The sequence below is a fragment of the Erpetoichthys calabaricus genome, chromosome 18 (genome assembly GCF_900747795.2).
Source record: "Erpetoichthys calabaricus chromosome 18, fErpCal1.3, whole genome shotgun sequence".
NCBI lineage: Eukaryota > Metazoa > Chordata > Cladistia > Polypteriformes > Polypteridae > Erpetoichthys > Erpetoichthys calabaricus.
The window spans coordinates 50,617,866-50,689,954 of NC_041411.2; the positions used below are offsets into that span (position 1 = coordinate 50,617,866).

General features: G+C 38.9%; 1 protein-coding gene across 1 annotated transcript; it reads left to right on the top strand.

Moving 5' to 3' along the window:
* Positions 1-1,021: 1,021 nt before the first annotated feature.
* Positions 1,022-27,499, top strand: LOC114669231 (calpain small subunit 1-like). Its single transcript, XM_028825428.2, has 11 exons — positions 1,022-1,188; positions 6,148-6,226; positions 8,106-8,142; positions 14,043-14,135; positions 14,696-14,753; positions 14,853-14,917; positions 17,574-17,642; positions 17,836-17,914; positions 20,389-20,505; positions 21,933-21,991; positions 27,140-27,499. Exons 2-11 carry the CDS (start codon positions 6,183-6,185, stop codon positions 27,164-27,166), a joined length of 648 nt encoding a protein of 215 aa, XP_028681261.1. The 5' UTR covers positions 1,022-1,188; positions 6,148-6,182; the 3' UTR covers positions 27,167-27,499.
* Positions 27,500-72,089: the final 44,590 nt, after the last annotated feature.

The following is a 72,089-nucleotide window of genomic DNA, read 5'->3' on the forward strand; positions in this document are numbered from 1 at the left end:
ATTAATATAATGAACTTCTTTAAAATCTATACCAATAGATTCTCTCTAAAAATAATTTAAATAATGCACAAATCATTAGCTACCAAGAGAAAACACAATTCACAAATAACTCAAAAATAAAAATTAGACTGACAATGAAATAATCACATCCATAATAGTGATTAAAAAAATATAATATCAACCACAAATTTAACATGCAGAGAACACTCGTCCCGCTAGACACCCCAAACTTACTTAAAGGCACCCCAACTTTTAGTTAACCCCTCCCAAAAATGAAACACAGTTCACTGTCTTACACAACTGTCTCTGACATAGTATGCAAAATTAAAAACAAACGTCCTTTCTGCAGTTAAATCTTTCTGTCCATCCTTAAATGTTCAGTTTTGAGCCCATCGATGAAAGTAAATTAAGGATATCAGTCCCACAGACACAGTTTTAAAAAATCCCTCTGTCTCCAAATCTATAACCGTTTGGATGACTCAAGACAACTCGATCCGATCCCTTTTTCAAACATCTCTTTCAGCTTCAGATTCAAATAACGAGTACAGTGTACCCAGCCCTTGCAGTCCCCAAATTAAATATTCTTCTTTTTCAAGTAGCATCATCTACAGTGTAATTACGTCGTCTTTCTATCAGCCATATTAATTAGGTAATACCTTTGCATGGCGTTTGCATGTTCTCCTTGTGTCTGCATGGTTTTCCTCCGGGTGCTCCGGTTTACTCCCACAGTCCAAAGACATGCATGTTAAGTGAATTGGCGATCCTAAACCAGTCCTAGGCTGTGCTTGGTTACGTGTGTGTGTGGGTATGTGTGTGTGTCCTGCGATGGACTGGTACCCTGTCCTGGGTTTGTTCCCTGCCTTGTGTCCTATGCTGGCTGACATAGGCTCCAGCAGATTGGCCCTGTTCAGGACAAAGCGGGTTAGAAAATGATTGACTGACGTTACTTTAAAGTCGTCTCTATTAATATATTGAGGGAGAAAAATATTAAAAAATATTTTAGAAGAATTGTCGACGGGCGCTTGGACCCGGGGAGGAAAAAGCGTTGGAGGCGGCGCGGCCACCGCAGGGCAGGGTGTGGACGAGCTTGTAGTGCCAGTCGAGTGAGTAAGAGCTGTGCCAGTAGTTCTAGGGTCTCGAAAGCTGTGTTGAGCTTTAAGCCGTGCCAAAAGAACGCAACTTTTGCAGGTACGTGGATAGAAATATTGTTACATGTCAAGGCCGTTTGGGTCCATGTCATTCATGTAATGTAAATATTTGTAATTGTTCGGCGAGGCAAAGTGCTGCGCAGAGAGTGCTGAAGACGAGGTGGGAGGGATGCGGGCCCAGGCCCTTCACTCTGGGTGCGCCTCAATGTTTTATGCATCTTGGTGCCGAGGAAATAGAACAGTCATGGGCCTGCGAAAAATACACTTCATAATGGATGAAAACTAATTAAATGTTTTATATGGCTGTCGGTGTATTTTTAGTTCGTCTCAACTCGTAGTTTGTTGACATAGTTATAGTGGTCAGTTAAGTTCTTGAAATGTGCAAACCCATCTGAGTCTTTTAGGATTATAGTAGTCCGCTTCATTATTTTCGTGTAGATGCATTTGACAGTTTTTGATTTCATGGCCCAGTCCACTGCTGTGTTGCGCACTTTTCGCCATCGTTTCGTCAAATATGTTCATGCACTAAGTGGTCCTGAACTATTCACTCACTGCCTGTGTGCAGACGTCTGCTTGCGGTTCGAATTCCGATCCGATCAGTGTGTGTTTGCGGGTTTAATATACAAAATCTAGTTTTACTAACACGTAATAAAGGTGTCGGGCGAGTGGGAAAAAATAGCTCAGCATAAGTTGAGTTAGGGTTTGCGTCTTGATAGACTGGCATCCCGTCCAGGTTTGGTGCTTGTCGTGTAAAAGCTGTTCCCCGCGACCCTAAAATGAGATTAAAAACTGTTTAGATTATGGAGGCATGACAAGAGCGGGGTCTCTGGGCGGGATTACCGACTCCAAGATTTATTTCCGGATGTGCAGTATAATGCTGGTATTCTTTCTTCCTGTGTAATTTTTTTTTTGTTATTTAACAATTCCTATCATATGTTAGCTTTACAAATATATATATTTTTTAAATTATTCGACATTGGTATGGTTAGTATTAGTCAGCCTTGTGCTGTCAGAAGTTTTACTGGTTGGTCTTTCATTCCATCTTTACTCTTGGGTGTTGGCGTAAACCCTTCATTTTTTGTCTCATGCCTGTGTTGCTCAGCCTGTTTGCTTTGGTTAGTGCACCACACCCGCGGTATCAACAAGTTAAACCTTGCCCCCACAATTTTTTAGACACACCCTTTTGTCATGGTGACAAAAATACAGTATCTACAGTAGGAGTGGAGTAACCTTCACAGTGTTGCCCTTAAAATAGTTTTGGACAGCTGAAATTTATGGCCAGCTGCTGTTCTTGTGTATTTGTATTGTATCCCATGTCAGTTGAAATGCCATTAGCTAATATACTGGTATATTTGACTTTCATATCGGGTCCATTTGGTAATTGTGTCAAGTTTGCACATTTTCTTCATGTCTCTTAGGGACCTGAAAGTTTCCTGTCACATTTCCATGCCTTACTTCTGAAGGTGTCTGTCAACTATAAATTGGTTCTTTATGAGTGTGTTTGTGTGGTCTGGCTGTTCTGCAGAGTTATTTCTCATCTGGCACCCAGTCCTGCCAAAACTGTGGCAGGCTTTCTACAACCGTGTTACTGGATTAAGTCTACACAGAAAATCAGTGGATGAATGTTTGAAATGAGCAATTGAAATGAGCATGGTACAGTTGATCATTGTAGGCGGTTGAACAGCACTACAGAGTATGATTCTAATAGAGCTGGAACTATTTCAAGGATAAGTTCAGTATTTTTTAAGTCAAAGTTATTGCTTAACAAACATGTATATATGCATCTGCCATGTGAAATTGTGTTTTTAAAGTTATTTGCTTTCAAAAATGGAAAAAAAAAAAAATGTGTGTCCTCACTGGTGCTTTGCAGTCTATGAGGCACAGAGGAGAAGCTTAAACACCAAATCCTTCTATTATAAAATATTGATCCTTGTCTTGCAGTTATACACACATTGTAAAATAGTTTTGAACAGAAAAACACCAATATTATAAGATTCAGCCATTTAAAAAAAAGACCAGCTGTGTACGATAGCTTAGCACTTAGTCTTCTCATGTAACAAACTTTTAACCCACCTGGGGGATCGTTTCCTCCCAACAGACCAAATCACAGAAAAGTTTTGATTCTCCATGGTTAGTTTTATTTTTATTTTCTTCTGTATTTATGTGAGAATTCGTACATACAAATAGAAAATATTTTATCACGAGAAAAATAGAATCAGGAATAGGCAATAAAATTAGTTTTTCCAGATCCCTTTTTTCTTGCCAAGGTTATGTCAGAAATACACAGCAGTTGTCTTGTCTTTTAAGCTATTCCTCCGCATCCCATACCCTCCACTGTAAAGTTCCAGAGTGGGTTAGATGTTTGTTTTAAATTTATAGAAAGCACTTAACTTTAGAACAAAATTCCATGCGGCAACTGCATGTGCTGTATGTTAGTGAAGACAGTTGCTGCAAGCAGATGAAAGCTCTGCACTTTATCTATAGACAGATGTGGCACAGTATGTGTTTATCCATCCATCATCCAACCCGCTATATCCAATCCCAGCCAACATAGGGCACAAGGCAGGAATCAAATCCCAGGCAGGGCACCAGCCCGCCGCAGGGCACTCACACCCACACACCAAGTACACACTAGGGACAATTTAGGATTGCCAATGCACCTAACCTGCATGTCTTTGGACTATCAGAGGAAACCCACGCAGACACGGGGAGAACATGCAAACTCCACGCAAGGAGGACCCGGGAATCGAACCCGGGTTTCCTAACTGCAAGGCAGCAGCGCTACTCACTGCGCCACCGTGCCCCCCGTATGTGTTTATTGCAAGGCTTAATACAGCCAAGCTGTCATCAACTAAATCTTTCTCCTCATTCATTCAGTACTTATGTTTTTAACTTTTTGAATTCATCTTGGGTCTCTGATTATTATAAAACAGAAATCTGCATTAAGGCTTTACTCCAATATAATATTAATTAGGGTTTACTTATGAGGCAGCAGTAATACAAATGGCTCCTACTAGATGAAGATGTGCAGTGTAATCATGTCATTAGGAGAAGGAAGAGATTCAGGTTGTGTAAGCTAAATGGCAAAGTACCTCTGACTTACTGTGTGTCACTGAGTAAGCTACTTAAGCTGCCTGTACAAATATGCATTAACAATGGTATCTTTATCTCATAATTTGCCTTGAGTGATTGTACTTGGTACATATGCAATAATAATAAAGAATTCGCCAGGTGGCAAGGATATTCTTAAACTTTGGTGAAAGAATGTAGTTAATAAAGTTTAAATCATATACAGTAATCCCTCCTCCATCGCGGGGGTTGCGTTCCAGAGCCACCCGCGAAATAAGAAAATCCGCGAAGTAGAAACCATATGTTTATATGGTTATTTTTATATTGTCATGCTTGGGTCACAGATTTGCGCAGAAACACAGGAGGTTGTAGAGAGACAGGAACGTTATTCAAACACTGCAAACAAACATTTGTCTCTTTTTCAAAAGTTTAAACTGTGCTCCATGACAAGACAGAGATGACAGTTCAGTCTCACAATTAAAAGAATGCAAACATATTTTCCTCTTCAAAGGAAACAGAGAGTAAAGCAAACAAATCAATAGGGCTGTTTGCTTTTAAGTATGTGAAGCACCGCGGCACAAAGCTGTTGAAGGCGGCAGCTCACACCCCCTCCGTCAGGAGCAGGGAGAGAGAGAGAGAGTTTGTTTTTCAAACAAAAATCAATACGTGCCCTTTGAGCTTTTAAGTATGCAAAGCGCCGTGCAGCATGTCCTTCAGGAAGCAGCTGCACACGTCCCTATCGTCTAGGTGTGCGAACAGCTCCCCTGCTCACACACCCCTACATCAGCGCAAGATAGAGAGAGAGAGAAAGTAAGTTGGGTAGCTTCTCAGCCTATCTGCCAATAGCGTCCCTTGTATGAAATCAACTGGGCAAACCAACTGAGGAAGCATGTACCAGAAATTAAAAGACCCATTGTCCGCAGAAACCCGCGAAGCAGCGAAAAATCCGCGATATATATTTAAATATGCTTACATATAAAATCCGCGATGGAGTGAAGCCGCGAAAGGCGAAGCGCGATATAGCGAGGGATCACTGTATACCCGTATTTATTTTCTGTAGCCCCTTTCTGTCTTCAAAACCATCTGAAGGCATTCTAGGGCATATTTACAAGCTCTTTGATTTTATTTCATGTAGGAAACAAGCAGGATAAGTGACTTCCTCAGAGACAGGTAGTGGTGAATCATACAGTTGGTGAGGATTGTAATCCGGCTTTGGAGTTTGAAGTCCCCATTTTTTAGCCACTAACCTACACTACTTTAAAATTAATGTGTTTATCCAGAAGATGTTTTGGTTAACGTGAGAAAGAATGAGAATTTTGCTTCCATGCTATTTTTCCCAAATATCTAGTGGCTTGAGTAAACTATGTGCTCTTGAAAACTTGGTGTAGTCTAATGAAAAGTCTATGTGTTTGTTGTTTGACACCAGGCCAAGCCTCCTGCTCTATGATCATTTCAAGCCTCAGGATGTAGACTTTGAGTCATAAATGTTTTTAAGCAAATACATTTATTATTATCAGCTGTCATTTTGCTGCCACTTGTATTTCTCTGTTTTAATGTTAGTCAATATTGGATCATTGAGGCTTTTTGAAGTACAACTGTTTAAACTTTGTTTTCAGTTCATGAAACATTTTGTTCAAATTATCACTATGATAGGTATGATTTGAAAAAGACATTTGTGACTTTCATGAACCATTGGTGGAATAGGGAAATTTTAAAGTAATCTGCTCTTGCCTTTATCGGGTTGATTGAACCTTTAAAGGTTCATAGGTTCAGGAGTTGAATGTGTATTGGCATATCAGGCCAATGGAAAAACTGTTTATGGGTTCTCCAGAGAAACTTAGGCTTTAAGTCTTAGGCTTGCAGTCTCTTGTGTTTTCTACTATGACAGCAGTGCTGTTTTTTTTAACCTAATTTATGTTCTTTTTCTCAGCTCTCTGCCCATTCTGGAATTGCATTTATCCGAAAATGAATGCTATGGGATTGCTGGGTGGCCTGCTCAAGGCTGTTGGGTAAGCGATACTAAGTGCCTTTTCTTAATCATGTATAGCAAAATGCTCACAGCACAACAAGTGTTTATAGAGCATTCACCAGCCACTTCATTAGTTACACCATGATGTTAGTACTGGGTTTGACCCCCTTTTGCCTTCAAAACTGCCATAATTCTTCATGGCATAGATTCAACAAAGTGCTGGAAACATTCCTCAAGTATTTTGGTCCATACTGACATGATAGCATCACACAGTTGCTGCAGATTTGTCGATTGCACATCCATGATATGAGTCTCCCATTCCATGACATCCCAAAAGTACACTATTGGATTGATTTCTGGTGACTGTGGAGGCCATCAGGGTACAGTGGACTCATCATCATAATCAAGAAACCAAAGTGCCAAAGTGTGGCAAGAAAATATCGTCCACACTGTTACACCAGCCTGAACCGTTGATACGAGGCAGAATGGATTGATACTTTCATGTTGCTGACACCAAATTCTGACCCTATAATCTGAATGTCGGAGCAGAAATCGAGACTCATCAGACCAGGCAATGTTTTACCAATCTTCTGTTGTCCAATTTTGGTGAGCCTGTGAGAATTATAACCTCAGTTGCGTGTTCTTAGCTGACAGGAATGGTGCCCGGTGTGGTTTCTTGCTGCTGTAGCCCATCTGCTTCAAGGTTTGATTTGTTGTGGGTTCAGAGATGCTGTTCTGCATACATTAGTTGTAACAAGTGGTTATTTGAGTTAGTGTTGCCTTTCTGTCAGCTCAAACCAGTCTAGCCATTCTCCTCTGCCGCTTAATGAATATTTTCCCCTTTTCACACCATTCTCTATAAACTCTAGAGATGGTTGTGTGTGAAATTCCCAGTAGATCAGTAGTTTAAGAAATACTCTGACCAATCCATCTGGTATCAACAACCATGCCATGCTCAAAGTCAATTAAATCACTTTTCTTCCCCATTCTGATGCTCGGTTTTCTTGACAATGTCTACATGCCTATATACATGGAGTTGCTGCCATTTGATTGGCAGATTAGATATTTGCGTTAGCAAGCAGTTGAACAGGTGTATCTAATAAAGTGGCTGGTGAATGTATGTTTACTATGTAGACCACAAACTACAATTTGCTACTGCATGGGCCGCACTCTTGTGTTCTACTAAATAAGGCAAGATGTAGAGCATCATATTAATTTGTTAATTTCTGTAGTTTCTTTAGAGGATAGCCTGTAGTAAATGATCCTTTTTGTACAAGCCCATGTATCCTTCAGGTGTGTTTTAACCAAATAAGACATTACCTACTGCATGAGCTAGCACTGGGGCAAACAGAGAAAAAGAATAATGCTATTAATCTGTAGCGGTAGTTCTCAGATTATGCTCTGGATCCTGTTAAATATAGAGGGTTTAGTCATGTGCTATGTTTAACTGTATGTTTATTGGGTTGGTTTTGCTGTAGAATTGCCCAGTGGTGTGTGTGGGATGCATTGTATCCTAAACATTCTTGTTAATTTCTTATTTCATTTATTTTTTTTTTAAATAAAACATTTTTGTTATTACATACACGATTCCAGCGGACTCTTGAGGATCATGTATTCTTTAACAATATTTGTATGCACCTCTGTATGTTCATTATCAATTAGAGCATTTAAGACAGATTGCATACAAGAATCCTACAATGAGTAAGACATGAGAATTAAGTTAGTTTTTAGTAACCTGCCTTCCATGGTAAATATATAATACTGTAGTGTCATTAAATCTGTTAGTTTTGTTCTACATTTCGTTTCCTATTATGCAGTTTGTAAACTAGCTCTGGATTGATTATTTCATTATTTAACTTCTGGCTCTTTAAAACTCTGCAAATGTAAAAATGACTACTGAATTTTTTTTTGTTTTTCAGAGGTGTAGACATTAACCAGTTCATTCCATCTCAGCCGGTAAGTTTTGTACTGGGGTCCAATCCTAGTAGTCTTCACACAGAGTTAAGTATGTAGTTTGTAACCTGAGTTATCCACTGGAAAATAAATGGTGAATGAAGCTGCTCATCAGTCACCACCCCCAAGGTTGCATACCGCCAAGCTGTACAGAGATGGGGTATTGAACAGACTGGCTGGCCAGGATCACAAGAAGCTCTGTTTTTGCCAGGTTGAGCTGTAGATGGTTGTCCTTCATCTAGGTTGAGATATCAGTAAGATACTCTAGTTCAGGGGTGTCGAACTCCGGGCCTGGAGGGCCGCAGTGGCTACAGGTTTTAATTCTAGCCCTTTTAGTAATCAGTGACCAGTTTTCACTGCTAATTAACTCCTTTTCCCTTCATTTCAATAGCCCTGTTTTTAAGGATTCAGTCCTCTGAATTGATTTGTTTCTTCATTAAATGGCAGCCAAACAGAAATGAGACATGAAACGAGCCAACAGATGACCAGCTAAACTGGGATTTCAAACCAATTTCACTCCAAACACTGTCTTACCGAGAAGCTGATTCTTGCTGTTTATTAAGCCCATTATTTAATTCAATGGCTTGTTGCTGCTCTCATTCTGCCACAGCAGATATTTCCAAATTTGTTGATTTTTCTGTTTTTTCAAAGAACATTGCCAAAATGTTTTGGTGACCTGAGAGATCAACCTTCGTGAGACCTTCGCCTTTCTTTATTTTCAGATATTGTGTGATGGGCACAGGTGAGCTGGTCATGTGGTGGCTTGTTTGATGTCTCATTATTGTTTGGCTACTAATTAAGGAAAAGGAGACAATTAAGGGGCCTGAGTCAAGTTAATAAAAACTAAAGCAAAAGAAATTAATTAGCAGTAAAAACGGCTCACTAATGAAGAAGATGGTTAGAATGAAAACCTGCAGCCACTGCGGCCCTCGAGGACCGGAGTCCGACACCTGTGCGTCTAGTTGATACTGTATTGTCCTCCAGAGGGAACGACAAGTACAGCTGTGTATAATCCACATAGCCCTGATAAGAGAAAACATAGTATTGGATGATGGAGCCCAGCGAAGTGGTATATAGAGAGAAAAGTAGAGGACCCAGCACTGATCCTTGGGGTACACCTGTGAATGTCTGGTGAGCCTTTGACAACTCTCCTTGTCAGGACATGCTGTAGGATCTGCCCTAGATGAAGGACTCAAACCATCTGAGAGCAGATGTCAAAGAGGGTTACAAGAATCATGGTTGACCATGTCAAAGGTGGAAGAGAGATTTAGGAGGACCAGGACCGATGACATCTTAGTGGCTGTAGCAAGTTGTAGCTGGTCAACCACCATTAGTAGAGTTGTCTCAGATGAGTGGTTCCTCTTCAAGCCGGGCTGGTTGGTATCAAGCAATCCATTCTGTACGAGGAAGGAAGAGACCTGGTTAGAAGCAGCACATTCAGTTGTTTTGAAAAGAAAGGAAAGGAGAGAGCGAGGCCTGTAATTGTTAACTTGATATGGATCGAGTGTTGGTTTTTTGAGAACTGGGGTTATCATATCAGTTTGAAGATGGTAGGAAATATGTCTGAGCTGAGTGAGGTGTTAATGATGTGTGTGTAATTTCAGGAATGAGTTAAGGAGAAATGGCCTTAAAGTGATGTGAGGGGATAGGGTCATGTGGACAGGTAGGGATTGGAGAGGAGGTTGGAAACATCAGTGTCGGAGAATGGCAAACTGACCACTTATAGCTGCCACCCTATCCTGAGAAAAGGTGGCAAAGTCATCAGTAGACGAGGAGGTTGGGGAGGAGGGTTAAGGAGGGAAGTGAAAGCAGAGACCAGTGTGTGTTGGTGGTGCTGTTATTTCTAGTCTGATAAAGCTTTACCTTAGCATTGATGGTGGCAGAAGAATAGGATGTAAGCAGGGACTGATACTTACTCAGGTCAGTCTGAGCCTTTGACTTTCTGATTTTTTTTTTGGCTGCCCTGGATTATGGAGTTTTTCAGAAAGCCTTTGGGTGGTGGGTCTTTTGTGTGCAGGCCTGGAAAAGAAAGGATAAACACTGTCAAGACAGGAGGATAAAGTCGAGTATAGTGTGTCTATGGCAGTGTTGGTGTCGAGAGAGAAGTGGTCAGGAGGAGGGAGAGCAGAGGAGACAAGGAGAGTGAGAGCCAATTAGAGGGGGCCAGAATGACTAAGCCATGGAGAGCATTTTCGCCTGTACATTGGGATACACAATGCTCTTTATGAAGGATGCCCAAGGATCTTTTATGATCACACGGAGTCATGACCTCAGTTTTACATCTCATGCAAAGAATGGTGCCATGTTTACAGCACAGTGTCCCCATCACTGCATTGGGATCCACATTCAGATGTGTTATGGTAAGCACAACCTGCTGGTCTCAACAACACCTCGTCCAGCAGCAACCCAAGGTTTTCCTAGATGGTCTCCCACCCAAGTACTGGCCAGGCCTGAACATGCTTAGTTTCAGGTGGATGACCTCTTCTGAAATGCATGTGGTATGGCTGTTAATTACCTCTTGCACCTTACTTTGCAGTCCATCAATGAATATATTAACAAAGGCATATTATTTGTCCCCACAACCTTTTTAGCATATTTCTCAATAACCTTTCCCAGTAATCATCAGGTTGTTCTTCAGACTTTTGCATGCAACTTTTTGTTTTTCTCTAGTCAATTTTAATAGGATACATTTTCCTTCAACTTGTCTGACAATTCAGTGAACCCAATTATTTGAAAACAAATCCCTTATCTCTGTATTATCATCTAGCCATTCATTTAATTTACCTTTTAATTGATTTCACAGACCACATTTTAGAATTGCCATCATTAATTCTGTCGTATCTCCACATGTTGGCCCATGTGACCATGTAACAATTTCCAAACCATCTAAAAATATACTTACATTGTTTTCTTGATTTCCCAGTTCCTTTATTATCTCCTGAAGGTCTGAAGAACTTTAGGGCCTGTGTACTTCAACCACTATATCCCTTCTGGCAATATCAGTACTCCTAGCAGGAAATCACCTCAGTGGAAAATTCCTAGCCTCCCTTGACACAAAGATAATATTTAAAGATGAAGAAGAGAAAAGTAATGTAGGATATTGTGCTTATCTGCACGTAATTGTTGCCATTTTGCAACAAAGTCAAAATTAATACTGTAACAAGAACCAGGATAGAAAGACCAAGACACACACACAGAATGAGAGTTTAACAATGAATGATTCTAACATTTGATTTACTTCCTAGTTTAAGATATTGTATTTCTGCACAAATGCACTGTTGCACGTCTTCATATCAAAAAAGGGTAAGCTAAAGGGTATATGTTATTATCATTCAGTTACTTGCATTAACTCAAAAATCTGTACTCTGGAAAGATTTAAATGTCCTGATAATGTTATTTTAAACTAGTGAATAGCCCTTTAAATTAAAATGCATCATCCTCCTTTGTGAAATTATTTATATGATTAGATATGTGATGCAGATTTCCTGTAGTTGGATGTCCAGTGCTGAAACTAATACTTGTTAACTAGCTGATGCCCGCTGTAGCATATGGCGGTGTAAGAATAGGAATGGAAAACGGCGAGAAAGGAATTCAGAAATAAAGAAGAAATAAATACTTCTTGAAAGACGCAGTGTGCATATAGAATTTCCGGCCAAGCAGGATTACATGTGAAAGTGGTAAATAAATCAGGCTTTCCAGATTTACATACTATGGCCATGGCATCCTGGTAGTTTTGTTGCATGTATCTTGGACTTCCTGGAAATGTGGACGGTAATATGATCATTTTGCCTACACGAACGTTGTTATTTTCAGCGTTTGCTTGCAGTGCGTCTGATAGTTCGACGTGCAGATCTTGTTGATGTAATCTGAGATAGTTGAGACACGCGCCCTCTGTTTTAACATACGCATCTACGACGTACTGTTGGAATAGTTTGCCACTGGAGTGCAAAATACTAAATGTATTCCTCACTGCTAATCTGTACGCGTAAAATTGGCATTGAGTAAGCCTTATTCGCTTGGCGGTTCTTTTATCGGGAACATGTTGTAAATCTTTGTGCCAGCCAATGTCTCCATAAGGGAATAAAAGTGGGTAAACCATAGGATTGCAATTCATATTGAGCATGAAAATCTGTTTACAGGAGTTGCCAATGGCATAGATGCAAATGTCCCTTTCGGCAGGCGTTTCGCCATCTTCTCCGACGAAAATCGCTGCAACATCGGTGTGACATGTCGTGGCATTGTATCGTCATAAATCCTGCCTAGGGGTTTCCTTGAAAACCATTCATACAGATGCTGTTGGATTGGACTGAGCGATTTCATGCATGTGTTTGTATGATTTAGTGAAGGGGTTGATGGTTCTGAACATAGAATCTAGCTGGAGAAGTACATTTTCGCTGCATGCAGAATTTGCTTTATTTTGTAAGCGTACTTTAGTAGCTTGCGCTGTGTCACAAACATACAACTGTCCATATCCTGGAGAGGTAGAAGTGTTAGCGTATAGTGGAGAGATTTGGTGATAAATTTGCCCGTGTATTTTAAAACAGTATGGTCCGAGGCCAGGAGGTTGGGTTATCTGTGCACCCATGGAAGCAAGCGCTAGAGAAGGGTTATATTCTCAAATGTGTTCACGATAATTTTTAGCTTCTGATGTTTGCTGTGTAAGAAGCTGTTGTAAAGACACAGGTGGCTCCCACAAGGGTGGTAAAGCTACTTTACCTTTGTGGCAGCACCACGAGTACTTGTTGGATGTATTACGCTCAGCAGGCCAGTATAGTGCACGACATGGAAGACGACGAATAGGAATCGAGAAACGCCGTGTCGGCTGCGTGTGGGCAGGACCGGTTTTGAAGTGGAAGCAGGATGAACCAGAAGAGAAATATATATGAGATTGTTTTTGGAAATCTAAATTGGTATATTCTATTTCTACTAAAAAATCTGTTCTCCTGATCTGTTTGTAGTTCTTTCTGGTGTTTTCCCTAGAAATTTTTACTAATGTGAGATATTAATTATGTTTATTCTCCTGTGGCATTGTTGGAATCAAGATAGCCTCTCTTAAAGAGACTGATTAAATAATAAAATAAGAGTTGTAGTAAATGACATGAATGTTTTTTTCCCCACAAAAACAAATACAAGTTTTAATTGAATTACAATAAAATCATGTCCACAAAAAGGCATGTACATTTCAATTGAATCACATTTTCTAAATTGTTATATTAAGTAGGAGGTCAGAACACTGGTCACATAACTTTATACATTAAATTATTCAAACGGGATGGAAATTTGCAGAAAAGCATTTGCTTTAGGGTCAAGGGGTATCATGTTATTGCCCAAAGGCAGTGCCAGTATGTTTTACATGGAAGGCATGTTGCATTTAACAAATGCAGCTACTGAAATGTCGAAACTCCTCAGATGTTGGAGCTGTTTCCATAAGTGAATTGCAGTGCATGACTAATTAACGATTATTTCCATTGTGATCCTAAGTTAGGTATTGTACCATGTATTGGAAGGTGAGGGATATTTTAGCGGCCAGTTGATAATATCTTAATAAGACAAACAAGTTCACAATGTGAAAGTAAACAAACAAACTCTGTTGTTGCAGTGTGGTCCATTTGAAAATTCTCAACAGTTTAATTAATTGAGGTGAAAGCATTGCAGCATCCAAAGTTAAAATTTAAAGGGTGAATAATCAAGTTTTTTTGGTGGGGCACCCATGAATTTCAAAAGCTGCTTCTGTTTCTGAATGAAGACCTTATTGACAATCTAAGCAGTCATCTGAGAGTTTAGACAATGCTTATTTGCTTAGTCAGTTTTGTTTCTGTCACTCTTAGGGTGTTTTGTACATTTAACAGCTTCTCACCTCTATGTTGTTTGAGTTACCATTTTTCATTTTCATCCTGCTGCAGCCTCCACCTCGACGCCCAACTGTGTTTGCAGAGCAGAATGAAAGTTCAGAGGAGCAGCAGTTCCGTAAATTGTTTCAGCAGCTGGCTGGTGATGTGAGTATCAGAATCTTGTTATAGGTAAAGACCCTGCTAGAAATTTTATAAGCAATTGTTGTCATACTCTCACAGATTTTGGTATTCTGGAGTATTTATTAATTTAGAAGTGCTGTATGCTTTTTTATTTTTAAATTGACCTATAGACATTTACCTGGTCCACTGTTTGGGTTACATTTCTTTGCAATATTGAACTGTAACTAACACTTGAGGCATGTCTGAGGTAAAGTAAAAATTCTACAAAAAAAAAAGGTCTGCAGGTGGAAGACTGTGTGGAGGCATGCAGCAGCCAGTGAGCTGGAGAACCATTAAGAATATAATAGAAACTAGCAGCTATATTTTAGTGAGCTTGATTTGTTGTCTAGTTACACTTTTACACTTTTTTTTTGCCCAGTTGTACTAACAGAAGAACTTGGTATGATTGTTTTAAATGGCAAAAATAATTGTGAGATACAAAGATTTAACTTAGTTTCTTATTAAGAGAATTGCAGTTGTGAAGTTTATGTGATCCTTTAAGATTTTAATTATATGTATTTTTCCCTGCTGTTTATTGGTGAAAGGACATGGAGGTCAGTCCAGCAGAACTGATGAACATAATGAACAGGATTGTTTCTCGCCGTGAGTAGCTTTTATCCAATATCACAGTTGACTTGTTCTTTACCTTGGTTGAAAATTTTTTTTAAAGAAATTCATTAATTAATCTTTTTTTCTGCATAGATCCTGATTTGAAAACAGACGGCTTCAGCATTGAGAATTGCAGGAGCATGGTGGCTGTTATGGATGTATCCTTTTAAAATTAAAAGAACTGCTTCCCAACATAGCCCCTAAAGTCGTTTAGCAAACTGATCAGGACTTATTAGTTGTATTTTCAAGTTGGAACTGGTACTACTTCAAAGAGTTAATATTCAACCCTCTGGCATTTTCTTTGTCCAAATAAGAACTTAAGATGTTTAAAAAGTAAGCAAGACCATGCAGTCTCAATATCATATCCAAATACCTTTGGAAAGCTGTCATGATGTCTGCTTCTGGACCTTTGTACTGAATACCACTACAGATCTTGTACTTCTTGTTCAGGTGGAACCTCCCTGTGACTAGAGAGAGCCAGCCTCCATCAGCTCCCTCTAGCAGCTCAGGCAAGGCTGCCCGTCAAATCTACAACTTCCATGCAGCTCTCCGGGTGTCTGAACAGGATACACACCAAATGGATGTCTCCACCCAGTGTACTGGGGAAGCACATGGTTCTGGGGAGCAGTTTTCCCCTGTCCATCTATTATATCAGCCTCCCGACTAGGAAAGGTACCAGTAAACAACTTGGTCAGGATGCCCGTCCACCCACATCCTTCCATTAAAAAGGTACCATCCATCCCAGCCAACCCATATTGTCCATTATAATATACACATATTCTTTGTATGGCAAATTGCATGTTAATGAAAACATACAACAATTCTCTACATATTTTAATGTAAAATAAACCTAACAAGAGAATGAAACTAAATGCAAAATAAAGGAAAACTAAAAAACAAATATTCAAAATCTGTTTTCATGTTGAAATTAATGTGGAAAATAAGATTAAGAACAAATTTGTTAAAAGGGAAACTACAAACTTGCAACAGAAGAAAATAGAGAAACAAGGATGTTCAGGGTACAGAATGCCTCAGTGAAGTACATTGTATCCTGGCATTAAATTAGAGTAGGAAAATAAACTTTATTAACACTAGAATTACCAGAGCCTACGATAAAACACGTAGATCAGTCCCACCTTAAATCGCTTCGTAGCAAATGCGTGTCAATGTCACACCCTAACGCGGGTTCTTTTTCTTCAGTTATATACTTGAATAGAAGTGCACTTGTTCTGTTATATTTGTAACTTTTTTGAAAGTGTTTATTTGATATTTGGACTTCAGGCTTCACACATTATAGACTTCATGTCTACATTTTGTCAATTATTACTAAAACATGAAAAACATATTTCTGTTTTAACGATGCGTTTACATATATTGTTATAGACACGGAACACACATGAAATGCATGTGTTCTGAATAACAATATAGTATTTATAAATGGTGTCATTTTGCTTGACTTCTCACTACAATACTAAGCAGCTGACACGCAGGTAAACAGACTTGAGCTGAGAAACTGTGCTGGGTGGGGGGATGTGATAGTGGGCTAATTGCTGCTTATTGACACATTTACAGGACAAAAGACGCTGACGGAGAGGTGCGAAGCGATTTAAGGTGGGACGGATCTACGAGTTTTTTCATAGGCTCTGGTAATTCTAGTGTTAATGAAATGAAAGATACAGGGAATCTCTGAGAAAAGTAGCGGTCATCATAGGCCATATGTAATATGTTTTGAATATTGGTGAAGTGGGCTCCATTAAAAAGCTACATCTTGGGGTCCTTCAGTTTGACATCCCTGCTTTAGTGGATTTCTAAAATATCAGTCCTTTTATATTTTATTAAATAAAATCAAAGGTCGTTATTACTGATAAAATATGTTCATGCTGAATTATTCATTAATATTATAGTACTTTGAAGAAAGAATCAAAATGAATTGAACAAATGTGCCCGACAAAACGCATGTTTGACATGTACATACTGAATGTTGTATGCCAGCATTTCTGCTGTGTGTTGACATTTTAAATATTTTATCAATTTGTAGTTACAAACATGTTCACTTTAGTCCCATCATGGCTTATTTTTCTCTTTCCAATGTTTCAAACAGTTTCTTACACTTTTATGTTTTATGTTACTTCCACTCGGCAGACGTATTTAGTAGCTGCTGTGGGTTCCTTTATGGTTTTTCAGCGTTTTACATTCGTCTCCCAGCTGGATTTTAACTTGCGCCATACTGATTATTAGACAGGGATGTTACCATAGAGGTAAGGCAGACTTTTAATACTCTTGTTACATGCACTACCAGCTCACACATCCTTGAATAGCGGCCAGTCGTTACACTATTTTAATTTGCTTTGCCAGCATAAAGGAAAACCAGAAGGTGCAGCATTCATGTGTGCAACTTACAACTGATAAATAAAACCAAAGTGTAACTAGCAAGTTAAATGCCAATCTGCCAATTAAGCATAATGAGCAAAAATACCAAGTTTCCATCCACTGCTGAAAAACCAGTGCAACACTAAAATGGCTCATATTCTTGGCAACCAAGGGCCAAAAAGTAGTTACCAGTTGCCTCAGAATGGTTGCCATTAGCAATCTGGCTTTTGTTAATGTAGAGCCCTGTTAATTATTTTCACTTTTTAGCATCTCTGAGACATACTTTTTGCTTACTTTAAAGCCTTATTTTTATATTGATTCGTGCTTATGTGCTCCAATGTTGGTGTTAATATATGCTTTGCTGTATTGTTTTCCATTATTTATTGAATTTTCATGGTACAAGTTGCTTTACTAATGTGCTTTTCCCTTGACTGAGCATTACAGAGTGACAGTACAGGAAAGCTGGGCTTCCATGAATTTAAATACTTATGGAACAACATCAAGAAATGGCAGGTAAGGTATCTGAGCCTCAGTAATACTTGAACCTTTGTACAAGTGTCAAGACGATTCACTTGGGAAATAGTTATGGTCATTTGGAGTAGTGAATAGCAAATTCCAAAAAATGCTACCTCCTATAATAGATATTACAGTAATTTAAGTAAATCGTTTCCTTGAAAATGTCTAAATTGCATTTTGTCTTCCTCAGGGTGTTTACAAGGCCTATGATGCTGACAGATCAGGAACAATAAGTGCAACAGAACTTCCTGGCGCCTTTAAAGCTGCTGGTATGACTATGAATAAGAATTGTTCTCTTAATCTTTGTTTATGAGGTCATTTCAATTTCTTTGCATCTTCCCCGTAGCATGCACCGAACCAGTAGGTATTTAAACATACATAACTTTAAAGTTAGGCTAGAGGAAGACCACCAACTACAAAGTGAGTTACTTCTGTAACTATATACAGTATAGATATAAAACTATGACTAAAGCACATTGCTGGTGAAGTGCATTGTAGCATTTTATGGATAGAATTAATCATTGTGGAAGGCATACAAAACATAAAAAGGAGCTATGTACAAAATGGTCAGCTTTAAACATTCTATAACAGCTACAGGCAAACAATGACCAGTGTATTTCTAAACTTTTAGCTTATACAAAGTTGTAGGATCCATGAGGAATAGCTTACAAATTTTGCAGAGCTAGATAATACCTAACAACAGTAATGGCCTTGGATAAATTTCACAGGTTACAACTGTTTCTTTTTGATTTTGGAAATAACTGATCTTTCATTTAGTTGTGCTGGGATTCCAATCTTTTCTTTGATTATTCATTACATCGTAATAAATGTTATTAAGTAAATTGTTACTGGACACTGGCAAACCTGGTAGAACAGAGGAGTAGACAAATATCTGAACATCTGGGGGTGGAGAAGTTGGGATTCCTGCCACATGCATAAAAGGATTATGACTGTATTCCAGGCATGGCTGCATCAGCTATACAGAACTTGTGGAAGGAGTAAAGATGGAAAGCTTGAGAGTTCCATCCCAACCTCCTCTTAGTAGGTTTGAGCAGGTGGTATACACAAACTGTTTATTTGCCATTTGGTGACACCAGTGACATGTTAGATGTGAATGAGAAGAAATTTTGTGTGTGCTGCCAAAAAAGAAATCAAGTATAATTCAATTCCATTATTAAAAGAAATCAATTCCACAGGTTTCCAACATGAAAAGGAGAAGCATACTAAGTTGTAATTGCAGAATTGTTGTATCAGTGTCACTCATTAAATAATGAATCATTGTACTGCAGCCAATGACAACTGACAACTTCTAAATCTTGTTTAGAAGGCTCTTTATTAGTTATGTGAATTTTATGTATTGTGCTGCCAACGGCCCCCTGAGTTAATAAAAAAAAAAAAAAAAAAAATGTTTTCACTTAACATTAAAAGGAGTCCGTGGTGTCAGCTTGCTGTTGATTTAGAGTGCTTTGAGTAGTGAGAAAAGCACTATATAAATGTAAAGAATTATTATTAAGACTGAGATATTCTTGCTTGAGTAAGGTCTGTTGTTCACATTCATAAATGTAGTTTTATTGCCAGTGTGTACTCAGAGGAGCATCTGCTCATTTTGCAGAAATGTATCTCTCTCCTGCTATGATACAATCAATTCATTCATGCTTTTTCATGCCAGCGTTTGAAAAAAATGATGCGATATTCAGATGTTTAGATCTAATTTAAGAAGTTTGCATAAGACGGCTGTATGCGCACCAAGGATAGATATGAAGGGAAACATCTTATAAACTTGCATTTCTGGGTATTGTGTCAGAGACTGTAATGTTGCAGAAGGATGCGGTGATTCATATTTTTTCTAGTGCCTTCTGCAAATTCCAATTTTTTCTTGAAATATTTGTTTAATGAGTTTTGCATTGCAAAAATCATTGTATAAGTATTTACATAATATTTAGGCGAACCACTAATGATGTTTATGCAAGGTGGCTGACATAAAATGGTAAACTCAGTAGGGTTAATTTAATGTCAGTCAATAAAATTATTTGCCTATGGGCTATCAGAATTATCTCATGAATGACAGCAACATCTTGTAAAATAAATGGGTATGATTGGGTAGGCCCAGACCATACTGTAGCTTCACACCCAAAGTATGGGTAAGGTGGAACAACCCTTACCACTGTATAGTACTTTATATCTGAATACATAATTTAGTGAAGCTTTGATGCATTAAATTGTTCTGGTGCCTCACAGCACCATGGACTTTGGTTCAGATTCTACTCTGGTCACTATCTTTGGGGAGGCTGTTTTTTTTTCTGAATAGTCAGAGTTTATGGTGACTGGAAACTGTAAGTTTGCCCTGTATTTGTGATTATGGGTGGTTATGCAAGTTTGGTGTCTGAGGTGCATGATATTCCATTCAAAGATTTTTCAAACCCAGCTCTTGAAGATTAATGATGAAATAAGCTGGTGCAGAAAATGGATGAATATAACGTAAAATGTCCTCAAACCTGATTTATGTAATGCAGGGTCTTGGTGGACTGGTGCGTGTACTGGTAGCACTGGGTGCAAAGTAGAAAACAACCGTGGACAGTGTCCTAAATGTTTCTAAATGTTGTTGGGTGCAAGACATGGCAACTTTTTTTACATTATCTTTATCACTATGTGCTTATCTATCTATCTATCTATCTTAACCCCCAAGCATCCGTGTTTGTCTCTTCCATTGCTGCTGGTCCCCTTCATTCTCTTCTCTCTACAGGCTTCCCTCTTAATGATGCACTCTATCAGATGATTATCCGGCGATACAGTGATGAAGGTGGCAACATGGATTTTGACAACTACATTGGTTGCCTTGTTCGGCTGGATGCTATGTGCAGTGAGTATATATTTGTCTTGCAAGTTAGTGCGTTATTATCGAGTTAAGTCATTAATTAATTTTAACACGAATAATTATTTTATCGCACTTTAACGCAGTTTTTGTTATTATTATTTTGGAAGCTTCAGTCTCGCTAATAATCGATAGAGATCAATGATCTTCTTGTTACAGTGCTTTTCGATACGTTTTTATTAGAAGTAAAGTTAGCTTTGTTGATTTGACCTCGATTCCCTGTGAGTGCATGAGTAGCGAAGAGCAAACAGCTTCTAAAATGGCATGTGGAGAGATACCAAAGTGAATGCTCAAAGCAAAGTAATCCGTGGATGACTTTTTTCCTATTATCGCTGAATCGGACTCTGATTTGTCGGACTCCGATTTTGATGCAAGTGATCTGGGGATATAGATCGAAAACGAAAGTGAGGTACCGGCATCAGCTGATCGGTCCCCAGCTGATCGTGGTGTGAACACGTTTGTGTAGCTGATGCACCTATGGCAACGTTCACCTGAGAAGACAGACGCTTACAATGACAGGAGGTACAAACCATATTGCGTCTCACTGCAACTGCCACCGCCACCCCTGTGCACCTGTCTCACAAAGACAGCCAGCCCACCGTGCATTCCTGCTGGTCATCGAGCTGCCCCCTACACAGTTGCTGCTGCCGCAAACTGCAAACAGGCGCTGACAGACTTTTATTTTGATTTATGTGTGAAACCATTGCTTTGTGCACTTTTCAGAAAACTGAGTTTTTTGGAAAAAATATTAACCCTCAAAGAGTTGCTACTGAACATAGACTGTTTATGCTGCTCCCTGATAAAAGAAAATGTTTCTGCTGGTATCTGTTCAGATAAAACTGAAAACAGATTTAGAAATGTTAACTTGCTATTGCTCAGAAGGTGCCTGTTATGATCGTGGCTTTGGACTCTGAGGGTATCTTGTTTTTTTTTTAACAAACTTGATAAAACGTTAATGCCCTGGCAGTGGCAAATATCTTTGGTTTTATATTTGATTTGATTACATTAATGTTTAAAATTTACAAGAAGTATTTTAACTGCTACTATGTAAAGGGAATACTGCTGTTAAAAATCACCTTATTTGTTTAAAGTGTTTGCAAACCAAATACACGCAATACACTACTTGGGTTCATTATTGAATTTTGCACATAACGTAATTGTTCTGATTGTTTGCAGTTAATCGCAGACAATCATGCGATTGATCACGATTAAAAATTTTAATCGCTGCCCAGCAGTAATTTTATTTGAACAGGTATGATTTTTTGGTAGCTATTACTTGGTGATTTATACAATGGAAATTCAAATCCTTTTCCCCAAATTAAAATTGTTTGGGTTTAGATATCTCATGTTCACTTTCTGAAAACTTCTTCTTGAGAAAATCTGTGCTTGCTTTTAAACTTATATATTTCTTTCAGGAGCCTTTCAGACACTGGATAAAGATCAAGATGGGACCATTAAAGTCAATATTCAAGAGGTAAGGAGAGCAGACACCATAGTGGCATTTGGCACTTATTGGTTGAGCCTGGCATGCAGTTGTAAATCTACATATGTTTTCATTTTAACTGGATGGTTGTATATTGACTTTTTTGTTTGTTTTCAGGATTTGCAGTACTTTGATATACAGTACAGTACACCATAGAATTCCTTGATTCATTTTGCTCATTGACAGTTTTTATACAGCACACTTCAGTGAGTTCAGGCTCAGAGTGTATTTTCAAGTGTAATATGTTACCAGAATGTTACCAGTCATACAGCATGTATAGAACCACACAAATTACATTAAATTTAGAGTAAAACAGACCCATTTCAATGGTTACTGCAAAACAATTATGAAATATAAAGTCCAATAACATTGTTATAACAGGCAGAGTCACAGTTATATATCCAATGACATTGATTAATGTCTTCCCTTGCACTTATGGGCATTCTCCAAAACTAAGTGCTGGAGCTTGCAATAAGAGTAAGAGTCATTTCTCTATTGTTGAACAAAAAAATCTCCCAAAATTTGTCAGTTTCCATGGGTAAGTGAAGTAGTAGCTTGACAGTTTAGCCTGTACAAAAAAGAAAAACAGAATAGATAGGAAGCAGTAATGGTAACAGTTTATTTTTAGATGACTAACATGCAGAGTTACATTTTGTAGACCATATCAGCCGCTCTAATCAGAGGGTTCTTGTCAAAAATATACTTTAATGTGGAGATCAACAGAACATCCCTTAGACAAGGAGAAGAAAATGCCCACAACTTTGTAGCCCTGCTTTTGAAGGCTCGGCCTTTCACAGTATCCTCTTATTTATCCTGGTAACCTTTAGAGATACAGTGTTACAGTCCTAATTTACACTTGAGTATGTATGAATTAACAGGTCCTCTGCTATTTAAAGGAGGGCAAATGACATTTTAAACTTTATACTGTATTAGAACATAAGAACAATCTAGATGAGAACAGGCCATTCAGCCCAACAAAGCTCGCCATTCCAATCCACTTAATTCGTCTAAAATAACATCAAGTCGAGTTTTGAAAGTCCCAGAAGTCCTTTTATCTGTCCCACTACTTGGTAGCTTATTCCATGTGTCGGTGGTTCTCTGGGTAAAGACCAAATTCCTAATGTTTGTGCGAAATTTAAACTTTCCAACTGTGTCCCTGTGTTTTTAAAATAACAGTCTTGACCCACCATACTAAGTACCTTCATAATTTTAAACATTTCAGTCAGGTCTCTTCTTTTGCTTAAACTGAAAAGGCTCAGCTCTTTTAATCTTTCTTCATAATTCAACCCCTGTAGCTCTGGAATCAGCCTACTTGCTCTTCTCTGGACCTTCCTTGTTGTGACCTGGAGATCAAAACTGCACATAGGACTCCAGATGAGACCTCACCAGTACTCTACATGTCAGGGTGCTATATGATGGAAACATCCATCATTGTCATCTCTTAACTATAACGAGTACAGCGAAGTTAATTCATGCATTTATTTTTAATGAAATTGACTTCTGCAATGTATTATATACAGCCTCTTGTAATCATTCTATTTGTTGCCTTCAGTTAAGTTAATGCTGCTGCATAAATAACTACTACAAATAAGAAATATGAAAACATAACCTACTTTCCAATGTCTGTATTATATCTTCCAGTTAAGTCTAGATTTAAAAGTCCTTTTCACACATAAAGCTTTAAATGGCATAAGCCCTTCTTACTTACCTGAACTTATCATTACCTACATACTAAAATGTACATTACCTTCTCAAAATGCTGATCTGCTAAAAATTCCAAAGCTCAGTGGGAGGTTGAGCTTTTAGCTGCAGGACCCTAAACCTGTGAAATGATCTGCCAGAATGTGTATGAAATGCCCCCTTTGTATTTAGATCCTGGCTGAACACCCATTACTTTAGTTTAGCACCCTCCGATTAGAGCTAATGATTAACGTTTAAACTCTGTCTGTCTGCTAGTCATTTATAAAAATAAATAAATACATGAATAAAGAATTAAGCAGAATAGTTAAACTTACTGACCATCCTTAGTTTTGTTTCTCAGAATCATGCTTTGGCATGTGATGTCAAGACTAAGTTGCCAGGCTGCTACTCCTGTCCTTAGTAAGTGAGACAGTGGCAGATTTGCAATCCAAGGATGCAAGAATGTAATCTTCGGATGAGACGTTTGAGAACTTGTATTTACATTGTAACAATGCACTGCACTTAAAGGATGAGATCTGAGACCCCCAGCTCAAAATGAGTCTGGCCAGGCAAGTCAGACTTGGCCAGTCTCGAACCATGTTAGGTTGCTGACGTTATTGTGCTGCTGAAATCCTCTTAAATAACGAAAGACAACAACAAAGTGAATGCAAATAATTAGTAGATGATAGTAGGAGAAATGAAACTACTGTGGTAATAATGAGAAGCACTTAAAATTAAAAAAAAAAAAAAAAAACATACAGTATATGTGTGTAAACATGAACCTCTTTAATGACAACACACTACACTCAGATACACTACTCATTTAACAAACGTCTCCCACTGTACCTTGATAATATATAATACAGTTTTTTTTTTCATGTATATGTAACACTTAAAGGACAAAGTTCACAACCACACAGTCCAGTCCTTAAGATAATGTCGGAATGGATTCTGATATTGCAAAATTGGCAAGTTGGCACCATACCCCAAGAAAAGAAAAAAAGGTCATTCTCGCCATGAGTTTCATGCAGGCACAGAAAGCAGCAGGAGGTTTGTCTGAAGTGTGTTTTCTGTCTATGATTCAATCCTTAATAATTATTTGGAGGTACCAAAGAGCAGAGAGACATGCAGACAAGTAACCAGACCATGTTTTGTTGCTGTCATACCGTTAAGAATGTGCCACTGCTTCATCATTTCATATAAGCTAATCTTACTTGCGTTTTCTTTTTATTGTTTTATATTTTTGCTTTTTTAAACATAGCACCAGATTTTAAAAAAGAACTTTTTTTGAGCAAGCAATATTTTCAAATTAAAAATATAACATTTAAACCAGTGTCGAAGTTGGCCCTGGGGAGCCATAGTGGCTGCAGGTTTTAATGTCAACCCATTTACTAAATAACTCAGTTATTCCTGTTGAGACACTTCTTGCTCATGCAGTAATTGTGTCGTGTGTTAAGATTTCCCAAACTTAGTTGCTTATTTTAGTCATAAACATCTCCATCCACTGTTTTAATTACTCATTATTAACAATAGGATGCAAATAACAAAGGGTCCAGCAGTTCTTCATCGGACGGCTTTCCATTTACACCTGTGTGTATTCATCGTGAACTTTCTGGTTTAATAAAATATTTGGAAGGAAGCTGAAGAGAAAAAAGTGATGGACTGATAATTACTTGTCCTCTTCAGACTATAAATCATTTGGATAATACACTTAGAAAGGAAAAAAATCTATTAGAATGACCTGACATGGCAGAATGTAAACACTAGCAAGCCATAAAATTAAATAAGAATTGTTATTGGCAAGGATTAATAATAACAATTATGATCTAAAATTGTAATTATGTAATGTCTTCCCCATGCTCAATGCACTTCAGAATGGTACAAAAAGATCAAATAAATAACAATGGATACAAACAAACATCAAATAATAAACACCAAAATGTAGATTAATACATGAAACACAAAGCTGTGAATTACAGTAAGAAACAATAAGCAGGAATAAGGAATAGAGAAATACAAATTATTAAACAGAAAATAATTTATGCATCCTAATATGCAGGAATATCAGTGTAGATACTAAATCACCCATAACAATGACTGTCTGCGAATGGAGTTATTTATTTAGTCACATCACCTTAAAAAGATCCATTGTATTTTGGAAGACAATAAAGAAGAATGAGTAGTAAAAGATCCAATTCTGTTATCTGTTTTGGAATGAAACACTCTAAGGACAACACTCACTAAATGGATATCCTTTTGATGTTCAGTTCAGATCTAACAATTGCGGTCAAATCGCTGCCCTCCCTGTATTTCAGATGAGTGTAATATAGAGAGACTGAAAAGCTCAATATAAATATGAAGAATTATTATTATTTTTTATTATTGCATTCTAATGAAGCAGTCGGGTAGGAACAAAAACATGCAACTACTATGCCTGTCCAGGACCCTCTTTGCAGAAGCTCAATTAAAGAACTACAATAAGTGCTCCCAAAACTGTTGAGAATGTACAATGTTGTTTAACAGTGCATAGTGAAATTCTGCACATACTGCTCCAGACTATCATTAGAATGCATTTCTTTAATTTAGAACTTAAAAAGACTATGTCCACACTACTACAGTTTCATTTAAATGAATGGCATTTTTATAAGAACATTGAGCACCATCCACATTAGTGTTTCACATCATTTACAAAAGTATCTACATCCAGTCTAAAATGACTGAAGATGCATATGATGTAGACGTTTGCCTATACTGGGCATGCACGCATCTGCAGAAAAATCCTGGAAGAAATGGGATTTATTGGGAAACTGCAGCGACCGGTAGATGATGTGCCTATTGCACAAGCATGCCGCATTCAAACTGTACAAAATGCAATTTAGATGCTTACAGGTAGGCAACACAACAAGCACCATGAATAACCAACTCCTGTATGTCCAGTGTGTTGGAATATGGTTTTCTTCTGAGAAGGGTGACCACTCAGGGAATGAGACACTCTGATGAGAAGGATCTTATCAGCGAAGGGCTATGTAATAAGCACAAACAATTCAGAGTGCAATTAGAATCTGCACTTTTCAACGTTTTCCCCCATTCACATTGCAAAGCTGAGCCGTCGTTTTCAGAAGTATACAGCTCCTCAGAGTGTTTTCAGAAGTCTCCATTTCCAGGGTTAAATACACCAGAGTGTAGTGTGGAGGAAAAGTAAAAACAGAAATTAATGTCTGTGTTTTTAAATGAAAACATCTTGGTGTGGACATAGCCAACGTTTCTGGAGTTGATGGCCACTTTTAAGTGATGGTAATGCCACTTGCTAGTTCTTGAAATGGACCGTTGTCTTTCCTGCTAACACTGCAATTCACTCTGTTTTCATCTGTATATATTCAGTGTGAGAAGTTACGTAACTGTTGCTCATTGCTGTGAAGTAAGTGTCCACCGTTTATTTTGTTTTATTTTTTTGTGTAGTGGCTGCAGTTGACCATGTACTCTTGAAGAAGAGAAAATACACAGCAAATGGACGAAAGAATGAGCCGACTTCAAAAAAGAAGCCATGATTCTTGCGTCTTGAGCTGACTTGTCATGGACTGCCTCTTTCTGTGCTTTTTTTTCCTTTCTTCGGAGTGCTACTGCCTGTGAGGGGCACCTTTTCTCACCTTCTCTTATTCTCTCCCTGTCTTGGCTTGATCATTCATTTTATAGCTGTTGCCACAGGACCTCCACTTGAGTGGGTGCACAGGGCAGTCAGTATTCTGTTACAGAACCGTACAGCTGTCCTATTTTGGAATGAATTTAAAAACAAATTACAATAAATCATTTTAGATAAAATCCATTGTGCAGTTGGTGCTTTATCCTTTTACATCATAGCATGTTTTGCTCAAGTTTTAAAAGAAACAGTAAGTATTGTATATGACTTAATCACATAAGCAAAATAAATACTTTCAAGAGGGTATATACAAAAAGAGGGGCTCTGCAGTATTTATCAGATCAATATTCAACAACACACAAAATAGACACAGGCATAAATAGTAAAATAAAACTCATTCACAGTTTCCTCATTTTGGTTGAACAGTTAAGAATATTCCTGTGAGTTATGGAACAAAAACCAAGGTAAGATTTAAATATTTGTTACATGTGGTTTGTTTTTTGTTTTTTTACCCAGCCCATGTCCTTCTCGATGTAGGCAATGCAGTGTCCTCCATAATGTGTTGGACAAGGACACAGTTTTCCTTGATTTTTCCCCTCTGCTCCACCGTTTTAAATTACAAATCAAACAATTCAGACCTGATTAAAGTGCACATTTTAGACTTTCATTTAAGGAGATTTGCATACGTCTCGGACAACTCCTTTTCTACATGGTCCCCTTAATGTTTGGACATATCAATGGCAGGACATATTTAGTCCTTTGTCGCATATCCCTGGCCTGCAATGACTGCTTGAAGTCTGCAATTCATAGACTTATGCAGGTGCTGAGGATCTTCTCTCGTGATGCTCTGCCAAGTCTTTGATTCAGCCATCTTTAGCTCCTGTTTCTTTCAGGGGCTTGTCTTCTTATTTTTTCTCTTCAGCATATGATTTAAATTGGGTGACCAGCTTGGCCATTCAAGAGTTTTCCATTTTTTAGCTTTGAAAAACTTCTGTGTTGCCTTAGCAGCATGTTTGGGATCATTATCTTGTTGTAGGATGAAGTTCCATCCAATGAGTTTGGAGGGATTTACTAGAACTTGATCAGATAAGATGTTACTGCACACCTCAGAATTCATTGTGCTGCTGCTGTCAGCAGTTCCATCGTCGATAAAGGTAAGTGTGGCAGCCACTGGAATTGTGATAAAAAGTGTAATACTCTGTCTGTGAACATTGTTGGGAAAAAATGACTTCTGCTGTGCACAAAGTAGAATTTGTAAAGGATACGCCATATGTATAGTTTGTAAGTATAAAATCTGTGGAGGGGTTATAAAGTGAGTTTTAAAGAGCTCTCCCTAAGTGTATGTAAACTTGTGACTGTAATATAGAGAGATGTCCTTTCATGCAAAACAATCTGAAGACCATGTAAGATATGCCCCCTGTTACAGTGCAAATAAACATTTAAATAAATGTGAAGACTTTGAGTAATGATCACAGGAAACTCGGGCTAATGGACTGCTGCTGAATGCACAGCAGGTAATTGTAAATGGAGGAAGTGCTTATTGGTGTATTTGCCCTTAAATATGTCGTAGCACAACTCAAGTAGATTTTTTGTCATATATAATGATAATGAAGTTTGAATTTTACTAACCACTTTAGAAAAAGGCATACTTTTATAGTATGCAAAAAACATGTTATACAAATATAAATTGTATTTTTTTAAAATATGTTCTTTACGTTGTGATATTAACTTGGTAAACAAATAGTCCCTTATAATTGTATAATATTAGGATATAAGATATACACTCACCCTGCCACTTTATTAGGTACAAGTGCTTGTTAACACAAATATCTAATCCGCCAATGACAAGGCAGCAACTCAATTTATTTTGGCATGTAGACACTGTCAAGATGACCTGCTGAAGTTCAAACCGAGCATCAGAATGGGGAAGAAAGGTGATTTAAGTGACTTTGAACATGGCATGGTTGTTGGTACCAGATGGACTGGTCAGAGTATTTCAGAAGCTGCTGATCTACTGGGATTTTCACACACAACCAACTACAAGATTTACAAAGAATGATCCAAAAAAGAGAAATTATCTAGTGAGCAGCAGTTCTCTGGGCGAAAATGCTTTGTTGATGGCAGAGGTCAGAAGAGAATGGCCGGACAGGTTCAAGTTGATAGAAAGGCAACACTAACTCAAATAACCCCTCATTACAACTGAGGTATGCAGAAGAGCAACTCTGAACACAACACGTCGAACTTTGAAGCAGATGGGCTACAGCAGCAGGAGACCACACCGGGTGCCACACCTGTCAGCTAAGAACAGGCAACTAAGGCTACAATCTGCATGGGCTCACCAAAATTGGACAACAGAAGACAGGAAAAATGTTGTCTGGTCTGACGAGTCTCAAATTCTGCTGCAATATTCGGATGGTAGAGTCAGAATTTGGCGTCAACAACATGAAAGCATGGATCCATCCTGCCTTGTATGAATGGTTCAGGCTGGTGGTGGTGGTGTGATGGCATGGGGGATATTTTCTTGGCACACTTTGGACCCCTTAGTACCAAATTGCATTGTTTAAATACCACAGCCTACCCGAGTATTGTTGCTGACCATGTCCATCCCTTTATGACAGCAGTGTACTCATCTTGTGATGGCTCCTTCCAGCAGGATAACACACCATGTCACAAAGCTCAAATCATTTCAAACTGGTTTCTTGAATATGGCAATGAGTTCAGTGTACTCAAATGGCCTCCACTGTCACCAGATCTCAACCCAATAGAACATCTTTGAGATGTGGTGTGGTGGAATGGGAGATTCTCATCATGGATGTGCAGCCAACAAATCTGCAACAACTGCATGATGCTATCATGTCAATATGGAGCAAAACTCTCAGAGGAATATTTCTAGCACCTTGTTGAATCTACGCCACAAAGAATTACGGCAGTTTTTAAGTCAAAAGGGGGTCCAACGTGGTACTAGCCTGCTGTACGTAATAAAGTGGCTGGTGAGTGCATGTGGAGATATAAACACATTTTATTTAAAGGCACCTTTCAGGACACTCAACGTCACCTCACAAAAATTAAAAACAGCAAGCACAATGACACCAATAAAATCAAACACAATAAAACATTCAAGTCGTCCATCCATTTTCCAACCCGCTGAATCCGAACACAGGGTCACGGGGGTCTGCTGGAGCCAATCCCAGCCAACACAGGGCACAAGGCAGGGAACCAATCCTGGGCAGGGTGCCAACCCACCGCAGGACACACACAAACACACCCACACACCAAGCACACACTAGGGCCAATTTAGAATCGCCAATCCACCTAACCTGCATGTCTTTGGACTGTGGGAGGAAACCGGAGCGCCCGGAGGAAACCCACGCAGACACGGGGAGAACATGCAAACTCCATGCAGGGAGGACCCGGGAATCGAACCCAGGTGTCCCAACTGCGAGGAGCAGCGCTACCCACTGCGCCACCGTGCCGCCCCATTCAAGTCATACGTTTCCCAATATCTGCACTCAAGCTGAGTACACCATCCTCAAGAGATGAGTTTTAAACGCAGTTTAAAATTTGTGTTAAAGAGTCAATTGGTGGATGTGAGAGGGAGGAGAGCTCCAGAGAATAAGAGCAGTGTGACAGACAATTCTGGCACCCATGGGATAGAAAGTAGACCAACTGACGAGGTTCAGATGGAACAGCCGGCAGTGCAGGTCTGCAGAAGGTCAGTGAGATAGGAAGGGGAAAGACTGTGTAGGCTTTAAATGTTAGAAGTAATATTTTTTAAGATGGGTATTCATTGGGATGCAGGGAGCCAATGAGGTTGACAGAGTAGTGGAGAGATGTGATCAGTAAACTGGGAACATGTTATTATGGCTGCAGAATTCTGTATGAGTTGCAACTGATGAAGGAGTTTAGATAGATACATAGATACTTTATTAATCCCAATGGGAAATTCACATTCTATCAGGGATACCAGAGAAAATGGCATTACAGTTGTTTCTGCAGGATGTAATCAGAGCTTTGACCAAAAGTTCAGGGCAATGCTGTGTGAGGGCAGGATGGAATTTGGAACTATTTCAAAGATGGAAAAAAGTAGCCTAAGAAATGTTATTTATATGTGAAGAAAAAGGAAGTGTACTGTTCAGAATGACACAGAGACTCTACCTGTCTGGAAATGATGTGATGGTCCTGTTCAGCTCCACACTCCTCTGTCACCACTGGGAGCCACTTGAACCCGAACCATCAATGGTCATCCACCGAAATGAGCCGGGCACATGAGGACAGACACTTACCGCAAAGGGTGGGTGTAAAGGTGACGAGTGCTTTTATTAAAGTCCATCCCAAAAACAGTGTTCAACAATTGCAGTGCATCCAATTAATCGTCAATAAATAAAAAATCCATATAAATTCTGTCCATGTGGAGGTTAAAATATTCAAATAATAAATATTCCATCACAACAAGGTTAAAATCACAGGCAGGAGTCTGCTCTTTAAAAAATGAACAAGCCCTGTTGCATCCTTTGTAAAGCTACTCCAATATAAGAGGTCAGCTGGAGTGGCCCTCTTAGCGTCTCCCAATCCTACCGCCTTGTTTACTTTCAATTGCTTTAAAACCTCCGTCTTACTCTCTTTTTTTCTTTCTTTCTATTTATGTTTCTGTCCCATCTTTAAGCTCCATCTCGCCGTCTTTCTCTTTTCTTTCTCTATCGTTTTTTCGTCCCCCTCGCCCATACAGGCTCTTCTTATATTAGAACATTAGAACACTCTAGACGAGAACAGGCCATTCAGCCCAACAAAGCTCACCAGTCCTATCCACTTATTTCTTCCAGAAAAACATCAAGTCGAGTTTTGAAAGTCCCCAACGTCTTACTGTCTACCACACTACTTGGTAGCTTATTCCAAGTATCTATCGTTCTTTATGTAAAGAAAAACTTCCTAATGTTTATGCAAAATTTACCCTTAAGAAGTTTCCAACTGTGTCCCCGTGTTCTTGATGAACTCATTTTAAAATAACAGTCTCGATCCACTGGATTAATTCCCTTCATAATTTTAAACACTTCAATCATGTCACCTCTTAATCTTCTTTTGCTTAAACTGTATAGGCTCAGCTCTTTTAATCCTTCCTCATAATTCAACCCCTGTAGCCCTGGAATCAGCCTAGTTGTTCTTCTCTGGACCTTTTCTAGCACTGCTATGTCCTTTTTGTAGCCTGGAGACCAAAACTGCACACAGTACTCAAGATGAGGCCTCACCAGTGCGCTATAAATGTTGAGCAGAACCTCTTAGGACTTGTAGTCCACACATCGTGCTCTATAACCTAGCATTCTGTTTGCCTTCTTAATGGCTTCTGAACAGTGTTTGGAAGTTGATAGCTTAGAGTCCACTATGACTCCTAAATCCTTCTCATAAGGTGTAATCTTGATTTTCCGACTGCCCATTGTGTATTCAAACCTAACATTTTTACTTTCTATGTGTAATACTTTACATTTACTGGCATTAAATTTCATCTGCCACAAATCTTCCCAAGCCTGTATGCTATCCAAGTCCTTCTGTAATGATATAACAGATACTAATTTATCTGCTAATCCACCTACTGTATCTTGGTAACATCTGCAAACTTAACTTTAACTTTTTTTTTTACTTTTTTTTTTAAATATTGACTTTATTGGTCACAGATGTGACCCTCTGCCTACTCCAAGGTGAGAATGCAGCACCTGACTGATCTACCTGCATTTGCACGTGAGTGCACGATCAGCCAATAACCGCAATCAACCCCGGAGCAGCACCATCAGGCACACATCTGTATCCGTTCTAAACCAGCATGCTCTTAGGACCCAATTATTTATTTAAAATCTGCTCTGCGCCATGGACCACTTATCATAAATGGGTATAATGGTATTACAAATTAAACCGCTAACCATTGCAAGTGTTAAATTAGAACCAATAAAAATTGCTCATTTAGAAAAAATTGTTGGCCATTCAAGTCCTTACATCATGGAAACAGGTGGAGAGAATATTTAGGGGCAGAACTGATGCAGAGTTGGATTAGGTTAGATAAAACATTATTTGTTCCCAGGGGGAAATTTGGCTTTTTTACAGAAGCACTTTAAATAAATACATATATAAATGGACAAATAAATATATACACACATACAGAGCATACTATGGTCTGAACACACACCAGAATGACTACAAAGGAAGATTTAAGAACAAAAAAAACTTCTGACTTGGTACAGAAATAGAGCTGGGTGTCCTCAGCACAGCAGTGGAAGATGCCACCAAGAAGCAGAGAATTAATAATAAACAAGGGTGGCCCCAAAATGGAATCATGCAGTACTCTTTGGGTAACTACAGTACACTTGATGAAAAACTCCTCAGTTAAACAACATGTCTGCTTTCAGTAAGGTAGGAGGAGAGCCATTGATATACAAGGCCTCAAACTCCAGCACTACCCTGATGTTCCAGAGGTAACTGGTGACTTATTGTAGCAAAGGTTGAACTAAGCTGAGAAGAATGATGATAGCTAATAGTCCAATGTGAACAGCACTGTGGTCAAAAGCTAAAAAGCTTCAGTTTTGTCTCATCTGTCCAAGGGATGTTCTCCCAGAAGCATTGTAGCTTGCCAAAATGCATATTAGCAAATTTCAGTCTGACTTTTTAATGTTTTTCTTTCAACAGTGGAGTTCTCCTGAGTGTTCTTTCATTGAGCCCACTGTCACTCAAAAAACAACTGACATCCTCAGAGGTTTCTGCAAGAATACTCTGGGAAACTCTGAAGGCATTTTAAAGAGGACAGATTATCTCATATCTCTCCCACAAATATTAATCAGAAACCAAGAAGGTCTCAGAGTTAATCAGTGAAATTACAAGAATAGATCAAGAACATGGCAGGTCTCCAAATGTAGCACTTTTTAGGAAAAGACAGGATTTTCAATCGGAACTCAACCTCTTGAAAACAAAAGAAACGGAACGACTCGGTTTTAAATTGTAACATCATTATTACAAACACAGAGAGAATGCTAATAAGATCTTAGCTCCACAAATCCACAAGCAGGAAGTTTGCAATGCAATATCAGTAATCACTAACACAGATGGAGATAAAATCATTGAACATAAAAATACAATGCACACATTTAGAGACAACTTTAAGTCCTTATATTCTACTCAGTTTAAAGAATACAAAACACAATCTAATTTTTTTGATACTTTACGGAGACCACAGCTAGATACTCTCAGTGCAGATGAATTGGATAAACCTCTGACACTCTCAGAATTACTAGATGCTATAAACTCACTTCAGAGAGGGAATGCAGCAGGTCCTGATGGCTACCCTGTTGAATTTTATTTAAAAAAAATCAATTAAGTTAGCTCCCCTTTTACTAGCAACATTTATGGAAGCCAGAGACAATAAAATTCTACCTGAAACTTTTTGCCAAGCATTAATTACTGTTTTTCCTAAGAAAAATAAGCACTTATTACAATGTGTATCATACAAACCAATCTTACTTCTGAATAATGATATTAAGATACACTCCAAATTTCTAGCTAGAAGGACTGCAAAAGTGCTTCCTTCGGTTATATCACAAGACCAACCTGGATTTTTTAAAGGCAGACACTTAGCTTCCGATGTTCAACACCTATTTAATGTAATATATCCACCCATAAAGTTTAACACTATTGAGATCTTATTATTTTTGGATGCAGAGAAAGCATTTAATATGGTTAAATAGGACTACCTGTTTAACACATTGCATAAATTTGGGTGGGCGGCACGGTGGCGCAGTGGGTAGCGCTGCTGCCTCGCAGTTGGGAGACCTGGGGACCCGGGTTCGCTTCCCGGGAGTGGAGTTTGCATGTTCTCCCCGTGTCTGCGTGGGTTTCCTCCCACAGTCCAAAGACATGCTGGTTAGGTGGACTGGCGATTCTACATTGGCCCTAGTGTGTGCTTGGTGTGTGGGTGTGTTTTTGTGTGTCCTGCGGTGGGTTGGCACCCTGCCCGGGATTGTTTCCTGCCTTGTGCCCTGTATTGGCTGGGATTGGCTCCAGCAGACCCCCGTAACCCTGTGTTCGGATTCAGCGGGTTGGAAAATGGATGGATGGATGGATGGATAAATTTGGGTTTGGGTATGTGCATGGATCAAACTACTGTATATTAGTCCAGAAACTTCAGTTTGTATTAACAACATTATTCCAGAGAAACTATAACTCAGTACTAGACAAGGATGCCCCTTGTCATCACTGCTATTTGTAATCGCCATTGGACCGTTGGCTGTTCACTTTCAATAAGCATCAGAGATAAAAGGGATTTTCAGAGAAGGACTTGAACAGAAAATATCACTATATGCAGATGATATGGTACTCTATATATCAGACCCACAAAATTCTGTGCCTGCAGCCGTAACTGCACTAGCAGAATTTCAAAAAATACAATTAGGTCCATAAATATTTGGACAGAGACAACTTTTTTCTAATTTTGGTTCTGTGCATTACCACAATGAATTTTAAATGAAACAACTCAGATGCAGTTGAAGTGCAGACTTTCAGCTTTAATTCAGTGGAGTGAACAAAACGATTGCATAAAAATGTGAGGCAACTAAAGCATTTTTTTAACACAATCCCTTCATTTCAGGGGCTCAAAAGTAATTGGACAATTGACTCAAAGGCTATTTCATGGGCAGGTGTGGGCAAGTCCGTCGTTACGTCATTATCAATTAAGCAGATAAAGAGTTGATTTGAGGTGTGGTGCTTCCATGTGGAAGATTTTGCTGTGAACAGACAACATGCGGTCAAAGGAGCTCTCCATGCAGGTGAAAGAAGCCATCCTTAAGGTGCGAAAGCAGAAAAAACCCATCCGAGAAATTGCTACAATATTACAAGTGGCAAAGTCTACAGTTTGGTACATCCTGAGAAAGAAAGCAAGCACTGGTGAACTCAGCAACGCAAAAAGACCTGGACGTCCATGGAAGACAACAGTGGTGGATGATCGCAGAATCATTTCCATGGTGAAGAGAAACCCCTTCACAACAGCCAACCAAGTGAACAACACTCTCCAGGGGGTAGGCGTATCGATATCCAAGTCTACCATAAAGAGAAGACTGCATGAAAGTAAATACAGAGGGTGCACTGCAAGGTGCAAGCCACTCATAAGCCTCAAGAATAGAAAGGCTAGATTGGACTTTGCTAAAGAACATCAAAAAAAGCCAGCACAGTTCTGGAAAAAACATTCTTTGGACAGATGAAACCAAGATCAACCTCTACCAGAATGATGGCAAGAAAAAAGTATGGAGAAGGCGTGGAACAGCTCATTATCCAAAGCATACCACATCATCTGTAAAACACGGTGGAGGCAGTGTGATGGCTTGGGCGTGCATGGCTGCCAGTGGCACTGAGACACTAGTGTTTATTGATGATGTGACACAGGACAGAAGCAGCTGAATGAATACTGAGGTGTTCAGAGACATACTGTCTGCTCAAATCCAGCTAAATGCAGTCAAATTGATTGGGCGGCGTTTCATGATACAGATGGACAATGACCCAAAACATACAGCCAAAGCAACCCAGGAGTTTATTAAAGCAAAGAAGTGGAAAATTCTTGAATGGCCAAGTCAATCACCTGATCTTAACCCAATTGAGCATGCATTTCACTTGTTGAAGACTAAACTTCTGACAGAAAAGCCCACAAACAAACAGCAACTGAAAGCCGCTGCAGTAAAGGCCTGGCAGAGCATTAAAAAGGAGGAAACCCAACATCTGATGATGTCCATGAGTTCAAGACATCAGGCTGTCAATGCCAGCAAAGGGTTTTCAACCAAGTATTAGAAATTAGCATTTTATTTCCAGTTATTTAATTTGTCCAATCACTTTTGAGCCCCTGAAATGAAGGGATGGTGTTAAAAAAATGCTTTAGTTGCCTCACATTTTTATGCAATTGTTTTGTTCACCCCACTGAATTAAAGCTGAAAGTCTGCACTTCAACTGCATCTGAGTTGTTTCATTTAAAATTCATTGTGGTAATGTACAGAACCAAAATTAGAAAAAAGTTGTCTCTGTCCAAATATTTATGGACCTAACTGTAGATGAAGATGATGACTGGTTTCTAAGTCGATTTCGATTTTAAAAAAAGCTATCTTCTTGGAGTTGTGGGCTGAACTTTACAAAGGCAGACTCTGAGGCATTAGGCTCTACCTGCTCCTTTGCAAGTTCTGTCCACCCTCAGGTTTTTAGCCACAGGAGCTTATCGATGTGAACTTGATGACCAATTGGGTATTTCACAAACATCACTGAGTTGCACCATTCCAGGTGTATAGGATGATATTATCCGTTTGTCATCCGATATATAAGATTTCCTTACACTGCAGATGAACTGGGAAACATCAAAGTGCAATTTGCAGCAACATCCAGTCTTCCAAATGTAATCGGAGTGGTGAACTGCACACACATTTGTATTGCAATGGTGCTGGACAAGTTACATCAGCCAGGGATGAATCACCAAAAGAATGAGCTGACATTATATTATCTATAGCAAAACACTGAACACATAACACATATGCAAAATTCTGGTAGGAGTCGGGTGGAACTCTAGACGCATGCATGGGTGTTAAATTTCACGTTCATTGGGACTTATAAACGGGAAATGTGTGAAACTTGGCTAAGCGCAGTTTAATGCCTTTGGATTTTTTTGTGCGAACGCACATTTCCACTTTTGTTCGTGTGCCATGTTTTAGTGTGAATTCTATGCACGGCATTATACATGAGGCCAAGTCAAGTCAAGTTGGGGAGCATGCACTGGTACAGTGCGTTGCCTCACCCACTACAGGACGAAACAACTCGGGATCCCGGTTTGCAACCCCCCAGGCAGACATGCGGTCCAGTCCCACCCTCAGGAAATGACCCTCTATCTGTCGCAGCCAGGTGTTATGAGGATCTTACAACACCAACAACATTTCTTTATATAGCACATTTTAATACAAATAATGTAGCTCAAAGTGCTTTACCTGATGAAGAAAAGAGAAAAAAAGACAAAGTAAGAATTAAAATAAGACAACACTAATTAACATAGAATAAGACTAAGGTCCGATGGCCAGGGAGGACAGAAAAAACAAAAAAACTCCAGACGGCTGGAGAAAAAAAAAAATCTACAGGGGTTCCAGACCATGAAAGCACCCAGCCTCGTCTGGGCATTCTACCTAACATAAATGAACAGTCCTCTTTGTATTTAGGGTTCTCATGGAAGGACTTGATGATGATGGACATGTAGACTTCTGGCTACATCCATCGATGTAGGAACATCATGATGCTTTGATTAGGTGGTGGTGGTGTAGGTCGCCACCACAGAAAATTGGGAAAAGAAACAGAAGAAGAGTAGAGGTTAGTATGGATTTTGGAGCCACCATGAATAGTTATGATAATTAATTGAATATACAGAGCATCAGGATTAAACTAAATTGAAGTTATGAGAAAGCCATGTTAAAGTAATGTGTTTTCAGCAGTTTTTAAAGTGCTCCACCGTATCAGCCTGACAAATTCCTAATGGCAGGCTATTCCAGATTTTAGGTGCATAACAGCAGAAGGCCGCCTCACCACTTCTTTTAAGTTTAGCTCTTGGAATTCTAAACAGACACTCATTTGAGGATCTAAGGTTACAATTTGGAATATAAGGTATCAGATATTCCGATATATAAGATGGAGCGAGATTATTTAAGGCTTTATAAACAATAAGCAGAATTTTAAAGTCAATTCTGAAAGAGACAGGTAACCTGTGTAGTGACATCAAAACTGGAGAAATGTGCTCAGATTTTCTTTTCCTAGTTAGGATTCTAGCAGCTGCATTCTGTACTAGTTGCAAACAATTTTCGTCTTTTTTGGGTAGTCCTGAGAGGAGTGCGTTACAGTAATCTAGTCGACTGAAAACAAACGCATGAACTAATTTCTGAGCATCTTTCAATGATATAAGAGGTCTAACTTTTGCTATGTTAAGTGAAAAAATGCTGTCCTAGTGATCTGATTAATATGCGATTTAAAATTCAGGTTACAGTCAACAGTTACTCCTAAATTCTTTACCTCCGTCTTGACTTTTAATCCTAATGCATCAAGTTTGTTTCTAATAACCTCATTATATCCATTATTGCCAATCACTAAAATTTCTGTTTTCTCTTTATTTAGCTTGAGAAAATTACTATTCATCCATTTAAAAACACAAGTCAGACATTGTCCTAGTGAAACAACAGAGTCGGGGTCATCAGGCGCTATTGATAAATACAGCTGCATGTCATCAGCATAGCTGTGGTAACTTCACATTATGCCCTGAGATAATCTGACCTAACGGAAGCATGTAGATCGAAAAGAGCACCGGACGCAGGATAGAGCCTTGTGAAACAGCTTACGAGCTGGATCACCCTCGGGGAAACGCACCACATGTCCGTGGTGTCGTAACTGACGCTCCCTTACAATGCAGGTAATGTGCCTCATTCGGGACTCCATGAGCAACCATTCATTCGACACAAAGTCAAACCAACGGTACCCAAGGATTTTCCGGAGAGACACAGTACCAAAGGAGTCCAGTCTTCACCTCAGGTCACTGAATAGCGTCCATGTTTCGCAACCATATAGCAAGACAGGAAGCACCAGGACTCTAAAGACTTGGACCTTCATCCTTTTGCATAGATATTGGGAGCGCCACACACCCCTTTCCAGTGACTTAGTGACACCCATGCTCTCTCAATCCGTCTACTGACTTCATAGGAAGAGTCACCAGAGACATGAATGTCACTGCCAAGGTAAGTAAACCTCTCGACAAGGTCGACACTCTCACAGCAGACAGACACACTGCTGCTGGCTGTGTCTAAGAGGTCATTAAAGGCCTGGATCTTGGTTTTTATCCAGGACACTCGCAAACCCAGACATTCAGACTCCTCACTCAGTCTCTCGAGTGCCCCAATCAGAGCCTCCATTGACTCCGCGGAAATCACAGCATCATCAGCAAAATCAAGATCTGTGAATCTTTCTTCACCAACAGATGCCCCACAGACGCTGGGGTGTCCAGTGGCTGTGTGGGGCATACACAAAGCCCAAGGTTATAAAATTGATCATCAAAAGTGAAGAGCTCAAAATGTAAGCGAGTTACAGTTCCTAGATAAAAAACCTAAGTTCCCGTTAGACAGAAATTCACAAAACAAGAGACTCTTCAAACGCTCCTTAAACACCTTGAGAGAGATTGTTTCACTAGCCAGGAGCTACAAATGAAAGGAAACTGAACTGAGATTTGATACCATGCAGAGGTGGCATCACCAGTCCTGAGTGGTCTAGAGGGAGCATAGGACCTCACAAGTGTCTCCACATCTATACATGCTGACCCATTGATTCATCTGTAAGCAAGCATCAAGGATTTGAATGTAATAAGTGCAGGTACAGGAAGTCAGTGTAGTAATCTGAAAAGTGAAGTGACATGTGCCCACCTTGGTTGGTTGAACATCAGATGTGCCACTGCATTTTGAATCATGTACAGCTGCTTGGTGGCACATGTCAGTACTCCTGCCAGCAGACAGTAGACTAGATGTGACATGACCAAAGCCCAGACCAGAACTTGTGCTGCACACTGTGCCATGATATACTGATATCATTATATATAATCTTGTGATCATGATATAATCATGTGGATGTTCTACACTGTAGAGTGAATCTGCAAGAACTAGGGGGCCCTGCCCCCTGCTCGCTTCGCTCGCCAACCCCTGGTCTTGGGTAACCCGAAATAGATTTGAAAGAGATTATTTATCTCCGTCAGTTGTGGTCTTTCGTTTTGAACCCATGCCTGCTTTGCTTCCGCAGTTTCAGACGTGCGTTGTAGGTGCCTGCGTTCATTGATCTTATCCAGGTGGGCTCGTGTTTGTATCGTTGAGCTGTATTGTGTTTGAATTTGGTGTAAAGCATTCAGTGGTTTGTACAATCCCGAGCAGCAAATTATTCCTAACTTCACTCTGCAGTAGTGCCACTCACAATATGGCGGTGACGCCTGCGCCTTCACTCCACAGTAGTGCCACTCACAATATGGCGTTGACGCCTGCGCCTTTCGTACTATCTTTGTGGACCTGTGGGGCCTCCGTAGCCTCTCACGTTTGACTCTGGGGTGCAGCGCAGAATCCTCTTTTTTGTGTGGTTGTGTCGTTAGTGGTAGCTATGGGCGCGTTGTTGCTTCATTTCTCATTCACATTAGTTGAGCTCTTTCGTTCTTGGGCCGTGACTCCTTCGTTCGCGGTGGATACAACTTCGCTTGCGGTTTATGAGATGCGCGCATGCGCAGTACGTTTCATGGTCCCATCGCCGTGTCCCTGCGTCCATATCCGGTTTATTCTCGGTTAGTAATATGGATGAGAAGCCATATCAACACGATCCCTGACAGTTGCGTACCGACTTGGTTGTTGTTACCAATAATGAGTGAACTGAACAGAGACAGGAAGTTGAATACACAGACGTACTCTGATAACAAAAAGACTTGTCTTAGCCAGGTTGAGCTGGAGTTCATTCATCCAAGTTGCAAAATCAGTGAGACATTCAAAGATTTCAACTGATACCATGTGGTTCTCTGGAGGGAATAACAGGTAACTCTACGCACCACTGGCGTAACACTGAAACCATGGGACTGTATAGCAGTGCTACGTGAATGAAGAACTTCAACTCCCAGAAGACCCGGTGGTGGTCCTGATTGGACATCTGAAGAGGTTACAGGGGCTTCTGGGAATAAGATGGAGCTTTAAAGAGAAACTGTCTAGACAGTAAGGGAGGTCTGTTGTGTTTCAGCTCACCCATCTGTTTTGTCAAGATACTGTCACCTGTTTTTATCCTGGATCATTGCACCTGTATGGATGTATGGACTGTCTTGTGCCTGCCTGTCATGCAAGTAGTGAGTCAGATTTACCATTGTGCTTCGTTGGCAGTCCCAAATCTCACTACTCCATGCCACATGAGGAATATTGGTAGGACTGTTTATATATTACTTCCAACAAGCTGTTGACTGGATCATCATTTTTATCCCTGTATTTGGACTGTGTTATTTACTTTATGGTTAGTGTTTATTGTTAGGTGTTTATTATGCTTGTTGTTGTTGCTGTATCGAGTTCACTTGGGGATCGCCGATTGGATGCTAGGGAGGGATTATGTTTTTATTTGTTAAACAGTTATATTTATTATAAATATAGACAGAACATGTGATTATGTTTTCAGTTTGATTATTGGTTACCCCCTTTTGTTTCTGTGTGTCTGTGAGTGACTGTGTGCGACTCGGGCCAAGACTGAGTGTGTTCCTGGGGTCCCCAACGAAAAAATAAATAAATCACCATCACTTCCATGGTGTGAATCTGAGCGGCACTGCGCCTGCTACAGCTGGATTACAGGGCCTAGTGAGAAGAGGAGAGCACCCGGCACTGATCCTTGGGGTACCTCCATGCTTGCCTGATGCACCCTTGACACCTCTCCTCGCCAGGACACAAACCTCCCGACACCAGTCCCAGTAATGCCAAGGTATACTTGCTCAGTATACTGTATGAAATAAACTTTGTTGCACCATACTGTTATTACATTTACTGTTAAGTCAGTAAGACTGTTACATTTATCTCTTAAAAGTGCGTCTCTGCTTATCAGTAAGGTTTCTTTTGTTCAAATTATTAAAAAACAAAGAGAAACAGTTCACGAGAGTCCACTGTCACTCTCACACATACACATGTCTAGAGTCCACTGAAGAGATCAGTGTGTGCCTGCTTTAAAATGGTGTGAAGAAATTGTGGCAAAAATGAAAACACTCAAACACCATGCAATCAAGGATCTGCATTTAATGTAAAGAAATGTTGTAATCACTACTCCTTCCGAAACATTTGATTTAATTGTGCAACATGACGACTTGTGTTTGCACGTTAGATCATAATTTAAAACACAATTCCCATGTAACAGCACCGAGTGAGTTTGCTCCAAGTGTCTGAATGCATGAGTGACATTGCTCGCTGATGGTCTTGCAGTCGATTTTCAGATTGTGTGTGTGTGCGTGTGTATGTGTGTCCTGCGGTGGGCTGGCGCTCTGCCCAGGATTTGTTCCTGCCTTGCGCCCTGCGTTGGCTGGGATTGGCTCCAGTAGACCCCTGTGACCCTGTGTTAGGATATAGTGGGTTGGATACTGTCTGACTGACTGACAGATGGCAGGATGGTGAGCTGATCAACTTAAAGATGATGTGTATTTGTATAAAATATTCATTATAAATATTTTTTTTTTAAATCACACCTGTTGTGTACTGGTGAAAGTAAATGACAGGGAGAAAGTGGATGCATGGAGGTTTGATTTTAAAGTTCAGCAACTGTACATCAGAACGTGATGTGTTATCTATTCTCCTCAGGCAGAGTTTTAACATTTCAGTGTTTTGATGACCTCTTCTGGACATTTTTCTGAATCCAGTGCTGAATGCAGATGCTTTGCTGGGAACAGTCTGACAGTCATGTATGATCTCTTCAGTAAATTACAAAACTGTATTTCAAGATGATTCAGAGTACAAGTAAAGATAAGTATAATGTACATGGGGTGAGATTATCAGTGTGATCCCTGAGGTGTCTGTGCTTTGTTTTTCTAATGTTCAGTGTATTAATGACATAGACATTGCATTAGTAAATAGGCTTGTGAAATTTGAAGACTGGAAAGACAGAACATACTAAAGAGCTAATAAAATCTGATATGCTCCAAAGGAAAGGTGAATGGCCATCATAGCACCATACTGAACGTTGCAATAGTCCACAGTCCATTCATTGAAAGTCAGATTAACAAATAATTCCTGATGTGCACCAAATTGGTATTCCCAGATATCAGAACCTTCCTCACCCATCAAAAAGGCAAGTCTGAGATATATATATATATATTCATTGCATTCGTAGTCTGTGTCACAATCTGATTGTATGGGTGGTTACCTTTCCTCCCACAGTCCAAAGACATGCAGGTTAGGTGGATTGGCGATTCTAAATTGGCCCTAGTGTGTGCTTGGTGTGTGGGTGTGTTTGTGTGTGTCCTGCGATGGGTTGGCACCCTGCCTGGGATTGGTTCCTGCCTTGTGCCCTGTGTTGGCTGGGATTGGCTCCAGCAGACCCCCGTGGCCCTGTGTTCGGATTCAGCAGGTTGGAAACTGGATGGATGGATGGATATCTTATATATATTTCTCTTCTGGTTCATCCTGCTTCCACTTCAAATCCGGTCCCAGTTCCAAACCCTTCCCCACGATGCCTGCGGCTCCTCTTCAAAACCGGTCCTGCCCACACGCAGCCGACAAGGCATTTCTCAATTCTTATTCATCCTCTTCCAAACCCTTCCCTACGCTGCCTGTGGCCTCCCATACACCTTGCTATTTTCGTTAAACTGCGACAGTTGTTTCCTAAACCTTTGTTATAAAATGAACAACAGTATCTTTTCTGTTGACAGGTTTTTGTACAACGTCATCTCTATTCCGGGATCCGGCAACTGCCTGTTCCTATCAGTGGGTTATTTCTTGACACAAACGGTTGACGAAGGCAATGCACTCTCACTACCAGTAAAGTAGCTTTACCACCTTTGCGGGAGCCACCTGTGTCTTTACAACAGCTTCTTACACAGCAAACATCAGAAGCTAAAACTTATCGTGAACACATTCGAGAATATAACTCTTCTCCAGCATTTGCTTCCATGGGTGCACAGATAACTCAACCTCCTGGCCACGGACCATACTGTTTTAAAATACACGGGCAAATTTATTACCAAATCTCTCCACTATATGCTAACACTTCTATCTCTCCAGGATATGGACAGTTGTATTTTTTTGACACAGTGCAAGCTACTAAAGTATGCTTACAAAATAAAGCAAATGCTGCATGCAGCGAACATTTACTTCTCCAGCTAGATTCCATGTTCAGAACCATCAACCCCTTCGCTAAATCATACAAACACATGCATGAAATCGCTCAGTCCAATCCAACAGCATCTGTATGAATGGTTTTCAAGGGAAACCCTATGCAGGATTTACGACGATACAATGCCCCGACATGTCACACCAAAGTTGCAGCGGTTTTCGTCGGAGAAGATGGCGAACCGCCTGCCGAAAGGGACATTTGCATCTATCCCATAGGCAACTCCTGTAAACATATTTCCACCCTCAATATGAATTATGATCCTATGGTTTACCCACTTTTATTCCCTTATGGAGACATTGGCTGGCACAAAGATTTACAACATGTTCCCGATAAAAGAACCGCCAAGCGAATAAGGCTTACTCAATGCCAATTTTACGTGCTAATATTGTTGACCTGCTTTTGGTAAAACCATTTAGTAGTCTTCCTTACGAGGAGAGACTCAGAATTAAATGGCAGGGCAGACCAACGCCCAAGATTGATCTGGTGCAAAAATCAGGAAAAAATAACAGGTCTTTTCAGCTCTCCTGGTATGACAAGTTGAACTGGCTGACTGGAAGTCCTGTGACAAAGAAAATGTACTGTTGGCCATGCCTCTTGACGAAACCTTCTCAGGGAATGGGATGTGTTTGGTCAAACGTGGGTTTTGGGGATCTGGGTAACTTTGACAGGGCATACAAAAGGCATGAAAAGTGCAAAGAACATGTGAGTTCATGTGCAAGGTTAAATTGTCTGGGCAGAGTCAGTGTTGAACATGCAATCAATGAAGGGCTTCGCATTCAGGTTGCAAAACATAATGAAACGGTAAAAAAAAAAAAGGGCCTTCCTAAACCGTCTAATTGATGTGACTTCCTTGCTTGGCCGTCAGGAGCTGGCATTCAGGGAGCATGATGAGACTAGTGAATCAGCAAATAAAGGGAATTACAGTGAATTTACAGAAACATTAGCTAAATATGACTCTGTCTTGGCCACACAATTTCAGTCATCAGCTGTGTTTTCTGGTATGTCCCACTCAATCCAAAATGACTTGATCTCTGCTCTCGCAGCCACTGTTTCTGATCATATAAAAGGTAAAATTCAGACTGCTCCTCTTTTTGCATGGCAGGTGGATGAAGCAACTGACATATCCTGCCATGCCCAACTGGCTGTCATTGTTAGATATGTGGATAGTGCAGGTAAAATTCAAGAGTGCTTCATTGGATTTTTGGATGTGTCAGGGGGTCGAGATGCTCAGTCTGTGTTTGAAGTTTTAAATGAGAAAATGCAGGGCTACAGTTTTAGAGAAAAACTTGTGGCACAACCCTACGATGGGGCTGCTGTCTTTGCTTCATCTCTCAATGGCCTACAGGCCAAAGTTAAAGTAATAGCCCCTAGTGCAGTGTTTGTGCATTGCTATGCACACAGACTGAACCTGGTGTTGTCCCAGGGTGCTAAATGCTTGCCTGAGTCAAGAATATTTTTTGCATCTCTCTCTGGGTTCACCACATTTTTTTCAAAGTCCACAAAAAGGATGTCTTTTCTTGAGTCTGCAGGGTCTTCAAGATTGCCCAGAAACGCTCCTACTCGATGGAATTTCACATCACGGATAGTGAGCACTGTGGCAAACAATTATGATGACCTCCTGCAGACTTTTGACAAGATTACCCAGGATGAGAGCATGGATGATGACACATTAGATGCTGCCAAAGGCTTCATAATGAAACTGGAGGATTTTGAGTTTGTGTTCATGTTGTACACATATGAACAAATATTCTCTGAGACAGATGTTGTCTTTGATATTGTCCAGCAAAGGGCTATGGATGTTCTTTACCGCAAAAAAAGAATTGGGTCTCTCCTTGCTTTTGTCAAGGAGAAGAGGTCAGAGGGGGCTTATCAAGCAGTTTATGCAAAAGCAGCAAATCTCACATCAGACCTTCGAGATGAACCTATTAGAAAGCGCCGTCTGTCACAATTACAGGATCCCCAGGACCGCTACAGAAATTTGTACATGGCCATCCTAGACAATCTCATGGAGCAGATTTCTCAGCGTTTTTCAAATTTGGAAAGCATGAGCTTCTTAGAATTAGTCAATCCAGGGAAATTTGATGAAATGAGACAAGTGTTTCCAGAGGAGGCATTTGAAAGTGTGCTGAAAAGTTATGGCCATTTCTTTGACTCAGGGAGACTGAGATCTGAACTTCAAGTACTATATTCAGATCGTAACTTACAGGGGAGCAGGGGTAAGCTGTGTGATTTCTTGGTGTTTTTTAAAGACATGGAGTTGGATAGTGCAATGCCTCAGCTATACAAGCTGTTGTCGTTAGTGGCAACAATTGGCGCTACATCAGCAGGTGTAGAGAGGAGCTTCTCCTGTTTAAAATGGGCCAAGATCGTTTGAGCAACCTTGCTCTCCTGGCCATTGAGAGGAAACTGGTTAAGTCCCTGGAAAAGACGGCCAATTGGTACGACGGGGTCACAGACCATTTTCTGCAAAAGGAATGGAGGGCAGAATTTACGTACAAATAACATAATGAATTTTATGATGAAGGCCTAATATGAGTTTCCCCTGTTTCAAAAGCTAGCAGCCGCTACTGCAGCTGATGGATGGGCAATGTGACGGTTGACTGGGGGCTTAGGCCCAGCAGGGACACCTGGAAGGACCAGGAGAGGGATTATAACGTTGCGCCACGGCGTGTGGTTAGGGGCATCGCCTCTGACGCTGACGTCCGAGGTTCGATTCCCGAGAGGGAGTGCAGTGGAGTGTGTACACCTGATGAGCCCAGAATGAGGGCGAAACACGTGTTGTGTACTCTTTGCATTTATTTGACAGTAAACTATTTCAACCATTCTATGATCTGCTGTTCGCAAACTGAGGGCACCATGGCGGATGTTAGCAGATCGCTGGCCAACCACAAGCGTTACCTGGTAGGTAACCACCCATACAATCAGATTGTGACACAGACTTCGAATGCCGTGAATATATATATATATATATATATATATATATATATATATATATATATATATATATAAATATATATATATATATATACACATATATATATGTGTGTGTGTGTGTGTGTGTGTGTGTGTGTGTGTGTATCTATTTATTGGAAGAACTTCTGCAAAAAGCCAAATGTCCCCCTTAAGAAAAATAAATAAGGTTCTAAACAATGGTCCCTAAACTCGCTGTGTCGGATAAGGAATAAACTTAAAAAAATAATTCATTATTAATTCTTTTGTCAATGAGCTCCACCATTAATACACTCTTCTAAATGAGTTCACTAATTGTTCAGTATATCTCAGTTTTCATTTAACAAGTCAATAAACTGATTGAATCTTGTAGCTAAGTTATTCCTAAAAAATGTTTGCACTCTTTGTATTAGGATAAACCTTTACAAAGAATTCTTTGAACAGTCCAGTCTGAAATGTTTAATTCTGCTAACACTCTGCAGCCTGTCTCACCATTTGGATATTTTCTGATGTTCTTACCTGTTCGATGGTTCAACAAAAATTGGACTTCAGACTCACAGTAGAGTAACAGTTATCAAGTCACTATAAAAAGTGAGAAGGAATTCAACATCACGTGACACATTAAACTTGACACAAAATCTCCTCTGCACCTTTTTTTTACATGTCTACCCAGATTCAATGTGCTCCATAATGTCAAACGTGACGAGGCACCAACCAGTTTTACATGAGCATTGAAAATGCCAAACTGGACTTAGCATGCAACGCTGCCACAGTACTATACATGCCCTCACCACCTTGTGCCCCAGCAGTTCATTTCACTTCAATGTTTCTAACAACTGCTGTGGTCACTTTACCTCCTCTGTTGCCCTTTCTTATATGTGTTGTAAGAGAGAGAGACAGATACACCTAAAGTGTTGGGGCACCCAAAGCCAAACCCCATATGACTGAACTTTAAAAAAAAGTGTTGCACAAACGGCCCTGAAAAAATGTCTTTTCAGATGGGAGTCTTAACATAGACTGCTCAAAGAAGGCAAAGCATTCACTTTTCAATATTTCCAGGTGGAAGAAACAGGTCAAAGTGACCAGATACTGTAAGTGACATCATCAGTGTTAAAGCTGTCAATCTTTCGGTCTGCAAAAGAGGAAGAGAAAGAGCATTACTACACAGCACCAACCTGTGGAATGCAAAGGGAATTACCATTACAAGCACATGATACAGTCATTTCATTTTGACAGTTTCACAAGTTGCTGTCATGAGGAATATTAATTATATTTTCATACCACAGAAACAAAAGCTCTCTGAGAAGTATCAGCAGTATTGTTTATAGGACACGTCTCAGATCACATACTATGACAATACATAAGAAGCTAAATTGAGGGCAGTATATCACTTGCCACAGAATTTAAGCTTGGATGAACTCACAATCATGCAGCGACCCATTACAAACATGTCCACAATTCATAGTTTAAGAAACACTGTTCCACTGAAAAATACTATATTAAATAAAGATTGTAAAGATTACAAAGTATTGAAGACTTTATCCATCATAGAAAGCAAACTGATGAGGTGTCTGCCAATCATGGAAAAATTTGCACTGGAGGTAACTTTTCTTATAGATCCAACACTTCAATTGATACACACTCATTTTAAAGCCATGCAGTAATCTTTACAGAAGCTTTCTCTCATTTCTTTTACAATTATTAAAATTTTGAATGTTATTTATTATGAATATTAAGATTTGCACTCTGTCTTGCACTTATACATTTTTTAGATTAAAATTATTTTTAAATTAAATCAAAGAGATGCTGCTGTCAACACAGACCCAAATGGTCAGCTCATCTTAACTGTCTTTTGGACAAGCTGCAAACTGGAGAGATGTCACAGGATACGCGCAAAGGAGCTGATGGATAATGCCTGAGAATGTAAACAACAACAGCAACAACATTTATTTATATAGCACATTTTCATACAAAAAGTAGCTCAAAGTGCTTTACATAATGAAGAGAAGAAAAATAAAAGACAAAATAAGAAATTAAAATAAGACAACATTAATTAACATAGAAAGGAGTAAGGTCCGATGGCCAGGGTGGACAGAAAAAACAAAAAAAAAACTCCAGAAGGCTGGAGAAAAAAATAAAATCTGTAGGGGTTCCAGGCCACGAGACTGCCCAGTCCCCTTTGGGCATTCTACCTAACGTAAATGAAATAGTCCTCTTTGTAGTTAGGGTTTTTCACGGAGTCACTTGATGCTGATGGTCATACAGACTTCTGGCTTTTAATCCATCCATCATTGTTGGAACATCATGGTGCTTTGGGTAGATGGTGGTGGCGCACGCCACCACCAACAGGACACCGGAAAAGGAAACAGAAGAGAGAGTAGGGGTTAGTACAGATTTTGAATGAATAGTTATTATAATGAATTGGATATACAGAGTATCAGGATTAAATTACAGTGAAGTTATGAGAAGGCCATGTTAAAGTAATGTGTTTTCAGTAGTTTTTTAAAGTGCTCCACTGTATTAGCCTGGCGAATTCCTACTGGCAGGCTATTCCAGATTTTAGGTGCATAACAGCAGAAGGCCGCCTCACCACTTCTTTTAAGTTTTGCTCTTGGAATTCTAAGGAGACACTCAGTTGAGGATCTGAGGTTACGATTTGGAATATAAGGTGTCAGACATTCCGATATATAAGCCGGGGCGAGATTATTTAAAGCTTTATAAACCATAAGCAGAATTTTAAAGTCAATTCTGAATGACACAGATAACCAGTGTAGTGACATCAAAACTGGAGAAATGTGCTCGGATTTTCTTTTCCTGATAAGGATTCTAACAGCAGAATTCTGCACTAATTGCAAACAATTGATGTCTTTTTTGGGTAGTACTGAGAGGAGTGCGTTACAGTAATCTAGCTGACTGAAAACAAACGCATGAACTAATTTCTCTGCATCTTTCGATGATATAAGAAGTCTAACTTTTGCTATGTTTCTTAGGTGAAAAAATGCTGTCCTAGTGATCTGATTAATATGTGATTTAAAAGTCAGATTACAATCAACGGTTACCCCTAAGCTTTTTACCTCCGATTTGACTTTTAATCCTAATGCATCCAGTTTATTTCTAATAGCCTCATTGTATCCATTATTGCCAATCACTAAGATTTCGTTTTTTTCTTTATTTAATTTGAGAAAGTTACTATTCATCCATTCTGAGATACAAGTTAGACATTGTGTTAGCGAATCAACGGATTTGGGGTCATCAGGTGCTATTGATAAATACAGCTGTGTGTCATCAGCATAGCTGTGGTAGCTCACGTTGTGCCCTGAGATAATCTGACCTAACGGAAGCATGTAGATTGAGAAGAGCAGCGGACCCAGGATAGAGCCTTGTGGAACACCATATAGAATATCATGTGTCTTTGAGTTATAATTACCACAACTAACAAAGAATTTTCTCCCTGCCAGGTAGGATTCAAACCAATTTAAGACACTGCCAGAGAGGCCCACCCATTGACTAAGGTGATTCTTAAGAATATTATGATCAATGGTGTCAAATGCGGCACTCAGATCTAAGAAGATGAGAACAGATAAATGGCCTCTGTCTGCATTTACCCACAAGTCATTTACTACTTTAACGAGTGCAGTTTCTGTGCTGTGATTTGTTCTAAAACCTGACTGAAATTTATCAAGAATGGCATGTTTATTGAGGTGCTCATTTAACTGTATAATGACTGCCTTCTCTAGAATTTTACTTAAGAAAGGCAGGTTAGAGATGGGTCTATAATTTTCAAGAGCAGAGGGATCGAGATTATTTTTCTTAAGTAGGGGTTTAACTACCGCAGTCTTAAGACAGTCTGGGAAGACCCCCGTATCTAATGACGAATTTACTATGTCAAGAATATTATCAATTAGCACGCATGATACTTCTTTGAAAAAAATTGTTGGTATTGGGTCAAGGGCACAGATGGAGGGTTTCATTTGAGAAATTATTTTATGTAAATCAGGTAAATCTATCCTAGTGAAAGACTTTAATTTGTTTATTATGGGGTACTGGGGTTTAGGAGGATCCTTAGTATTGGGGAGATATACTATGTTATTTCTAATATCATTAATTTTTTGATTGAAAAATACAGCGATAGCCTCACAGGTTTTGCTGGAAGTACTTAGGAGGCATTCCTTTGAGTTACCTGGGTTTAACAGATGATCAATTGTCGAAAATAAGACTCTGGGATTACTAGCATTGTTATTTATAATCTTAGAGAAATAGCAGCGCCTCTCAAGACGGACTGTGTTATTGTATTCTGTTATTTTAACTTTTAATATTTCATAGTCAATAGTTAGTTTAGTTTTCCTCTATTTACGCTCGGCTCTATGGCATGTTCTCTTTAAATCAGACACTATTTGGGTCTTCCATGGTATAACAATGCTAGAAGATTTTTTAACTGTCTTTTCAGGTGCAACTAAGTCAACAGCAGCCCTCACTTTAGTATTAAATCTTTCCACCTTACTATTTACATTCTCCTCGCTATTATAGTTGGCACTATAAACGGACTGATTGGTTAGAATGTTTGTAAGTTTTAAAGTTGCTGATGAGTCAAAGAAGCGTTTTTTAACAATATGCTTCTCATGAGTGTTTTCTATCATTATTTCTATATTAAAGAGTAGAAGAAAATGGTCTGATAGACCAATATCAATGACCTGCTTTATATCAACTTTTAGTCCTTTAGTAATTACTAAGTCTAACGTATGACCTACTTTATGTGTAGGCTGATTAGAGACTCTGAGGAACGTAAAGCGTGATATATTAAATACAACTGTACTGTATATATCAGTTTAGCATACCCTGACTAGAGCTGTTGATTAGCTGTGCATACGGAATCTCTGTGGTTAGTCATTAGTACTAAAATATAAGTAATTCTATACTTCCTTAGAAGGCTGGCGTCCTTCAACATCTGCAATAAGATGCTGCAGATGTTCTATCAGATGGTTGTGGTGAGTGCCCTCTTCTACGCAGTGGTGTGCAGGGGAGGCAGCATAAAGAAGAAGGACGCCTCACAATTGGACAAACTGGTGAGGTAGGCAGGCTCTATTGTAGACACAGAGCTGGACAGTTTGACATCCGTGGCAGAGCAACGGGCACTGAGCAGGCTCCTGTCAATCATGGAGAATCCACTGCATCCACTGAACAAGATCATCTCCAGACAGAGGAACAGCTTCAGTGACAGACTGCTGTCAATGTCCTGCTCCACTGACAGACTGAGGAGATCGTTCCTCCCCTACTCTGTGTGACTCTTCAATTCCACCCGGGGGGTAAACGTTAACATTATACAAAGTTATTGTCTGTTTTACCTGCATTTTTTATCACTCTTTAATTTTATATTGTTTCTTTATCAGTATGCTGCTGCTGGACTATGTGAATTTCCCATTGGGATTAATAAAGTATCTATCTGTCTATCTATCTATCTATTTATAAACTGTTACTAATCCTTCCCTATTCTTTTTTATCTCTTCTCTGTATCCTCATGCGACAGTTGGTGCCACTGCCCTACTGCCAAGCTGTTTGCCTGTCTATAGACTACTCATCTCAGATAAAGGAGCAGTGGAATAATTAGGTAAAAGGGTCCTTTCAACAGATTGGACAGTCCAGCACTGACAAGAAATACATCTGGTAGCACTCTGATCACTGCCACCTAAGGAGCCCTGTTAGGCCCTGTCAGAGTAGCAGGTAGCCCAAAGATGAAACAGGCAGAAAGGTTGAATATCTGGAATTAGGATAAAAATGTGGTGGGAAAAACTGAAAACTGTCTTGAATCCATATAATGGGAATGTTTGTTGTATGAGCTGTCACATCTTATAGCAAGTTACGGTGAGTTCAGGTACTGGGACATTTTAAGTACTGCGGGGAACTGGCTTACGCTTCTTATTTCAGATGCTATTTTAATGCTGGATGGGTTTCATCAAACAGAGAGTGGAAATTTATGTGAATGGGCAATGGTGGAAAAGGGGAACACAGTGCAATTAAAACTAAGTGTGTGATCCAGACATCAGGCAGAATTCATCCACATTACTGTCTAGGGAGATAAGTTACATGATTATGGCTGAATTGGCAGCAGAATTGATCCATTCTGTTGACAATATCTCAAAGATGAATCATTCTACATGCTGGTGAAATCTATCAGCATGTTCCATTCTTTGAATGGATATATGATAATGACTTTTAATGTAAACCTGTGGTACAATGTGAGCAGGTCTGACCTCATCCACCTACAGTGCTGTTACTGACAGGAGCAACTCTCTATTGTCCAAGCCAGACGTTCTTATATGTGTTTGGGAGTTGGGGTTTTTGTGTGTTTTGTTACAAAATTGATAAGGCAAATAAAGTATCATCACCATCATTATCATCAGACACAAAAATCTGGCCTGTGCATGTATTGGGTGTTACATCCTTTTAGGAAAATCTGTCTTTCTATCTTGACCAAATTTATGAAGAAAATTTTACATTTCTCCTTTGCTTGTGTGACCATTATGCATCAGCTTGGCAGCGTTTCCTTTAAGCCACCAGTTTTCGTCAAATATGTTTCTTAACTGTTCAGTGGTCTTTGACAGTCTCCTAACCACTAACTCTTGGAAACTGGATGGGGCTGATGGCCTGTTACAATCAAGAATTGTAAAGAAGGAAGCACTTGTGCATTGATTGTATCAATTTTAAGAGAACAAAAGAACCATAACAATGTGAAAGAGTTGGGGCACCACTTTAGTGACCCCATATTATTTGAAAGAATGCCCAATAATGCAGCGTGCGATAATTTGCAGAGGTGCATTTCCAGATGTGCAGTTCAAAACAGAACTGACAACGAGATGGCCAGTTATATAGTTACTTGGCAGGAGGGCAGACAACAGAAGTGATGTCATTGGCAGAGTGGCTGTCAGTCTTCAGCAGAGAGAGGAAGAGAGAAGGCATCAGGCCACAGCATCAACCCATGGTTTGGCAGGTAACCACCATCACCAGAGCCCTTAAGCTGTCTCCCTCCCTTGCACACACATGTGACAGCACTTAATAATTACAAGGATGTCCCTCTAAAACTATTTAACCCAATAAAGCTTGCCACTCTCCATTCCTCTAATTTATTTAAAATATCATTTAGTCAAGATATGAAGGTCTTTATGGTACTAATATTTACTACATCATCTACTACTACAATATAACTACTGCTTGTTGTATTTCTTACACTTGTGGTTCTAATTTTGAAAAAATAACTTGTAACAGTTATTTAAAATAAACTTGAGCCAATTCCAAATTGTTATGATAAGTAAACGTTAAGCATTTTTTGTAGACTTTCCTGCATAGATTTGATAGATCTGTACATCAAATGGGGGGATTTTAGGAACCAATGATTCCGATTCTAACATTGTTTTTTGCATAGAATGCAAAGTAAAGTTGACATTTTTTCATTTTGCTGCAATGTCATCTTTGGTAACCTCCATCACCCGGAACCTTGATTGTGTGATGCTTCTGATATCATAGATGGGATGGTATAATCTAGGCCCAGGCATTTCCAGGGTATGCGAATTTGCAGATATTACTTGTTACTTGTGATCTGCTAATAACCTTTCACTTCTGATTTTCCATCTAGCGAATCTTTTTGTTCTAGTTCTTGCTTTTTATTTTTTTGGGTTTTGCCTCTGGCAAAAGATCAGATTGTCTCAGTTTTGAACTCCACTTGTTTTTTAACAACACATATCTTGTATTCATAAACTTTACTATCTCCTGCAAGATAGCACACATATGTACTCCTTTGTTCTTGTTGAAAATCACATTTTAAAGTTACCTTTAACACCGGCCACATGCTCCATGAAAAGTAGTGTTTTTGTTGCTTTCATTAATAACTTTGAACACTAGGAAAACAAAAGAGCACTTGTCTGTTCTACCATGAGAAAAAAAGGCAGAAGTAATTATTTGAATAGGACCAGAAGAAGAGGTATTGCCAAATAAAAGTGTGAAGATCAAAACCTTTATCTTTCATTGAAACAAAAATGCTAATTAAAAAATCAAAGTCAGAGATACAAAACTCTCAATTTATTAACCAGGAAAACCAGGATTTGAAGAGAACTGCTACCTAACTGTTAAGGTTTATCCTGAAACTCGGATTGACTGTGAATAACAACAACAATAACAACAATGTATTTCTTATATTGCCAAAAAACACATAAGGAATGTCCCAATGGGGTTAAAAACTGTAAATACGTAAAATAAATATAAATTAGTACATAATTTTGATGTTTATGCCATGCATTTCAGATCAACTTTCCATACCAATTGTAGGTCACTGCTAAAGAGCATGATGGCCATTGCGAGAAAGAAAATTACATTCTAAAAATACATTATTTTTTACAACTCAAACCTAAATGTATTTGCAAAATTAAAGATCACATTTTAATTCCTTGTGGTTAAATTCACTAATAGAAAGTCAAAATGTAATTATTAACAAGAAGTATCTGGAGTGTTGCTAGTTCAAATCCCATTACTGCCAGAAAGGATCCTACTCTGTTGGGCCCTCAACCTGAAAGTGGCTCCAAGGATGCTGTGCAGTGGTTGATCCTGTGCTCTGACCTCCAAAGGTCATGCAAAAAGACCTTTTCCCCTTGAAGATTAAAAGGTATATCAAAATCAAAAAAAAAAATAATGCAGAGAAAAATTAATAAACAGACTAAATCATAACACTGTCAGCTTTTATTGCTGACTTAACTTTTTGAAACAAACAGCTTTTAAGACCAAGGAAGGCAGCACACCACCACTTGCCCAAGAAGGAGATCAGGATCACAGCCAAATGTACTTTTCTGCTGTCAAGTTCTTGGCTCTTTAGTTGTGTTCAGAAATATATTATGGAGAAAAGACAGTCAAAGGCTGGATGGCTTGATGAATTCCACTGAGAAAACTCAGATGTTAAACTGTCCTTGAAATGGGGATAAAACAATAAGATTTTTTTACAGCTCTAAAAAGACAGCTTTAATTTGTGTGTGTTTTTATTTCAGCATCAATTTGATAACATACAGTTTTAAGTGAATAAACAGTGAAAGCCATAGTGTGTTGTTTTACAGGCAGAGCCGTCCTTTCCTGTACGCCGATTACGCATCATAGGGCCGATGGGGAAGGGGGCCAGCACAAGGACGATCTAAAATGAAACTAATGGAGCTTAAACTTCAAGGCCCTAATCCCAGAGGGGCTCCAGAAGAGTCTTTAGTTCACGTTGTTTAAAATTTTGTGTGACCACTGTATGTTAAGGGGCTAACAATATTAATTGTTATAGTTTAATACATTACAAAATTAGAGTTAAAATAAAAATTAAAAGGTTGTTAAAGGATCATGTCAGATAGCCATAAATGAAAACATTTTCAAATTAAGGATGTTTAGTTAATTATAAATAATTATAACATTATTAACACTTATGACAGAAATGAAAATGTTAAATAAAATTACTTATTTTAGGCTAGCTGTAATCAAAAAAAATCAGGAGTGTTCTCTCTTTGACTTTCTGTATACTGGGATAGAGGAAAAGGTCATCAGACCCACTACCTGTTGCACAATATTTCTCAAATATATCTGTTTTGTTTCTCATCATAACTAATTGATAATATCGATGCACAATTATTTATCTCTATTTATAATCAAACTTTAGATTAAAATGATATTTTCACGCTTAGGGAGATCCTAAACTGAGGTGGAATTTTTTCATGATTACATATGCATTACTTAGATTACGTGCAAAGTAAAAAGAGTTATAGTCACCTAAAAACATAGAAAAACTGTTAGTAGTATATTATATTTGTTGCAATAAATTTCTATAGGTAAAACTGCATTTACCTAAATTTAATTATGATGATGATGGTGGAAATAAAAAAAAAATCATAAAATTAAATCTATTACCAGGAACATGACGGGGACATAGCAAGCTTGTTGTTCCAATTACATCTTTATATTTACATGGCATGTTCAATGTTTACACATTATTGTTAAACTGATGATGTATAAATTAAAATAATATTAATAATAGTTATTGAAAGAATATGCATTATATTGAATACAGTTTCTAATATCGTGTACACATTTATATTTCCACTAGCTGGATTACCTGGCATTGCCAGGGCTATTCATAGTTGAAATATGAAACAAAATACTGTTTTCATTTTGATTTGATTAGAATATGATATTATTATTATTATTATTAGATTATTTGAGATATATATATATCAGATTGGTTTGGTCCGTTTATAGGAGATGGACGTCTGAAGCAGATATTTTCCCACGTATTTCATATTATTTAGAGGTATCCTGTATTTAACCCGACCAAGGAACTTCCACTACAATATACAAGCATGAGTAACAAGAAGAAAAGTCAGAAAGAACCAGAAAAGAAACTTAAAGCTGCATCAAAGTCCGGACAGACTTCCGGCCTGAGTGCAAGTGTAAGGTATGGCCTCACGGAGACTGACCTGGAACAGGCAGAAGAGTGCGCAGAATTCCTGGGACCCCGCTCCATTGTATCGTCTCCAGTCGAGAGTGAAAATGGGAGCGAAGGCGCAAGTGATATAGGTCGCGAGGGATCGCCGATTTCTGAGGATCATTCGAGACTAGAAAGGGCTCTGCAGGACGTGCTCTCATCTACTCATCGCGAGCCTGTAACAGGAGCTGCATTTTCACTTGCGGAGCACGAAAGCCGAAGCGAACTGTCCGAACTGAAAGAGATGATCGCTACACAGAAAGAGATGATCGCTACACAGTCCACTGCCATGGTTACGGCCATGAAGGAGCTTAAGAAAGATAACACAAATGATCTTAAGAAGGTGGCCATTGAGCTCAAGAAGGATAACAAAGATAAGGAAACGCGTTTATTTAAACGTTTTGACGTGAACTTTAAAGCTATGTTGGAAAATTAGTGGAACACATTGAAGAAACTAATTCCAAACTGAAAATGCTTGATGATCATATTAATGACGTTTCAGATCAGCTGGAAGACGTTAAGCAGGGACTCACGGCTCGAGTGGAAACAGCGGAACAACTGGCATCTAACGCCGATGAAAAAGCCACAGCTGCGAACTCGGAATGCAAAATACTTAGACAGACTTGCATCCCTGGAGGATGGGTGCAGAAGAAATAATATAAGAATTGAGGGTATACCTGAGAAACGAGAAAGCTCAAGCCCAGTGAAATTTGCAGTAGAATTACTGTCTAAAATAATTGGAGATGACTTTAAACTCGACATTGAGATAGCCACGGCTTATCGCACAAAGATACCAAGCGCCTTTAAATCTAGGTCTTTTATTGTCCGCTTCGAGCGACTACGATGTAAGCTTGATGTGATGGCACTTCTCAGACACAAACAAGAGATTATATTCGAAAATAATCTTATTCGTATTTTTCCCGACTTCTCACCATCAACAGCTGCCAAACGCAGATCCTACATCGACATTAAAAGGATGCTACGGGAAGCCGATATCAAATACAGCCTCTTGTATCCTGCCAAACTGAAAGTGGAAGTTCAAGATCGACATTATATTTTCTTCAGCAAAGAAGAAGCTGAAAAAGAACTAAAGAAGCTGTTTCCGACACTTTTTTGAAAGTTAATAAAGAGCCGTATTCTATCAAGGCACGGGAAGGACCTATGATCTGATCTCTGGATCCATGTTTAAAGAGACTGGTATTATAATTATACATCCCTTATTTTCTTTTTTTTATCTGGACTTTATATGTTATATGTTTATGTTTTAATCAGAGTTATAGAGTTATAGACGTGAGTGTGAAAATGTGGAAGTGATTAAAGTAGGATTCGTTTTATTTTTTTTTATTTTTTTATTTTTTTTATTTTACTATACCTTAAAGTAGACTGTTTAACTTCATACCCTTGGTTTATTGCTTGTTCTACTATTTATACTATTACCATTATACTATTACAGTAGGAATTACCAGGTTTATCCTAGACTAGTTTTTAAAATCATTCCCAGGGTTGTTTTTTTTTTTTTTTTTTTTTTTTTTTTTTTTTTTTTTTTTTTAGTCTTAATATCTTAATTTAAAAGTGCTGAAGATTATTTCAAGCTTAAATATTGTTAATGAGAACATTTTCGGCAGATAGTATTAAGAATTTAACTGCAAAAGTTCTCTGTTTTAATTCTGTAACGCCGCTGCAGGGTGGGGTTTGTTTTGTTTTGGATGTGCTCTGTCTCTTCGTATGTCAGAGGACCGGAACATCGCGAAGTGGGATCTAGCCTCATGTGGGGAGGCAAAAATCTAAAGGGGGGAGAGAAGGAGAGCAGGTTATATCTAATCTATTCTTGTAATTCTTATAATTATAAATATCAATGCAACAATAGGCTAAAATGCAATAACTCATGGGGAATCTTGAAACTAAGATTAAAACTGCCATATTACCAATTAAAACTATAAATGACATTAAAAACTCAGAATCAATGTCTCCATGATGGGACAGTTAACTTTGTGAGCTGGAATGTTAAAGGCCTGAATCACGAATTAAAGAGAAAGAAAGTATGCTGTCACCTAACAGGCTTAAACGCTAAAATAGTATTTTTACAGGAGACCCACTTACTAACCAAGGATCAGTTCAGATTACAAAAAGACTGGACTGGCCAAATGTTCCATTCTAGCTTTATAAAGAAAACTAGAGGGGTGGGAATTCTCATACATAGAACAGTTCCATTTGTAGCATCAGAGGTAGTGTCGGACCCTGAAGGGAGATATGTGATGGTCATGGGCAACTTATATAACAGTAAAATGATTTTGATAAATGTTTATGCACCCAATGTTGATGATAAGGAATTCATGCAAAATCTATTTGCATCCATTCCCAATGTGAACACTCATAAAATTATAATGGCTGGGGACTTTAATTGTGTTTTAAATCCACTCTTAGATAGGACTCCTGTGACAGGGGGGACGACATCTAATACTGCAAAGATGATTACACAGTTTTTAAATGATCACAACTTATCAGACCCCTGGAGGTTTCTTAACCCAAACTCAAGAACATATTCGTTCTACTCACCAGTGCATTATAGCTACTCAAGAACTGATTATTTTTTTATAGATAATAATTTCCTGCCTACAATTAAATCATGCAAATATGACACAATTGTTATCTCTGACCATGCCCCTCTAGTCTTGGAGCTAAAATCATTAAGCCCCTCACACTCACCTCGCAGATGGCGTCTTAACCCTCTTTTATTGGCAGACGAGAACTGCACAGAATTTATATCCAAACAAATCAGCTTCTTCCTAGAGACAAACACGTCCACAGAGGTTTCTGCAGGAACACTCTGGGAAACTCTAAAGGCCTTCTTAAGAGGCCAGATTATTTCATATCTTTCCCATAGAAATAAATTAGAAACCAAGAAAGTGTCAGAGCTAAGAAATGAAATTACTAGAATAGATGAAGAACAAGCCAGGCGTCCAAGTGAAGCTCTTCACAGGAAAAGGCAGGCCCTGCATACAGAACTTAACATCTTAACAACTAAAGAAACTGAACAACTTATTTATAAAAGTCTAGACAGCATTACTATGAACACGGAGAAAAAGCTAATAAGCTTTTAGCTCAACAAATTCATAAACAAGAAGTTCACAATGCAATACCAGTAATCACCAACAAGAATGGAGAAGAAATCATCGACCATAATAAAATAATGCACACATTTAGAGATTACTATAAGTCTTTATATTCCACTGAGCCCAAAGAAGACAACACGCAATCTAATGCATTTCTGGATACATTACAGACACCACAAATAGATGCTTTAAGTGCTGAGGAACTGGATAAACCTCTAACGCTAACAGAATTACTAGACGCTATAAAGTCACTACAAAGCGGGAAATCAGGCCCTGATGGTTACCCCGTAGAGTTTTATAAGAAATTCTCCACTCAGCTAGCTCCACTCTTATTGGCAACATTTACAGAAGCTAAAGACCACCAAATACTACCTCAAACATTTCGACAAGCATTAATCACCGTCTTTCCTAAACAAAATAAGGACTTGTTACAATGTGCATCATATAGACCAATTTCACTCCTGAATAATGATGTTAAGATACTCTCAAAAATCCTAGCTAGAAGGATGGAGAAAGTGCTGCCCTCGGTAATATCACAAGATCAAACTGGATTTATTAAAGGCAGACATCTATCTTCAAATCTCCGACGCTTGTTTAATGTTATATATTCACCAGCAAAATCAAACACCCCAGAGATATTACTATCATTAGATGCAGAAAAGGCATTTGACATGATCGAATGGAATTACCTTTTCACTGCATTGGAGAAATTTGGGTTTGGCCCGAATATTTGTGCTTGGATCAAACTACTGTATACCAGTCCAGAAGCTTCAGTTTGTATTAATAACATTTGCTCAGACTACTTTAAACTAGAACATGGTACCAGACAAGGATGTCCCTTATCGCCACTGTTGTTTGCAATCGCTATTGAACCACTGGCGGTTCACTGCCGAAATTCTTATCAGATAAAGGGGTTTGTCAGAGAAGGACTGGAACAGAAAATTTCTCTATATGCAGATGATATGGTCTTATATATATCGGACCCAGAAAACACTGTCCCTGTTGTTTTAACAGCACTAACAGAATTTCAAAAGATATCTGGTCTTAGAATTAATCTGAATAAAAGTATACTCTTTCCAGTGAATTTACAAACATATAATATTGGATTAGACACCCTACCTTTTACCATAGCAGATCAGTTTAAATACCTAGGGGTAAATATCACAAGTAAACATAAAGCTCTTTATCAACAAAATTTTGGCGTCTGTATGGAAAAAATTAAGCAAGACTTACATAGATGGTCAACCCTTCATCTCACTCTAGCCGGAAGAATTAACATTGTTAAGATGAATATCCTTCCTAAACTTCTCTTTTTATTTCAAAACATTTCAATATATATCAATAAATCGTTTTTTAAACAGTTAGATTCAATAATAACCTCATTCATTTGGAACTCAAAACACCCACGTATCCGAAGAGCGACCCTACAAAGACCTCAGGCAGAAGGTGGCATGGCTTTACCTAATTTTCAGTTTTATTACTGGGCAGCAAACATACAAGCCATAAAAACCTGGACACAAATAAATGAACATACACAGGCTTGGTCCGCAATAGAAGTAAAATCCTGTAGTACTTCTTTATATTCCCTGCTCTGCTCTCCAATAAATGAAAGTTATCGCAAATATACTAATAACCCAATTGTGCTTTACTCACTCAGAATATGGAACCAAATTAGGAAGCATTTTAAGATGGAAAATCTTTTATCAGTGGCACCTCTGCAAGGGAACCACCTCTTTCAACCTTCGCAAGTATATCCAGTTTTTAATACCTGGAAAAGTTTTGGGATTAAAATGCTCAGAGATCTTTATATAGACAACATATTTACAACTTTTGAACAATTACGTTCAAAATTTAACCTCCCAGCTACACATTTCTTTTACTATCTTCAAATTAGAAATTTTGTTAAACAGAAATTGCCCGATTTCCCCCACCTTGCACCCTCCACAATGCTGGAAAAAATACTGCTCAATTCAGAGGAAACAAACACTATTTCCGCAATATATAAAATCTTATTAGATTCCCTACCTTTCAAAGATCCAAGAGGACATTGGGAAGAAGATCTCTTAATCAATATATCAGAAAAGGAGTGGAAGGTAGCAAAGCAGAGAATTCACTCGAGTTCTATATGCGCAAAGCATAGAATTATTCAACTAAAAATTATATATCGAGCTCATCTGTCTCGCTTAAAACTGTCCAAAATGTTTCCAGGCCAGGATCCAACCTGCGAGCGCTGCAACCAAGCTCCTGCCTCACTGGGTCACATGTTCTGGGCCTGCACCAAACTAACATCATTTTGGACAAAAATTTTTAAGTGCCTCTCAGGCAGCCTTGGTATCACAATCCCTCCTAACCCATTAACAGATGTGTTTGGTGTCCTTCCAGATGGACTTGAATTGGAGAAGGACAAACAAACGGTGATTGCATTCACTACACTCTTGGCACGCAGACTTATTTTGTTAAATTGGAAGAATCCTAATTCTCCTCTTATAAGTCAGTGGGAAACCGATGTTTTATATTATTTGAAATTGGAAAAAATCAAATTTTCAGTTAGAGGATCTGTACAAATTTTTTTCAAAACATGGCAGGATTTAATCAATATTATTTTAGAATAAGAGAATGAACTATTATTGCATTTAACTCCCTTCTCCATCTCTTATTTATATAGATATTTACTTCTCCCCTTCTTTTGTCTAATGTTGCCTTATTAAAAAGCTTAAAGCAATTTTCCTTTAGCTAAGCTCTCCTTCTCAGGGGTGGGGTTTGATTTGTTTTCAAATTTGTTGGGTTATAAATTGATATGTTTGTATGGAATGATTACAATGAAAATTAATAAAATAAAAATATTTATATATATATATATATATATATATATATATATATATATATATATATATATATATATATATATATATATTTTTTTTTTTTTTTTTTTTTAATATATATATATATATATATATATATATATATATACATTTTGCCCACGAGTTCGTCTGCGTGAATTTCAATAAAGGTCTGCAGATCATCAAAAAACAGATTAACTCCTTTACATATTACGGCTAGAGCCCTCCTTATAAACAATGTTTCTAGTCTTTTTTTCTTGTGCCAAAATGACCAGACTGCTATGTGAGGTGACTCTCGAGCATGCAACATAAAATTGACCGTGTCAAAAATAGTCTTTCTTTAAGTCTACTCTGGCTAAACTTAATGTCTGACCCTGTGACTTATTGATGGTCATGGCAAAACAGACTTTAAGGGGGAACTGTAATCTCTTGAATTCAAGGGGGAAATCAGAGGGTATTAAGGGTATGTGCGGTATGAGCACTGACTGCCCTCGAGCACCTCTGGTCAATATTGTCGCCTCGATAATATTGCTTTTTAATGATGTTACCTGAAGCCTGGTTCTGTTACAGAGTTTGGGTGGGCGTAGGTTTCGCAGCAACATCACTGGAGTACCCACTTTCAAAATAAGCCTATGGGTTGGGAGGTCCGGTGGTTTAAGCATATTAAGAAATTCAACGGGATAGTTTGTAGCATCATCCGTATTTAGCACTGAATCTCTTTGTATTTCATTAAAGCCAGTAGCATAGCGTGGGTGTCAGCCGCCTGGGGCGGAGGAAAATTCCGCCGCCCTCTTATTTAGGTATGGTTCAAATTTTTACAAGATATTAATATTATTTATTGTGAAATTTTGCCGCCCCCTAAAAGTGCTGCCCCCACTACGCTACGCCACTAATTAAAGCCCCTTCAAAAGAATTTAATAAGACGTTGTTGATCACACTTGCTTGATTGTTTTTAGGGTTCAGAACAGCACGCTTGCATATCTTTCCATAGGCTTATTATGGATGTAGGCAATATCATGATATATTTTGGAAATTAAGTCTTCCACAGTGGTCACGAAAGAACTCAGTTCTGAAGGGATGGTAAGTTTGCCATCCGATTCATAAAGATCGCCATACCCTATTTTGAGCAACAGGTCTGAAAACTGACCAGCGAAAACATCACCCCTTAGATGGACTCTCATATTTTTGGTGAGTTTGAGTTTGGTCACCGATGGCCACAGATAAGATCTCTTAAAAAATGCATTGACTTTATCTGTTTGTGTTCCTCTGGGCACTGCTGGTAATGTTTGTCAAATGTTTGTCCTAACAACACTGAAACTCCACCCAAAACCTTATTAATATCCCTGATATCTTGAAGGCTCTCAGAGCCTTCATAATATCTTAGAGCTTCAATACCCCCTTTATGTGCCATAGTGCTTTCATCCCAAACAATAAGCTTAGTATGTTGCAGCACTTCTGCCATGTTACTTTGCTTGGAAACATTACATAAAGGGGTCTCTACGTGTATCAGGTTGAAAGGAAGCTTAAAAGCAGCATGTGCAGTCTTGCCCCCTTCTAGAAGTGTAGCAGTGATTCCAGAGGACGCGACAGCTAAAGTGATTTCATGACTGTTTTTTTACTGAAAAGTACAATTTTACAAATTAGAAGATAGAACCGTAAGTAATATCGAACGCGCAGACGTGTTGCCTAGACAGACAAATGTCGCATTTAGAATGAAGCGGCCGGCGCTGTGCTGCTGCTTATATCTTCAGCGGAGGTGGTGCGTGCGCAGTACGAACTCTACAACTATTATTTTGTTACATTTCTTAGTAGCTAATAATTACACAATTGGTGTGCATGTTAAAAAGACGAAAATTAAAATGTTTTTAATGTAGAAGCACGTATTTATTTAAATATTAAAATACGTGTTTATTTTTCTGTATTAAAGAGTCTGTATACTAATTCTTGCTTATCCCAGTCAAGGAGTTTCTGTTTAACCCTCCTTTTCTTCCCCTCAGAGGTTAAATTTTGAAAAACACTGAAGTACATGTTTATCTGTTTTGTAGAGCATATTTATCAAGTTAGAAGAACAAAGTCCTATTTTCATTTTTTTTTCATACAAACTTGTACACCCTGCATCACCCTGCAGGAGTTGAATTTCAAAAAATCCAAAAAAACGTGTTTTATTTTTTATTCTGTCTGTATACCAATTTTTGTGTTTCTCAATTAAGTAGTTTCTGATATACAGGAGTCACTTTAAAAAAGTTTAACACCCCCTTGTTGCCCTGTCAGGGGTTGAATTTTGTAAAATCCTTTCTTAGTGAATGCCTGTCACAGGTGTCTGGTCACACTTATAGGTAATCTAACTTAGACACCATTAAAATATCTGACTACGCCACCCAGTTTTATTAAGAGACTGGGAACTCCTGAAATTTACCAATAACAGCACACAGGTTTCTTTAAATTGGGCGGTGAGTAAACACATAATGAAAGACACAACAGTAATTTCAGAGAAAGGCAACAGTAAGTTCTATTGTACAAGACAATATAAGGTACATTAAAAAGATAAATGAACATAACAGAACATAAACATATAAGGAATTAATTTCCTTTTTTTTAAAAGGAAAATACACAGTCCACGCTCAAAGTCCGTAAAAACAAGAATCGGAGGATACAACCTTTAGTGGTGCAGAGTCCAGTTTGGGCACTGTGTTACCCCAACACTTAATTGTTCATGGATGCACTCTGTTCCCCGGCAGAAGTTGTGTCAAATTGATGACTCCCTGTCAGCGTCTCTTCGTTGTTCCTTTTTCTTCCACTCTGGGCTCCTTGTGTGGCTGGGACCTAGACACGCCTCATTTCTCATCTGTCAGCTTCGCTTGGTCCTCTCATGCGGCTTCCCTCTTTCGCTGGACCCACAACTGGCGTCTCCTTGTGGAGCTGTCTCTTCCTCCCTGGAAGTAAATGTTGCCGTCCTTGTGCCTCACGTTGTGCCAGCCAGGTACCCTTGTCTGCCTGCGAGCCCCTGTGCCCTGTCCGAGTGTCTTGGCAGCGTTTCCTGTGGACTCTCCCTCCTGCCTTCTGCTGGCCAGCAGTTTATATTTACTTCACCCATCTGTTGTCAGTCCTGGACAAACAGTCTAATCAATGGCACCTCTAAATTGCCTGGGTTTAACAATTAATAAAAACACAAGTTAACAAAATGTATGGTTACCAAACATTAATAAGTTCAGATATGCTGATTAGGAACCAATATTTCCAAGCCAGGTAAATACAAACATTCTCTAAGGTCAGACTTCAAAGCAGTGATTCCCTTGCAGGATAGCAAATACCATTAATAGGTACAGATAGCCTTTTAACTTCTCACCCCCCAGTCCCCAACAGTGGGTGCCTAATGGAACCACCCAGTGCACAAAAAAAATGTAAAAGTGTCCCCCTCTGACATGCCTACGTCACAAAAGGTACCTACTGTCCAAATTTCACGTTTCTAGCACCAGCGGTTTAGGTTGTGCAGTGATCTATTAGTCAGTCAGTCACTGTACAGTTTTATATATTATATACAGTGGTGTGAAAAACTATTTGCCCCCTTCCTGATTTCTTATTCTTTTGCATGTTTGTCACACAAAATGTTTCTGATCATCAAACACATTTAACCATTAGTCAAATATAACACAAGTAAACACAAAATGCAGTTTGTAAATGGTGGTTTTAATTATTTAGGGAGAAAAAAAAATCCAAACCTACATGGCCCTTTGTGAAAAAGTAATTGCCCCCGAACCTAATAACTGGTTGGGCCACCCTTAGCAGCAATAACTGCAATCAAGCGTTTGCGATAACTTGCAATGAGTCTTTTACAGCGCTCTGGAGGAATTTTGGCCCACTCATCTTTGCAAAATTGTTGTAATTCAGCTTTATTTGAGGGTTTTCTACCATGAACCGCCTTTTTAAGGTCATGCCATAGCATCTCAATTGGATTCAGGTCAGGACTTTGACTAGGCCACTCCAAAGTCTTCATTTTGTTTTTCTTCAGCCATTCAGAGGTGGATTTGCTGGTGTGTTTTGGGTCATTGTCCTGTTGCAGCACCCAAGATCGCTTCAGCTTGAGTTGACGAACAGATGGCCGGACATTCTCCTTCAGGATTTTTTGGTAGACAGTGGAATTCATGGTTCCATCTATCACAGCAAGCCTTCCAGGTCCTGAAGCAGCAAAACAACCCCAGACCATCACACTACCACCACCATATTTTACTGTTGGTATGATGTTCTTTTTCTGAAATGCTGTGTTCCTTTTACGCCAGATGTAACGGGACATTTGCCTTCCAAAAAGTTCAACTTTTGACTCATCAGTCCACAAGGTATTTTCCCAAAAGTCTTGGCAATCATTGAGATGTTTCTTAGCAAAATTGAGACGAGCCCTAATGTTCTTTTTGCTTAACAGTGGTTTGCGTCTTGGAAATCTGCCATGCAGGCCGTTTTTGCCCAGTCTCTTTCTTATGGTGGAGTCGTGAACACTGACCTTAATTGAGGCAAGTGAGGCCTGCAGTTCTTTAGACGTTGTCCTGGGGTCTTTTGTGACCTCTCGGATGAGTCGTCTCTGCGCTCTTGGGGTAATTTTGGTCGGCCGGCCACTCCTGGGAAGGTTCACCACTGTTCCATGTTTTTGCCATTTGTGGATAATGGCTCTCACTGTGGTTCGCTGGAGTCCCAAAGCTTTAGAAATGGCTTTATAACCTTTACCAGACTGATAGATCTCAATTACTTCTGTTCTCATTTGTTCCTGAATTTCTTTGGATCTTGGCATGATGTCTAGCTTTTGAGGTGCTTTTGGTCTACTTCTCTGTGTCAGGCAGCTCCTATTTAAGTGATTTATTGATTGAAACAGGTGTGGCAGTAATCAGGCCTGGGGGTGGCTACGGAAATTGAACTCAGGTGTGATACACCACAGTTAGGTTATTTTTTAACAAGGGGGGCAATTACTTTTTCACACAGGGCCATGTAGGTTTGGATTTTTTTTCTCCCTAAATAATAAAAACCATCATTTAAAAACTGCATTTTGTGTTTACTTGTGTTATATTTGACTAATGGTTAAATGTGTTTGATGATCAGAAACATTTTGTGTGACAAACATGCAAAAGAATAAGAAATCAGGAAGGGGGCAAATAGTTTTTCACACCACTGTATAAAGATGATGCAAAAATTAGGATGGTTGTTTAAATAAAATACTACTTTTAATTTTTTCTCAAATTTCATATCTGTTTATTTCTTATCATTATAAACATCTACACAAAATTTGAATCATCTATCTGTAATTATAACCATAGTTTATTTGAAAATTCACAAAAGTGTTTGGTTAAACAACCAAGTCTGATTGCTGGAAGTGGCCCAAAAGTTGATAGGATTCCTTATTTGTGATATAAAGCAAGTGTACGAAATCTTATTGACCGAGGTCAAAGTGTTTTCGAGTAATCGTGTTTACACACAGACACACAGACAAACATAATTTCATAAATTGTATTTTCAGGAAAGTCTATTGATTTCATCTTGCCTGAAGAAGGGGCCTGAGTTGCCTCGAAAGCTTGCATATTGTAATCTTTCTAGTTAGCCAATAAAAGGTGTCATTTTGCTTGGCTTTTCTCTACATTCATAATGGCTAACACGGTACAACACCCTAGTACTACAGGAAAGTCTAAAACATCAAGATTCATCAAAATCTCAAGATCACATTTTTTCACGATTCCTATACTTTCTCTATACTATGTGTACGAGAAAGTAAAAATGAAAGCATATTTAGTTGCTTGCGATCATTAACACTGCAGTATTTACTTGAATAATATAAAATCTTAAAATATACCAAACATATAATACTATTACAATAAATAGTAAAATGTCACCTATACACATTGGTCAAAATCTGAGATGTAGTGGTAACATTTTTTTTAAATTTGTGGCGATCTAACAAAAAAATGGAAGACCAAGGGGCAAACTTAAAAATCTGGTCAAAAGATGATAAGTCAAGAAACAAGCATAGTCAAAACTCAAACATTTTATAAATGTTCCCTTGTCCCACAAAATGACTCATTTTGGTTCAAATAACACCTAACTACATGAAAATTGACAGAGTTAGTTTAATAATATTGGTCATCCAAAACAAACCTTAATCAGATACTGCACTTGATTTAATAATCTACTATATAATAAAACAGTAAGGTCTGTGTGTCCAGTTTCTCTGAGCAATCTGATTGGTCAGTGTGGCTTTGGTGACATTGGTCAGTTTCTGTTTTGTGACACAACAAAAAAGGAAGTGTGAGTGTGAAACACTAAAGGAACACGCTGACAGAGGCACATTTAAAGACAGTAAGTATAAAACTGGGCAAGAAGTGAGAAAAGGCACCTTCAAAATAATGACATGATCCAAGAGGTAGAGAGGTTAGGAGCACACGCTGATTCAGCACATTGCTGCACCCACCACATGACAAACCAACCCAGGATCCCAGATTAGGACCTGAGTGCAGCCATGCAACAGGTGACACCTCCGCACCACACTAGTTCAGATGAAATGGAACCAATATGAGATTTTATTATTGTGGCTGGAGTATCAATTCTGCTACCAGCCCCCAGGTTTTCCCTGCAGGTTGGAGGGCCTACATGCAGATTAATGTTGTACCCAGAACGGAGCAATTCCAGGTTAAGGGCCTTGCTCAAGGGCCCAATGAGGTAGAGTCACCTTTGGCATTTATGGGATTCGAACCAGCAACCTTCCAATTGCCAGTGCAGATGCCTAGCCTCAGAGCCACTACTCCGCTCCGCATGGAGAGCAGTGAAGAGAGTTTCAGACACGCACGAATTCAGAGGAAGGACACTAAATTTACACAAAGGGCAAGAGATAGAAAATACTTTTAATTTATTCGTTATCTGTTTTCAACAGGTACCATGGCTAGTGTTTAATAAAGCTCTTTACCTAGACTTTAGCACTTCTAGTTTCACGTTTAAAAGAATGGATTTTGTTTTTTCTTGGGCCTTTCCAACTGTTTCATGATCTGTTTTGAATGTGAGATGACCAGAACAATCTGAGAAGACAAAGTGACTGAACCATAGCACCCAACTACACAAGTACACCTCGCTGACCCATCTAGTCAGGGTCTGAATGCCACAGCATCAGCTATAAAAATAACTTTGGAGACTGTGCATCAGTAATATTCAGGGCCGCCCTCAAAATCCAACCCCACTTCCTTCTACAGGCTGCTGTGAGGTGCACTTCCAACAACTGCATCGACGATTGGGTGTTAGGATCAATGGTTTTAGTAAAGCGGTTCTTCCTGAAGTGGGGGAAAGTCTGCATTTCATCTAATTGACTGAATAAAGCATTGTGGGTTCTTTCTCAGTCTATTTGTTTGCTTGTTTAATTTTGCATTAACCAATGCATCTTGTAAAATATATTGGAGTAAAAGATGATATATACATAAAACAAACAAACGATCAAACAAACTTACACAGTTACAGT

Coding starts and splice junctions, on each gene's coding strand:
- LOC114669231 (XM_028825428.2), top strand. CDS start 6,183: ATGAATGCTATGGGATTGCTGGGTGGCCTGCTCAAGGCTGTTGG. Junction 17,915..20,388: donor TGGCGCCTTTAAAGCTGCTG/GTATGACTATGA, acceptor TTCTCTCTACAG/GCTTCCCTCTTAATGATGCA. Junction 21,992..27,139: donor TTAAAGTCAATATTCAAGAG/GTAAGGAGAGCA, acceptor TTTTTTGTGTAG/TGGCTGCAGTTGACCATGTA.